Source organism: Poecilia reticulata, chromosome 16, assembly GCF_904066995.2.
Source record: "Poecilia reticulata chromosome 16, P_reticulata-male-v2, whole genome shotgun sequence".
NCBI lineage: Eukaryota > Metazoa > Chordata > Actinopteri > Cyprinodontiformes > Poeciliidae > Poecilia > Poecilia reticulata.
In genome coordinates, this window is record NC_088845.1 from 25,825,224 (window position 1) to 25,897,312 (window position 72,089).

Genomic DNA, 72,089 nt, shown 5'->3' on the forward strand with positions numbered 1-72,089 from the left:
AATCACCTGCATGGTTTACCCCCAGTTACGACTTGTAAGACCGACTTCACGTTTCAACATGGCCGCTCCACAGTAGGAAGATTAGGTGGAAACATTTTACAAGACACACATGTGAAAGTGCATCTAGAATCAGTCTTGTATGTAGCGGCCCCGGTCCCCACTACTGATTGGGCCACTAGGTATAAGATTAAATGGATCATATTTTAAGTGCTTATTATAAGTGAAGCTTAAGATGTTTCTAAGAATTACCACGAACAACGCCTACGTTCATCGCTACGTTGAAATTCAGGCTTTTTAACTAGAAGCAGTTACCTCAGCTCCGACGTCAAATCTAGCTCAGAATTCCCAATTCATATCTGAAAAGTGTGGCAAGCATTTTCAATCACTCTAATTAGGTTAGTGAAAAAATGTAAAGACTGTTTAAATACTTGTCCAAAGCACTGTATTGATGCTGGCAGAAAATAATCGCAACAAATTCAAATATCAAGGAATCTCATATTCTCCATTTTATTCAGACTACCACGGCATTTTGCAGTCAACTGTGTTTTTATTGAATTGCATCAGACTTAAAAGGGAGAAAATGAAAATGCAAGCAGTAATCCTGTACACGTCAAAAACAAGATGTTGAGTTATTCGAGACCGTGAACCCAATGCAGCAGGAACCAACATGCAGTCAAGCATACAGCCATCCACCTGCTGACGCTAAATTATAGCTCCCCTCCCTCCTTCTGTGACTGAAAGCAAAAAACCCACCGATTTCATTCATGTGGAAATAAAGAGGTCAACTTGAACGACACTTTCCAAGATGAGTTAAAAAGAGAGAAACGCTTGAAACTTTGTGACAGCTTTTGACTGCAGTGACATTCCAACCGCCTTTTAACAGCTCCGTTTTTGTATCTCCGACGTTCGTCCACCTCCGTTTTGAGCATGTGCAGAAATGAAGAGGGGGAATTAATCCCACCTTGACTCTTAAGCGAAGAAGCCTAGATAGAAGACAAGACGTATTTACAGCTAAACGAATGGATATATATGAGAAGGCTCAGATAAAGGTGCTCAGGTTATTTAGAGTGCATGTAGCATTTTCATAAAAAAAAAAAAGAAAAGAAAAAAGAAAATGAAGGGCTTTTGGCAGGTTCCGCCGAGAAGATTTACAACACAGAACTGTGAAGCTGCTCCACTCTGCTCCCTTTTTTTTTTTTTTTTTTTTTTACAAAGTAGACAGGAAACAACAGGTATGAGCTGGAAAGGCAGCATGGTGTCGGACAGACCCTGCATTCTCCGGGATTTATCAGTTCTCTGTAGAAATGTGCACATCATGTTCTGCATCAGCTTCAAGAACACGTCTGAAAAAAAAATAAAAAAACTGCTTAAACAAGCTGCGGATATTTTTTTTTGTTAAAGTATTTGCACCACTGCTGCTAATCAGTGTGAGTGTGTGTGTGTGCTCGCTGCAGTTTGTTTCCTCAGCTGCACACTCCTCCTACTCGCCTGTTTTGCACATCTGAGTCAGCATTGTATCACCGTAAAGGCATTTGAAAAGCAGCCTGGTACGGGAACATCTACCACTACGACAAGAAAAATATGCAAGTGCCATCAAAATCTACTCATAATGAGCAAAATGCAGCTAGTTGCTTTTTTTTTTTTTTTTTTTTACAAAAAAGGAGATTTCCAGCAAATAGACTATAATGCATTTTTGTTCTTATTACAGCAACCAAAAACATTCCAGGTTTTGGGGCGACATTCATTCATCATGAAAATAAAAATTAAAAGAAAAGTTTTGTCGCTCTGCACCTGAACAGACCGCTTACTCTGTATGACAAGAATATTTACAAACATGTTACAAAACCAAAAAACGAAAACTAAACTAAACTAAACGTAGTAGTGAGAGTTCTGCATCAAGTCCAGCTTTGGCACTCCTCTTCACGTCGGCGTCCGTTCTTCACCTCAGTGCTGTAATCGTCCCTGGCGCTTTGTGATGACATCACAGACACATTGTGTCTCTGATTGGTCGTCTTCACTTGCCCCATGATGGCTGGAGAATCAGCATTTAAAGATTTGCCTTTCCTAGAACAGGAAGAGAGATTTATAATACTAGCCAATATTTTCCTGCTAACAGTTAAAAATCTCTTTTTGGAGATAATTCTTTTTTCTTTTATCCATCTTATTTACATAAACAAACCTTCTCTTTGCCCTTACGTGACCATAATTATCTGCTTTTGTCTGCACGTTTGATGCTAATGGCGGTGCATGCCTTATTTCTGAAGGACCAATCAGACATAATTACACACCAGCAACTTCCTAGATGGCTGCAGAAGCGCAGCTGTGCCCTCTTAAAGGAACAGTTCACCATTTAATTTCAGCCAAGTCACAGTCTGTTCCTGCCACCCATTTATTCTCTATAGTTCGTCCTGTCAGGAGTCACGGAGGGCTGGAACGTCTCCCAGCATCCACAGAGGAAAAAACTTGGCAACGCAGCAGCAGCGGCATCAGCATCAGCATCAGCAATAACTGATTCTGAGGGCTGCAGACTAAAGCAGAAAAGTAAAAGTTTGGTTTAAAAAGTGAATCAAACTTAAATCAACCACATCACTTCCTCTATATTCCCACAGGTGTATAGATGATGGATTTTACTTGTCAATTAGATCTATTATGTTAAAATTTCTAGACATTTAAGGGGCAGTGTTGTATGTTTTTTATGTAGTCCCATTTTATAGCCCTATCTAGTAACTATGTTACCCTCAGTTTTCAGAAAAAAAATCATATATCAAATATGACTTAAAAGAAATTTGATTTTGTAGTTTAAAAACTTGAAATTGATCCTCTGTCTGTTTAAAAACTCAGAAAGTCATCACAACATGGCTCCTCCTTTAACAATGTTCCTATCAGCATGGCACTGAGAAGTAGCTCCTATAATGAGCTCAGCAGATGTGCAGCTCTGCCAGGTGTTTGCTAATTGCTGCTGGCTAGTCTGAAGGAGCTGAGTGGGGGGGAGAGCTGCTCTGTGATGCAGAAGGTCTGAGGAGGAGTTTCATCCTCAAAACTGCTACAGGACATCCTTCCTGCCCAAAGCCATCACCATCCACAATAACTCTTTGAAAAATCTTATTTGATTTAAAGCAAACATTTAGTTTGCCTTTGGCATCAATAAAGTATTTCTGAATTGAATAAATAAAACTCATGTGCAACCAGTTGCATACAAGTTAACAAAGCAGATTCGGATGTAATTTAATCCCACTGTTAATCCAGTTATTCCGTGCAGGGGTTAGGATGGCATACAAATGCATGCCACACTTATAATTATGCAGTTCATAATTATGCACCTTTTTTTTGTTTTTGTCTAATAAAATAAGATACAGCTCGAGACCGTTATGTGACAAAAGCCAAAAGGGGTGTGAATACTTTTAGAAGACGCTTTAAGAACAAACAGATCTAAACCTACCGTCACCCAGTCACTCTTCCTGGTTGCTCCATACTCATAACACCAGTGTCGGTGGCCAGTCTCTGTCTCTCCGCTCCTTCTGTCTCGTCTCCAGCAGTGACCTTTACCCACCTAGCAAGAAAAAATATTTAAAAAAACCAACAACTTAATTTAAGCTGTGCATTATTAGATTTTATTGACATAAAGAATAAATTCAGATTGAAGAAATGATGGTTCACAATGTCTATGAAGAATTACCTGATCCGCCTGTTTTTTATGCAAACAAATGTGAGTCAAAATGTTTTTCTCCAGTATGAAGCCAATGTTTTTCTTACCTTCCTTTGTCAGATGCACTGCAGCTGTTCTGGTCCTGCCCGGTTCGGCTCAGATCGTTCACGCCCTGCGCTAGTCGCCCGGCCAGCCGGCGTCCTTTGTCTTGGCCGGACAGTTTGGAGTCCTCCCCAGCTGCTACGTTCCCACCAGACTCCTCCGCTAGGATCAACAAGTTTCAATTTTTAGAGCCTCAGTCCGGTGGAATAATAATGAATCAAACAGAGAACAGAGTGTCCTCCGGCGGGACTCACCATTCAGAGCCTTGACTTCCAAGGAAACGGCCTGGTTGTCATCAGAGATCTGGCCGTTCTGGTGCTGGCCCGTGTTCTGTTCCTCGGCGAGGCTTTGCTTCTGGACTGCGTCCATCCAGTCCAGGGTCTCGCCGTTCTTGAGGGCCGAGCGGTGGTCCTTGAACCAGCGGACGATGTCGGTGCGGCCCAGTTTCGTCTGGAGCTCCAGCTGGCTGTACTCCTCGGGGGAGGGCCACTGGGTCCGACAGAACATCTGTGGGTAAAAGCACAGCATGTTCATCACTAATTAAGCAACGCATCTTTAAACATCAACAACAAGTGGATCCGTGGGCGTCAGTAGCTGCGTTTTCATCGACCACATAATTGGGAGTTAAGCGGCATGATTTTTAACGACTTACTGCGTCGGCAAGCTTATTCACGTAAAATGTTATTTTTTATTTAATGATAACACAGACATTTCGAAAACACTTTCGATAAGACGTTTTTTGAGCTAGGACCAGGTGGTTGTTCAGCCGTATTGAAATGCGATCAACAACCGAATGCATCCACTAGCGGAAACAACAAAGACGACAACAGGAAGTGGTAGGAGGATGATGACGTGGCATGTTTTTTAACGACTTACCGCAATAATTTAATGGAAATATCACAATTGTGGAGGTGGGGGAGGGCTGACATTAGCAGAACATCGACAAAGTTTTGTGCACATTTGTAAGGGAAATGCAGTTAATGTTTCATTGTTTTGACTAAAACAACAATGAAACACCACGAGCCATGTGATCATGTTTCTACTGGCGGAAAAGATGAAGGAGGCAGCAGGAAGTGGTAGGATGATGATGGTGTAGCATGTTTTTTAACAACTTATAGCATGAACAAACATATTCACATGTGATTTTAAATGCCTTATTTAATGGGAACACTGCAATTCCAAAATGTTATGTTTTAACTAAAAAATAAATACAATCCATTAAAGACAGGCTTTCATCGCTTCTCACCTCCCTGAGAAGGGCTAGCGTGCGACTGGAGATGGGCGCTGGGCTTGAGGAGACTGACAGGAGGGGAGGATGAGGAGAAGACGAGTTGAGTATGGGAGGAGATCTTGAAGAGGAATGGGTGGGAGGTTGAGGAGAGGACGCTGCGAGCACAGGGGGGGAGGTAGAAGATGAAGAAGAAGAGGAGGAGGAAGGAGGAGGGTGAGGAGAGGAACGAAGAGCCTTCCCGTCCTGCTCCCGGTGAGAAGCCCCATTCAGCAGCGCCCCTCCCGCCCGCTCCGGCCTGTCCTCAGAGTTCCTGGAGGCCATGGTGAGCAGAACCTTCTCCATGTTGTCTCTCAGGGCGCGGCGCTCCGAAAACCAGCAGTCCACCTCCGTCTTGGACAGCCTTGTCTCCTGAGCCAGCTGGTCTGCGGCAGAAACAAGACGATTAGAAAAAAAAAAAAAAAAAAGAGAGAAAAGATGGTCGTTCCCCTTTTCGACAAACCGCAGGATTCAGTCACGCTTCGGGGGGGACTTGAAAACGGGGCCTCATTAAAAACGTCGCCACTATTCCCGTCATGGCTGCAGCCACGAGAGAGGAGCGCCAGCTCCTCCGGGGTGAAAAAAAAAAACCGAGTCACATGCTGTGGACTTGTGTAAGTGAAAGAAAACAACCTGATTTTTTTGTGATTTAAAAGTCTAATTCATTGGCAGAAATGCCAGAGACGGCGGGAACATTACAAGTTGCTAATTAGCCCGACTGGTATGCAGGAGACCAGAAATGGAGATGAATATGTTTGTGACTGGCTACATGTCTTTGATTAGTCAGTAAAACTTAACACGGTTTCAACCAATTACCTGATTTATCCTGTCAGGATTTCCCAGGAGGATGAAATCATGTAAAACTAAGAGGTCTGAGTTGGACATGTGAAGACGCTTTAATGCAGTACACAGCAAAACTCTGATTTGCTTAGCACAAAAGTATTTACACCTTTTAAATAATTTCATATTTTGTAATGCCATAACAACAAAATTGAGATTTTCGGTTGTACGTTCTGTGTGTGTCTATCGCCCAGTGATGGACTGGCAACCTGTTCAAGATGTACCCTCCATGTTTAAGAGGGAATAGACAATGGATGGATGGATTACAATTTTTAGTTTTGCAAAGGTTCCCAATTGGATTTAGATCTGAACTTTGACTAGGCCAGTCTACCAGTTGAATATAATATCATTTACACATTTCCCCTGCAGTTCTGGCTGCATATTTAGGGTTACCGTCATGCTGGTAGGGAATCTCCTACCTGAGTTATAGATCTCTGCTGCTCCTCCAGAGCATTTCTAGTCTCTTACAACGCCTTCTAATTATTATTATTTTAAAAAAATGTCACCTTCTTTTCCATTTCACAATAATCCACTATGTTTGTTGGTCTTTTGTATGAAATCTTAACGCATTATGTTTGAGCTTGCAACGTAACTACATGCTGAGAAGTTTAACAAGTATGATTACCGAGAAGTGGAAGTAAGAAGATAAAAGTTTGCGCGCCTGTTTGGACTCCTTACCGAGCTCCTTTTCCGTTGGGGAGCTGCTTCTCTGGAAACTTTCCTCCAGCGCCTTGAGCTGCTCCGATGTCTTCCCCTTCACTCTCTCCAGCAGGGGAAACTTACTCGGGACAGCTTTCTTAACGGGGCCGTCCAGAACGGCAGGGGCCGCCTCTGCTTTCACCAGCACAGGTGGAGAAGCCACGCCTCCAAGAAGACGCACACAGATAGACATAAACGGCACTTAGTTTTCCATCACGTAGGACAAGAAAACGCAGATAAGGCATCGTTTAGAGTGAATTTTCTCTTCTTACATACTTTTGAGATTGAGCAGCCTCTGTTCACTGAACCACTTCTTTATCTCTCCCCTGGACAGTCCAGTGGTCTCTATCAGCCTGTAGATCTGCCACAGTAAACAGCGTTAAAGTAAACAGCAACTGTGGTTTACTGCTGCTGATAGGTGTGGATTTAAGAGGAAAAACACTAAACTGGGAATCCAACCATTGGAGAAACAATTATGTTTATTACTGCACAAAAAGATGTCATTCCACTCACTTCTTACCTCATCTTCCTCGGGGAAAGGACACTGTGTGTAGCTGGAGCGCAGCACTGACAGCTGCTCGGCCGTTTTGTTCGGGTCCGCTGTGAAAGTCAACATTTTGGGCGACGCCAGCTTCGTCGTGGCCGTCGACGCATGGATGGTCTGAATGATGGACGGCCGCTTACTCTCGGTTGCGATCACCGGAGTGACCAGCGGTCGCTTGAGCGACTGTGCCACCTGCAGGAGTCAAAACGGTTTCTCTCACTGATCAAGTTGTGATAAGGTACTTCTAACGGGTCCAATCAGAATCTGCTGTAAGCAACATTCACTTTAAAGTTTTAATGTTTAAAACGTCATTTCCTCTGTTGGTTGTCTACCTGGCTGGCCACTGTGAGCGCCAGTGGTGCGCATGTGACACTGGAACCGTTGGCCACAGGAGTCAGCACCAGGCTGTTCTGGCCCAGGATCTGACAGGGGAGAGACTGCAGGACAGTGGCAGCTGACGGCAGAGGCTTGGAGGAGCTGCTGTTGGTGGATGAGCTGGAGCCCAGCTGTGAAGCCACCACTGTCAGAGTCTGAGGCACTGATGAGATGGTGCCGTTGAACATTTTCTTCCTCGCTTCTTCTACCTGAGACATCAAGAATGAGATCATTTGGAACGTTTTAGGTCAAACTGAGCATGGTTAGCAGGGCCGGATTTACAAGAACCGGGGTCCCGGGCCTGGAGCCAGATTTGGTGTCCTATCCACTACAGTAAAAAAATTTCTACTAATGCAAATTACAAAACATCAATAGAACAGAAAGGGGGAAATTATGGTATAACAACAGCAACAGATATAAATGTTCACACAAAAAGTTCCTAAAGTGTTAAAAATAATGTATAAAAAATAAGCTTAATAGTATAAAAGGTTATCTTTAACATAAATTGATGCAAGGTAGGTTTAATGCATCTCCTGAGAAGTGGCTCCATGTTGTTCCCAAAGAAATTACTATAGCTTCTTAACTTTTAAATACTTGAGAATGTTTTATGTTCATAAAACCCCCAAAATATTAATAGAACTAATCAGATATGGGACTATGAATTTTATATAATGTACAACACAAAACATGCATTCATTGAAAGCCCCCCAAAAATTGGGCGCTGGGCTACGGCCCCAGTAAGCCTTTTCTAAAGTCTGGCCCAGGTTGTTAGGTTTTCAAAATTAGGTACAATTCTGTTTACTGTTGTTTATCTACCAACAGCTCACAGTAGCAACACACACAGCAAAGAGAAATTAAGATAAGAAATTATCATTGCACCTCTTCAGGGGACCAGCTGATGCCCTGCTTGAGCCGCTGAGTGGTGAACCAGACTTTGATTTGCTCCTCCGGGTGTTTGGAGGCCGCGGTGAGCCAGGAGAGCTCGGCCTGCGTCGGGTAGGGGAACTTGTTGAAGGAGGAGATGAGCGTCAGGTTGTCGTCCAGGGACGGGTTGTATTTGGTTGTGTTCAGGGGCACGGCGATCTTCGGCACCTGAAACAAAAACCGAGTCAAAATGGCAACCGGAAGGATTTTTCTTTTTTTTTTTGTAAATTCTCAATATTATCAGTTAAAGGAATAATGACTAATAAAGTACTATTACCTGATTCTGGATCAGCTATAAAAAATACCCCCCATCACATCAAATATAGTTTTATTTGATTGAATGACTTTCTGTGTTGGGTGGTGAATTGCAAAGTTTACGCCGTTCTGAAATTTCCCCAAATAATTGCCAACATTAGTAGGCAATATTTTCACAAAATAACTTCACAGGGATTCTAAACCAATGCACTGCCAAGTAAAATCATTCACCCACTATAAACTTTTTAATATCTGATCACGTTACAACCTCAAACTTAATAGCACTTTGCTTGGATTCAAAGTGATACACAAAGTAGAGTATGAGGGGAAATGGAAGGGAAGCACAAGAATTTGAGAAGTGAAATGTGTATATGTATTCACCTCCCTTTACTCTGATACCCCAAAATTAAAACAAGAGTCTAATACACTAATTGGGACAACTGCAAATTCTGCAAGACAGGGCCATCTACCTGGATGGAAATGCGGGGCAAGGAGAGCATCAGCTCTAGATCAGCAGCAGGTAGAAGCTGTTCACAGGACGACTATCGGCTGGGCACTGCACAAGTCTGGGCTTAGCAGAAGCACGGCAAAAAAAAACCCAACACTGTTCCAGATACACAAGTCCTTTTTAATGTACCCATTTATGGGACACAGTTAATATTTCACATAAGCTGCTCTGGTCAAATGAGACCAAATTGAAGCATTTCTTGGCATATTTTGACTATTATTTTATACAATAATCCCCCCTGGAGCCTTCACTTACTCTAGCCATCTGTTTTGGGGTCACAAATTGAACCAGTGACGCCATGAGGCAACTCCTACCAATGCAGGAGAGTCAACGAGGACAACTGAATGTGGGAGAGCGACTTCCTAACAACAATGATTTTCAGCAATAAAGCCATAACCAATGATTCTATCACAGCGACTACACTTCACAACTAAAAACTCATTGGAAATTGTTAATTTGTGGCAATTTGATGCGCTCCGTTCATTCTGACTGAAACTGAGCTTCTTTGTAAAGAAGAAGAAAAAAGAAGTACAGTCTCTAGGTGTACAAAGATGGTAGAGACATTCATATCCAAAAACACTTGCAACTGTAAAGGTTGTAAAGGTTAGTCCTACAAAGTACTGACTTAAGGAAGTTTCATAAATGCAGAAAAGGCAGAAAAACCTATCTGGAGAAAATATTTTCCGTTGGGACAATAATAAAATCCCAATAACATATATTGAGGTTTGTACATCCAACGTGATAAAACAGCAGAGGTTTTCCCTTTGTCCTACCTGGGTATAATTTATAGGCTGCTGTAAAGAAGGCATGATGTGAGAAAGGCTGTCTGCTTTGAGCAGAGTCGACTCTGGGATAATAACGGTCCCGTTCACATTGAGCGCCGTTATTGGTTTCTTGGCGAGCTCTGGGGTCAGTTTACTCATCTGCAATTCTGTCCGTTTGGTGTCTGTAGACAAAGTTTTTGGTTTAGCAGTTTTTACTGTGTTGGTTTTGATAAGCGAGGAGCTTCCCAGTCTGTCCCCTTTGCCAGGAAGCGAACCCAACGTGTTATAAATGACTGCGCTGTTGCTGCAGCCTTCTATCGTCTGTTCCAGGATTGTCTGGTTGTTCATTTTGATGCGTTTGAATTTGAAGTTGCTCTCCCCGGGGTGACATCTCTCGTTGTGCTCCGTTAGGGTGTCGAACTTCTTAGTGTTGAAGTTGCAGACAGCGCACAGGTACAGTGGGTTGAGGATGACATTTGGATGGTTGGAGTCCACGTGTTCCTTGAAAGTGTTAAGATTCTGTGTGGAAAAGGTGCAGTATTTGCACTCGTAGCCCCCCTGCTGTCTGCGCTGAGGTTTGGAGGGGTCTGGCGGCTCCTTTTGTGGCTTGTCAGGACCTGTGGGAGCGTCCGAGGCTTTGCCTGTCCCGTCTGAGTCTGTCGGTGGCTCTGCTTGCACTGGATGGTCTGTATTCATAGGCACCTCATCCTGAACATGGTTTTCTGTTACCTAGCAGAAAGAGAAGGCAAAAGTCATTAGATTAGATTTTTAACTTGTATATAAATGTTTAGTTAAACCTTTTGCTATGTAAATGAATGTAATTAGGATCTTCTTCACATAAAAAATCCCACCAGGGCCTCCAAATGTTACAATAAACAAAAAAACAAACATTAAAAAAAAAAAACAATGCTCCTGCCTCCATATTGTGCGATTCATCCTCATCATCATCCACCTCCAACTGTGTCTGCTCTGGTCGGATCATGCAGGGAGTGGAAGCTTTGCGTCGACTTGACATGATGATTTCAGGTTGCGGGTCAGGAATGTGCTTAGAGTTGCTTTTGTCTTGGCTCGGGATTCCAAGATGGAGGACCACTGATTAAATACAGAATGACTGTCTAAAGCGGAGCCAGACGGATCAAACGCAGACCAGAACGGGACTTTCTGGGACTGTCACAGAGAGACGTCAAAGAAATATTTTGGTATTTGTAGAGAGACCAAATACGATAATGGGAGATGAAGGACTGTTTGCAGAGCAGCGTGGGCTGGACTCGTTGACGGTGTCAGCTCCAGCAATGGCAGCTCTTCTGGATCTTCATGACAGGATGCTGCCTGGATGGGAGACAAAAAAAGTCAGCAAATGAGAACTGATCATTCCCAACAGTAGAAAAATGTTTTCACGTTCATCTACAGTTCTTCGACCTCTGTGCGGATAGCATGAAAACTTCTGCAGAGCATAATCAATGACAATGCAATCATTCAAAAGCAAAAGTCAAGATTAAGTGTTTGAATGTTGTCTGGTGTAACAGATTACCACAGTTTTCAAGTTTCAAGCTGAATGTCGATGGGTATAAAACAGTAGCTGGCAAATGAACGGCACAGCAAACAGGCGGTCTACAGGTGGACTGCTTCAGAAAAGTCTTTGAACAATAGAACAAAACTGCAACAATGCTTTTTCTTTTGCACAAACTACTGTGCAGGCAACAATCTTAAGGAATACCTGCGGCGAACCACTGGAAGATTAAACGAAAGGTAGTGTGCTGCTTAATGAGCATTTGTTGTTTCATGCTGGGAGACTGGTGGAAAAGAATGTGACAAAAAAACGAACAAAAATAGAAACCTTTTGACAATATTGTGAGTCAAAACTCCACAACTTCAGGCAAAGCACAAGCCAGCTATAATACTGGCTGTAAAGTGTGAGGAGCAACTGTCAAAAAACGTAATGTGCTAATTGAATGAAAAATTATTAAGTACAAGGCTGGGAAAGGAAAATACAAATTAAGGGTATCAACAACTTGAACATTGTAAATATTATTATTTGTAAGTCAGATGATAAGGATGATCTTTTGTTAGGTTTTGGTCTGCAAACCTGCAGATCCACATAATAACTCTGTTGCGTCAGATTCACTGTGGCGATACTGTAGCTGGGATGCAAATATATTCAGATCTGCTGCTGTCAGGAACAAGAGGACTGTCCAGAGTAATGCTGAATACTTATTCAGCTGATTGGACCACAAAGTGTGGATAGAATGACAAATCAGAGATAAATTAGATTCACATTCGCATCTTGAAGAGCCAAGAACAGCTTTATTGTGGAAAATGACACCCTATCAAGAAGGAACATTCAGAAATATCAGAAGAAGTGTGAGCTGGGGAAAGTTTTCTTGCAGGCTAATGAGAGAGAAGCTTATCTGACTGAAAAGGCCCATTGATATTCTGGAGGCCTCTCGCACAAGCTTTACTCTCATATTCACATGAGTAAAAATCAAATGAGTTCATGCAGCTGCGGTGCTCTTCTATCGGGACTTAATGAGGTTCCATAAAACATGGCACAGAAGAACGAGTCCTCATTCCAAATTAAAATCTCACTTACACAACAGCGCTTTATTGCTCCAGTAATAAAGTAAAAATAAACAGAGGAAGTCTGACGCTTCCAAGCACAGACGACCCAAGGCAGTTTCATCAGCTCTGGATTTACTTTGTAATCACCTCCGAGAGTCACGATCTCGATGCGAACCTCTACAACATCTCCTCCATTTAGAAAAGCACCGAAGCCTTTGAGGCCTGCATGCTGACATCCCAGCCACTGTCCCAACGGGTCTCGAATCTTCCAACGTCCCACTGAAGCATCGTCAGGAAACAGCTGCACTGCCATGGTGTTGCTATGACAACAGCGAACGTAAAGTACCACAAGCTGTACATACATCGTCCAACTGCATTCAGGTTTGTTTGCCGTCTCTTAAGAGGCAGAGGAGGAGTTAGAATAAACTAATGCACCTGTTATGAGGATGGGTGGTTTGTGAAATCGGGATGGTAAATTTAGCACCAAAAAAAAACTTCCATAAATGATCATTAACAAATTAAGCAGTACACACAGTAGCAACTTTATGATGTGCTTTCAACCCAAACCGAGTAACAGTATATTTTTGAAAGGAAGTCAACTTTTCATTTCTGGAGGCAGAAAGGTTGGAAGTCTTAATCCATGTTTGTGTACCTACAGTCTCCTTCCTGTTCAATTCTACTTCTGATGATGTTCCTGCTGTGTAGCAGGTAGATTTTCTATGCAGCAACACCTACCGTTTAAGAAAAGAGGTGCGACAATTGTAGCAACCAACAAGTTGCTTGCACCATTGCCGATATGTGGTTCTGGTGTCAATCTGTATATTTTACAGACCAAAACCCAGATTTGTAATTGGCTCATTACAGTTGGAAAGTTTGCAGCATGCTGATTTGAAAGCTTAGATCTGCTGTGGGCAATATGCTGACAGTTTTTTTAAAACTTATTTTTATATATTTTTTAATGACAAATTAGAGTGAAATGCCCGTTTTGAAATATTGTCAAACTTTCTCTGCGCAGTCGCTGTACAAAACGGGGCGGTAATGAGATCTTGTGCCACAAGATATTTTTGCTTCACTTTTATTAGCCACATCCAGGTTTGGCTATTGCCAAATAATTTAATCAGAACCTGCATAAAAACATGAAGTAGGCAAAAAGATCTTAAAAAGCTACACATCCGAAGAAACACAGAAGAAAATCATTGATAGCTTTCATTCTAGGAAGGGTTATGGTGCCATTTTTAACATCTTGGGACATCAGCATGGTGGTGATTCTATGTAGCGAGTTACTACCGCTGACTGACCCCTGACTCAGATGATAAAATTTTAACCACAACCACCGTTGACCAAAAAAACAAAAAACAAAAGCTGATCTAACATTTGCCACAAAACATACGAAGATCCCCAAGATATTTGGAAAATGCTTTGTGGACTGCAGAGACAACAGCGAAACTTTCTGGAAGATTTGTGTCCTGTAACATGTGGTGTATAAATTAACAGCATTTCAGCATAAGTCAAACAAGGTGGAGGTACTTCCTGCTTCACCACCTTGATGACTTGTCATAAAATCCTGAAGGAGAATGTCCATCCATCAGTTTTTTACTTCAGCGTTAATATTCAGCATGACAAAGCACAGCAACCCTGATATGCTCCAAAGAAACCAACTGAAGGACTAGGTTTAGCGGCCTAATCAAAGTCCAGGCTCAACTTTAATTAAGATGCTGTGGAAAGGCGTTAAACAGGCTGTTCATACTGCAAACCTCTATTGTACATAACTTAACACAATTCTGTGTTTGCAGCATGCTGATTTGAAAGTGGCGATGGGAAGTAATTTCCTGTTGCCACTGGTTACAGTATATAGTACACCATCTAACTCCAGCATAGAACTGCATACAGTGCACCATACACCATATGCCCCTTGAAAAGTTTGATTCGTCTCTGCTGAAATCCAGTTAACATCGGATAAGGAGGAATGGAGGGATGCATCTGTCAGCTGCGACTGAAGTGCCACTTCACATGACCTCCTGAACTTCAGCTGCCACACTGCTGACACAGCATGAACCCTCCTCAAAAGCGATGATGGGAAAGACAGATCAGAAGCAAAGAGAAAAGCCATTGTGCTGCAGCTGAATTTTTATCTCCTACAGTGGATCTATGCAAGCTGAGAGGGAAGATGAGCCATCCCCTTATGCAACACCATTTAGTCACAGGAACTTATATGACAAGCACTTAGTGTCGTCAACAGGATGCACGGAGAACATCAGATACTGCTTTATGTAATAAAAAAGTTGCTACCGTGCCACTTGAGTAAAAAAAGAACAGTGTTCAAAACATGTCAGATTTTGAGCAGAAGTCAGAAAGGCAGACATTATCGTACACAATGTAAATACAAACAACTCAGCCAGTTTGAATTGTGGCAGTCAAACATGTGTGCCCACCATCTCAAACAGAGAGAAACGCCTGAGCAAACAGATGAACACTGGAGATAGACCAACACTCTTCTTCCTCTCTCAACATTTTTCACTGGAGGAGGGGCGGCTCTCCTGCTGCTTCACCGAATGCCATCACAAAGAATCCATGTTGTTAATCATATCATATCTGCAGCCTTTATCTAATTTAGTCATCTTTGTAATACACTAACAGACTTTCAGTCTCAAGGTAAAATAATATTAAGTGTTTTTTTTGTCTGATGTCCTTGAAAAAAGATATATTTTTTTGGACTCTGCAATCTGTTGCCTGAGTTTTAAACAATAAAAAAGTATCTGTTCTTCAAGATAGAAAATGTTTATTAACTGTGATCTTTGCTCTAAAACTTGAGCTGCGTTCACAAGTTAGGTCAGACCGTCGGCCTCCCACCTGTTCCATTAGTGTGTCTAACCCAGTCAGCCAATGTGTGCAGAGTGAGCTCCGTGCCAGAGCCACAAACTCCCTACTGTCTGGATGCTCATTAAACTTGTATGAATACTGAGCCTGGCTGCCTCTAGCCTGGCCGTCTGTCAGTTTGTGTTGTCCTGTTGTTTGGCTGCCTGGTTGGCATCATAATAGTGCAGCCATCTACCTGAAAATGTTAAGTAATGCGATGAAGAAGGACAGACAGTAACAAGGTTACGCTACAGACAGTAAGACAACAGGAATCAAAACAATGCCATCCGGAGCCGCTGCTCTGACGTATGAAGACAGACAGACGATTCGATATGTCAGAAACACAATAGGGCCATAGGAAGGATGTGCTATCAAACAGCACGGAGAGGCAAATGACACAGAACAGATGAGTCACAGCAGTACGCTCAACTCAGTCCCTATTTCTGTGTGCCATTAAGGTAATCTCACACTGAGGAAGGGCAGATGCTTCTCACTTGCCGCATACAAGATCTGGAGTTTCAAAGAGACTGTTTAGCTGAACCTGTCATCATAAAAATACCCATCATAGCTTCTCTGTGAATAAAAAACCCCAGCTAGACTTGTAATGAAAGATCTTTATGTTGTTCTTTATGTCTTAAGACATTTTTACTTGGGGATCACTATAGTAACTGCTGCCAATGTGACTAAGACGTTCTAGGAAAAAGTTGTTAGACATTATTATCTTGTCAACTTGTGCTACAAGGCCTCAAAATGTTACAAACACCCACATTTCCAGTCAAACTCAAGTCATCTGGCTGTTCTCTTAATGCGACTGTCTGGTGAAGTAAGTGTCAGCCACTATGAGCCACAGATATGGAGATGTTTCAAAGTGCATGCTTTAGGCTTGTATTTGTTGAAGTAAAAAGGTTGTACTTCTCGAAAGGCCTAGGTGTGTTGAAAGAGGTTACGTGTGAAGACTACTAGTTAGATTGTCTAAAAACACTCAGTTGAATTAGAATCAAAGAAGTCTCCCGCATGTGGAAATGATCAATCCATCTATCCATCGACATGGCACCACGGGGGTGAAAGGTCCAGAAAAGAAACCCAGACATCCTCCTGACATTCTCCAATGCAATCTGGAGGATCGCAAAGCGTTTATAGGTCAAAAGAGATAAATAGTGCCTCCAGCATGTTCTAGGTCTGTTGAAAGCACCTCTTAAGGGAGATGCCCAGGAAGCATCCTGATCAGATGCCTGAACCATCTCAAACTTTTTACACTCCTTACCCCATCTCTAAGACTTGACCCAGCCACCCAGCAGAGGAATCTTTTTTTCTGCCACTTGCACCCAGTATCTTGTTCCTTTGGTCACGATCCCCATCTTATGACCAATAAGGAAATGTTAGAACATAGTCAGACCAGCAAATGAAGGAATGCACTTTTTGGGTCAGCTTATTGTTCATCACGACAGACTGGAGGAAAGTCTGAACTACTACAGATGAGGACCAAATCTCCTTATTAATCTCATCATCACCCCTTCAACTCCTGGGCAACCAAAAACCCAAACAGATCCATGACCCAAAGGAAGCAATCCACCGTTTCCCAGTTAAGAACCAGTTGTTTGGCAATAGGTACTTCACAGACAATTTGTGAGCACTCTGACTGAGGAACCGTGGCAAAAATTTTTAAGTTGCCATTTTCGTTGGACATTATCTACTGGTGCAAAAATAAAGGGGCAGTCATAACTTTTTTAATAATTTCTAATTCAAACTCTAAAACACAGAAAGAAGCATTTTGTGTATATTTGACATTAGGGTCAACTTAGAATTAGACAAGCACAATAATATATGGAAACCAAATGGCATTCTTGGTATTCCAATGAAATATGACCAATTTCATCCTCATGAACAGAATACATTTCTACACCTCTTGTGAACAACCAGCCAGCTGAAAGTTTGGTTGGGTTGTAAGAATCTCGATGGTGAAATCAAGGTGGAGAATTAACAGTAAAGAAAGGATTAGTGGGTCAAGAGAAACAAAAACAAAGGCATTCAAGTGAAGCCTCTCCGACTCCTGTGCATGAAGAACAAACCAGCAGGACACACTAGAGCGCAGAGTGAGAAAGCAGTCAAAATCCTGAAATGACTCCTCTGTTTTTTACCAAACAAAAAAATCTCAAAAACCTGATAAGATTTGACATATCAGAAGCCATTTTTCTTTTTTACTACAAACAGAGGGCGTGCCCTCCCTGCTCTGGTAGCTGGGCTCGGTGGGGCGTGCCCACCCCCCAACCCCCATCTCTTGTTCTTTTTTTTGGAGCGCTTTTCCCTTCATGATCCACAAGTGAGCCACTGCAGCGCGGAAGTACAATGAGTGTGTGTCGGCAAGACTTGTGTGGGTGAGGAGAAGCTCCGGCACAAACGCAACGCGTCCCAGAAGGAGGGAGATGGAGGCTGAATTTCGGACTGTCGCAGAATTAATTTAAATCTCATCACGCGGCTCCTCTGGAGCAAAGCGAAGTGCTGCACTGTGTTTGAGTGCTCGCTATGTTCTGCATAGCAACAGAGCAGTGCTACTTTTTGCAGGCCTGCTATGAAGACTACTGTAAATGTGGTTCAGTAGCAAAAAAAAAAAAAAAAAAAAAAATATATATATATATTCCTAAGCAGAATCTAGTCTGCAGCTGGTATTTACTCCATTAATATCTGAAATGACAAGTCAGAAAATATGAAAAATAAGAAGAACATACTGTACCAAGGGGCATGGTTTTACAGTACAGTGGTCTCACTAAGTCGAGATGTCAATACACAAAATAATCTTCAGCCAGATAAGTTTGTCTGGTGTTCATATGGATTATTCTTTGATACACAACATCTAGTAATTACTGCTGCAGATCAAACACACATCAATGGTTTTCTCCAGCAGCTAAGTTCTAAATACTGTCAAAAAACAAAACAAAACAAAAAAACCTCAATCTTTTGAAATACTCATTAAATGCGATAAAGAATCCTGGTGCCTCAGACCAAGACAGTAGATGTGTTTAAGATGCAGGACATGGGGAATACATAAAGATTTTTGTTATATTGTTCTGCTTTCCCCTTATTTAAAAAGTTGTTTAAATTTGATTCAAAACTTCAGGGGAAAAAAAACCTGATTATTACTGCTTAACCTTCACTAAACGAACCTATATTTAGTGTAAAGGAAGCATTTTCCAAAAAGCTGCTCTGAATTGGATCTGAAACGTTCATCTCTGCTTAATCTGGCTTATAAAAAATAAAAATAATTTATAAAACACACTAAAAAGGGACTACTTCTCCCTCTTTTCCCTTCACTACCTGTCTCCTTACAGAACGCACAGCTACACTGGGACGCATATACAGGGCAGGCTATAAAAATATCCAAGTGCGGATGGTTGGGTTACTATGGCAACGCTGTAACCAACAGAGAGCGTGGTGTGCGAATGTGTGCTTCCATCCTGGAGCAGAAACCCCGCAGAGGTCAGAAACCGTCACGACAGCTGCGATGCTTGAAATCCAGTTCAGCTACACCTTTCAGCGGGAGAAACTCGCAGCTTGCACACTGACAACACTGACAACTTTATACAAATCTGCCTAAATAACTTGATCGCAGGTAAAGAACATCGTGTTCAACAAATCAAGGCCACAGGTATAAGGGAGTCTTGGTTTTCTCTGTTGCCCCGTTTACCAGGGTTTTTATGTTTTTCTGCAGCGTCTTCAATATCCCTTCGATATGTTCAGCATTTTGCTGTTTTACAGCCACAAACATCAGTGATTTCCAGTGGGATTAAAGGTAGCATAATTATGAAGTGGAAGGAAATGGTTCCACTTCATAATGGTTCTGATTTTTTCCTCATACAAATCTGAAAAGTGTGGCATGCACTTGTATTTTGCCTCACTGAGTCAAAACTTTAACACAGGATAGTAATATTGCACTTCAGCTCCAGTTTGAAGCTGGAAGAAAAACCTCCATCCCGGTTTGAAATTTTCAGCAGTACTGCCCCGAAATTAGTCAAGACCAAAAATATTTACACCCTTTTAAAAATTCTTGATCATATTTTTGTATGTTTTCAATTATTTTTATTAAAACTCATCTTTTGAGGATCTCCTTGCCATAACCCTAATCTTGAGTTCTCTGCAAAATGTCCCCATAGGAATCAAATCAGAACTCTGGCTGGCCTTCTCAAAAACAATATTACTTCCAATCAGAAGAAATGTTGATCAAATAAAACTTTCAACAAAAGTGTGTGAAGAATATTGGGCTTAACCTCCATATTCCTGTCGAATGACCCAGCTTAGCTTTTCCTGCTGAAGTAAAATATCCCCACAGCATTTTACTTCCACCACCATGTCACATTGAAGGCGTTGTGTTTAACTCCAGAGTTCGTTTTCAACCACACATTTTGTTTTGCATTTCAATCCGTTATAACTTCACCTTATTTTGCTTTATGTTGGTTTAATCACACAAAATAAAATAAAGTTTAAACAAAGAATTACAGCTAGAATTAACCTTTGCTTCGATTACTGAAAATGACCCTGACGAACAAGGTCAGCATAAGAAAACAAGACTGTAAAGAAGAAAAGACTTTGTTGTTGCTTTGACATAGTTCTGCTACAACAAATCCAGACATACTGGATGAAAGCATTCTTGATTTTTTTTCTAGGAAAAAAAATGGGGCCTCCAATATAAAGAGCCCCCCCTTGACAAGGCTCTGCAATCTTATTTCCACCTCCTGTTGTTTAGTCGAGCCACTCCTCCATTCTTCTTTTTCTCTCTCCCACAGCCTTGTTCAAGACCAGCCAGCCACAGCAACACTGCGTTACTCTCACTTGATGGTCTCAAAGCAGTAATTTAACTGCATAAACCATCCGAGAATGGTCCACAGTGTCTTTTTCCAAAGAGAATCTGACTGTTCAAGTTTGTAGAAACATTATCTAGCTCTTGACTGTACCCCCAAATGAGAGTTTTATAGAACTTCACTTACACGTTTCCAATAGTTTAATCCCTGACATTCAGTCCTTTTTCACTGCAACACGATCCAGTGTTTTTGGATTCCAGGTAAGCCTTTGTGTTTTCCATGAACCTCAAACACCCGGCGTCCCTGGGGGACCGAATTTCCCACCTGTCAGTTTATGCCTTGGCTGCAGTAGGTGGGGCGTGTGAGCGAAGGTTCCTAGCAATTTCTTATTGGCCTCAAACGGACAAAAGGGGAACCTAAGCTCTTCCAGTGGCAGACACAGTGAAAAGCTCTACGGCTTGGACCCTCCATTTTCTCATTTGACCCCACAAACATGAGATTCAGAGGACGCAGGAGGCTATGCCACACGTTTATGCATGAACCTCTTCGTGACATACAGTGCCGCAAAAATTATTCACAACCCAGAAACGTTTTCACATTTTCTCATGCTACAACCACAAACTTCAACGTGCTTTACTGAAACTTTATGTATAAAACTAACAAAAAGTAGAGTATATATAAAGTTGAAGGAATATTGATTAGTTGTAAGTTTTTTATTTTTCCACACAGTCCACTTATTTACTAATTAGGTAACTTCTAAAGACAATTTGATGCTATGTTTTTTTAATTATTTAGTGTTAGAGTAAAAGTATATGAAAGGCTATTTTGTTATTTAATTAATAAGATTTGGATTTAAAGGCTTGAAATATTGTTTTGTGATACAATTGTGATAAAAATAAAAATTGAGATTAAGAACTATTTGTTACTTATTTTTTAAGTAACTGAACGGCTGTGAATGCATGACATCAATTATAGCTCCCCCCCAAAAAAGAACAAAAACATATCCATTCGTGATGCCAGTCACATAAAGACTGCACGTGTAATTTGATCATATCTTCAAATGTACTGATATTTGTTGATATTCTCAATGGAGAAAATAGTAAAAACAACAATTCAGACAATAAGCAGTTAATTTAACATTGAATTGGATTCATTGCGACAACAATAAATCGAGGTTTTTATGACAAAACGTTTTCCATATAAATAGCAAATAATGCGATCAATGTTTGCCCCAGTTACATTCCAAAGATCATACATTGCAGTTTGTGGTTGAAACGTATCAGAACGTGGACAGTACATGGCGTATGCTTCAGTAAGGTAATGAAACATGGATTGCTGTGATGCTAATGAATGATCTGCTGGTTCTGAGCAGACAGCACAGCAGAACGTCCATAACACTGCAGTGAATATGGTGGAAAAAAAGAAAAGCTGCTGGGTCATGTACAGCGGGGAAGTTTAATACATGACTACACACGCTTATTGCTGTGCAAACTCCTCTGCACTCTTATGCTCAAATACAACCCAATCCCACAGCGAAGCTGGAAGGATTTTTAATGAATTAAGATGCTCCGGTGCTGATGAAGAACCCGGCTCCAAACACTGAACCCGAGTGGGCAACCGTTCTCTCACAACAACAGTCTCAGTCGACTCTCGTATCTCCTTCATGCTGCTCAGACATTCTGACTCCGGTGTGTTTCTTTGTCCCTCCGTGGCTAACTCGGAGTCACCTTTAGCTCGGTTTAAGGTTTTAGAATACGAGATCTGGACTGCGTTCACGGACATAAACTGATGTGACCTTATGTGCCTTTTACCTGGAAATGTTGATGTGACGGAGCACTTCCAGGAAGTCTGGAGCCAGCATATCTAAGCCATTTACACTGAAAATTGACACCAACATGAAGAACTGTGTTTAAAGGTGAAAGGACATGAATCTACTTTTAATGTCTCCCCGTTTACCAAAACTCTTACGAACAGCGCTGTAATTGTCTCGTCCTCATTTCTCTCTCTCAAATATCACACCTACTCCCAGTCGCAGCCTCCACCGTTTGACCCCCCCCACCTACAGGTGATGAGCTCATCTCTGCGGTTGCCTTAGTCACCTAACAACACGTCTGAGAAGCTGGCAGAGAAGAAGACCTGAACCAAAAAAACGCAGGAACAAAGCTCCGTGTTAGACGCCAGTGATGTCACCCACGAGGCCCGGGTGAGCACGGCAGGCCATGATGACAACAGCCTCCATCCTCCGAAACCGTGATGACTCACTCCGGCGTTCCACAGAGAGAAGGGGCAGCCATTATACGGCTCGGGATGAGATGTGGAAATCTAATGTGTGGTTATGAAACAATGGATGGTTCTAATCAGTATGCAAAACAAGAAAACATGTTCAACACCCCACCGCCCCCCATTAGTTAGACAGCAGATTATACAAGCACACAATATTTCCATCAGTGACATCTAAAACAGAAGGAGAAAAAAAAAAAAGCTCTGTTATAACAGTCTCTGGACGCGCTCCGTAGCTGTGTAGGATCAGAGTTCTGGATAAACGGTTTGAAGTTGGAGACGCTCAACATTTTACCCCAATCTACAGAAATAGAAGCTGGCCTTTCAAACTATGTACTGTTTATGTCAAACAGAGTTCAAAAATGAACACACCACGCTCCAACATAAGGATGTGCAAGAACAGATGAGAAACAAAGTCACTGACATTTATCTGTTCTGAAAGAGCTACAAAACCAATTCTAAGGCTTTGAGTTGCCAGAAAATGACAACGGTCACAAAATAACCAAGAAAGACATCTAACACACTGCCAGGGTTTCTGCAGGTTTCACCAGCTCAAATTTAATTCATAATGATCCTAAAAGGGTCATAACTTTAAGATCTGCATCATGACAGAAATGTACGAATGAAATTGCATATTTTATAAAGTAGTGTCAACCTTTTTTGCACAGAATGCCCGTAGCGTCATATCAGTTGATAACAGAAGTGAGACAGTGGCAAAGACAAACGTCGTCCGGCCAACTGGCAGTAATTCACACTTACCGATGATAGATGCACAAAAGCTATGTGGCTAGCAAGGATTTATTAGCAGCTAGTTAGTGGGAGCCTAAACTGCCTCAAATCACAGAACGTAATGAAGAGTTTGAGTCTGCATGCGACTGAAATGTTTGCCTGATGGACAAGTCTCACGAGAAAATAAACTACACACATATAGAATATACAAGCAAAGAATCCTGAAACAGCCAAATTCAAAACCTGTGGTCAGCATATTTAAGGCCAACTTAAATTTCTGAATGAATTTAAGACATTTTAAGGATTCATGAATTTAGGACTTTGTAAGGATGCATGGACACCCCGACTGTGTGCTTTCACAGTTAATGCAGGACTCAGCAACAAGCTCCCCAAGACTAAGGAAACTATTCTGTGGGCTGACAAGACAGACGCAGGATTTACAGTCCAACAGGGTGGTAGCATAATGCTCTGGGCCTCCTTTGCTGCTTCAGGACCTGGATGACCTAAATGATGGAGTCATCAATTCTGTTCTCCATCTGAAAAATCCTAAAAGAAAATGTTAAGTCAGCTTGGTCAGGCTTGGGTTTTGCAGCAGAAAACTAGTACGAAACATGCATTTCACCTTTGAATGATTCAAAAATACAAAACGTTGATTTTGGAGTGGCCTAGTCAAGACAAGCCCCAAGTCTGAAACAGATCTTGTGGAATGACTTTAAACAAGCAGCTTATGCTTGAAAGACTTTTAGAGTTTATATTATAAAACAATTCAGCAAAGACGAGTGACTGCCTTTTACCGAATCACGGCTTTAAAAAGTGCTTCTCACATTTGCTCATTATCTTTGATATTAAAATGTATTTAATAATTTGAAACATCTAAGTATGATCCAAAGAAAACAAGAAATCTGACAGGAGGCAAACATTTTTTCACTGCTTATTTCACACAATATTCAAAACTGGGCAAACAGACAGGAACTGTTTACTGTACATAAACATGGTTCTGTTTCAGGTTTTAATCTATACCAGGATAAATAAAAAAAAATCCGTTATGAAAACTTATCATTTTGACTCATTAAATTCTGAAGTCAAAAGAAAACAGCTTTTCATTTAAATTACTTGAGTCACACTGATTGTACGGATGCCACACTATTCTTTGCTGCCCTTTTGGCATTCACACAAATACACACATTGCAGTGTTGGTTCTCAAGAGGGATTTCCCCTCTCATTCTCAACTTCTCTGTTTAAAAATATGTCTAGTAGTGAAAGAAACAGCTCGACCGCCAGATGGGAACTGCTGACTCTTTAAGACAACAATGCTATGAAAACGAACAAATCTGCTACAGTGTCTGTCCGTAAAATAAACAGCTCACTGCAGGGCTGCTAGTGGCAGCTTAAAAGTTCAACTAATTTCCTTTACTGAACCTCCTGATAAAGCTAACAAATTTCAGAACATCAGAATAAAAAAAAATAAATAAATAAAAAATTTAAAAAAAAAATCTGAAAAATCTGAGTTTCCTGAGAAATAATAAAAAGTGACGAAGGAACATTTTGTGCTGAACATCTCTAAATCTGTACGTAAATAGGAAATTTAATTTTGATGAAGTAAATGAAAACCCAGACTAGTGGAAGCTAACGAGCTAGTCACATGTATGCTGTATGAATGTGCCTCATTATTCAAACTAACTACATTTGGTGCTTACAAGTACAAGATGCTAAAGCGGGTTTAAAATTGTTGAAATTGTTGTGACATCACCTCTGCTCCTGATACAAAAATTGTGTGACTTGTCAGTGGATTGAAGACTAGAAGAAAATTCACCTTCATACATCAACTAAAGTTTTAAAGCAATAACTCAGGACAAAGCATTGCTACAACTAGTGGTACTGTAAGAAATCGGCAATAAAACTGATCTGATCTTTTATCAAACATGGTCAATGTGTTGCATTATACAGTTATGTAATTTACACTTGTAATATAGGTGATCAAAGTCCTTCAAGGGTTCTGGACCTTGAAGGTTGTATGCATCACAACTACAGAAAAAAATGAAAGAGTTTGCATGTTCTGCATTTAGAATACATTTCACAGTCGTAAAATAAAAGCAGAGCCATGAAAGGAATTTATATGACACAGTTTGCAAAATAAGAAGAGTTTTGGGAAGCAATACATTTTAAAAAGCTGGGCTCAACCAGAAGGCACACATTCAAATCTCTTAACTCTTTCGCTTGTCCTCTACTTCATAAACTTATTTTAAATCTCCCTCAAAAACCAGGCCTGATGCCTTATCGACCTCCACATAAGTTTCAGCAGGTAAACTTCCTCAAATGATCGACACGCGAGACATCAGGCTGCACGGCAACCATCAGTCATCTCCTCTGCAAATCACACTGGACTGGACCGGACCTAATCTTCTAGCAGGAGACGCAAAAAAGTCTTAAACAATAAAAACAAAGTAGTTCTGATCACTGCGGGGGTTTTACGAAACAAGATCCCTCTAATCTACTGCTGTCAAACACAATTCCAACTTTGATTTAACAGCTTGCCTTTGGACTGCCTGAATAAATATGCCTAAACAGAACAATCTCTGTGTTTTCCCCTTTCCTTCCGCTGCTCAAGTCTGACACGAGTTTTTGAAGCCGTTTGATCTAAACAAATGTGACAGAGCGAGTCTTGTTCATTTTCCACCATCTGACTATGGTAAACGGATAAACGCCTCTAGGAACAAATAAAGTAGATAGCTTCACAGCTGGATGTTTTGACTGTGACATTCTGAAAGAGCACAACGTGTTGAGAAAGACCACATGGTTGGGTACAACTGGGGAAAAAAAAAAACCCAAAACATTACTATAAAACAACAGGAAGATTTATTTTTACACCGCTTCAAAAGGAAGCAACCTTTATGTAAATAAAGCCGGCGATTTTAGGATGCATAAGGCATTTATAATCCCTGCATGTAATGAATACTGACTAAAAGGGTCCAAACAATACAGAAAAAAATAAAAATTAAAATAAATAAATCATACATACAAAATACTTAGCATTTCTGTCTCATGTACAGAACTTGACACTGAACAGATGGTTCTCTAAATTCTGCACAAAAAAAACTGACACATATTTTTGGGCAATTTAAATGGAGCCATCTGATTTTTAATCAACCGAAGCAGGTACATGCTTTTATCGTTTTGCCACCCCTTAAAAAAACTTAAGCTGTCGTTCCAAATTACATAACATCATCTCTGATGTGGAAGATCAAGCAGAAACCATGTGAAGAACAAACACGACCCAAATTTCTCCTCACAATTGAGAAAAAAAAAAAAAAAAAAAACGGGAGTTCAAACCTAAGCGAGCGCAGCCAAGTTTATCCTCAAGGGAGCAGCTGGTAACGGGCCTGACGGGAGGGTTAACTGCGCTGTGATCAAAATCACTTTACATCTTCTAGAGGGACGTGGAGGAGGGCTGTTGATCAGAGAACGTAAAAAAAAACAAAAAAACATGCAAAATACAGAACACCAGGTCATCCAAGAGATGGGAGGAAAAAAGACATTGGATGAACAACAGATTTCGCATGACGCACTGGATGAGAGCTTAGAGAATCAGAACTATTTTCTCCCCCCTCTGTCCAAGTGCAATGAATCATCTTAACCATCACGTTTAAAAACGCTCCTTTAATTTTACTCCCACAGGCTGATTGAAGTAGCATTAAAGGCCATAGCTGAAGTCCTTGAACGCCTCGATTACTGTTTTGTTTTCATTTTGAAAAGACTTTATATAATTTTTACATAAATAGACAAATTCAAAGTGCTAGACGAAATATCGATTTCAATAACAGGATGTCACAAAATGTGTTTAGTAAAAAATAAAAAAGTGTTTTAAAAAGTGCACTGATAACGTAGTGTGTGTATTAACACTACACACCACAGGAAGTTTGATGGATTCTACAGTAAAGTCTGCTCAGTGGCTTTATATAAAAAAGCTGTCACATCCTCCTTATTGGAGGATGAACGATGACAAACCTGTGACCTAAAGCTGTTCCAGTTGTTATGGAAAACACTTGCAGGAGGTGATGAGTGGCAGGTGTGGTGGCTGTTTATGTCACCTCTGTGACCTTACCTAAATAATCCTGATGGATGCAGCGGTGCCAAATGTGTCATTGGGCACATTGGGGACACCTTCCCTCTCGAGGAGGCTGGTGTGACACCGCCAGCTTATAATGTGGGACACCGAGTTCACCACCAAAGTTGATACAATGACAGGAAAATACGGAATTAGGGAGTTTTCGGGCTGTTCCTAGCTCACTGCAGTGAGAGGACCCACACTAGCGGCGCCGTGTGTGTCGGTGGGGAGGAGGCATCACCAGGGGTAACGTTCCGCCTACATCACAGAGCCTCCCAAATCAAAGTCGAGAAACAACCTCGGAGTCTAAAAGTTGCGGTGAAACCTCAGCACCTCCAGCAGAGAGCTGCTGCACCCGCCGCTTTGCGGACTTTGCCGGGTCCTTTCCGCCGGGCCCAGGCGAGACGTGAGAGTGGGGCGCAGAGAAACACATTCTCTCCCCCCTCTCTCAAATGTTCCCCCTCTCGCCACCGACGTAACAACATGTCGGCAGAGACGGCCATGTTTTGCTGGTTATGTCGACACGGGGGAGGAGGAAAAGTAGACACGATGTTTCTCCTCTCTGCCTGCCGACGCCACAGTCGCCGCTTATCAGACTGAAACTCTCACACGGTGCTTGAAAATGTCCACCTAACTTCAGGAGGGGACACGTTGTGTCCCCCCGTACGCAGGTGTAAACGGCAGAGCCACGCAAAGTTCATGCGGCGAGACAACTTAAAATGTTTACACGGCGGCGTGTGGACGTCACGAAGCACCGAGAGGGACACAAACAAACAACAACACGCAGCTTCAACTTGGGGGGACTTTTTGATAAACAGCCGCGGCGAGACGACAGAGAACCAGAGGAAGAGTTTAGCCGTTTCTTACCTGCCCACCCCCTTCTTGACGCGACGTTCAGGTAGCGCGGTACAATCCCAACGCGACCGCTGGAGCAGCAAGCACGCCGAATGGGTTTGAAAGAGTCTCGCGGCGGCCCAATAGCCGACGAGACAACAGGCGACAGGGAAGGGAAAAAATTGGCGATCACAAGGAGGATCTACGCCAAAAGCCACATGATCGCCGACGTCAGAGTACGTATTTGCATGTCGTACCGGAGCGCCGGTGTCCGTCCACAGCGGCTCCATAGCGATATGGCCGTGAAAAGTTTGGCCGCCGGAGGAGAAAAGTGGGGCAAGTCTGCATCCCGATATCAGGAGGGAACCTGAAGTGTCCACCAGGCATGTCCGCGGCGCTGAAAATGAATGAACTGCGTGTTGTTGCTGTCAAGTTGCCCCTTGATGATGTCCTCTGCTCGGAGCTCATTGAATATTACATCCAGCGATGGGGCGTTTGCTACCACCCAAAGTCCAACCCTCCATCCACGGCCACGCCCACCAGCCCCATCCCTCAGAAGCAGAGCTGCTGCAGTGCTTTTTCAGCTGGAGGCGGTCTCTTCCAGCATGCAGCAGGGGAAACCCGCATTCAGCTCTGCCTCTCCTTCATTCAAAGTTAAAAAAAACTCCCTCCCTGCTGAATCTGTAGAGGTTAGTGTGAGGTCAGGGAAAGTGACTTGAGGTCACAAGCAGACATGCAACACTGACCTCCTCTGGATGCATGCAAAAACTGCTGACCTGGGCTCAGGCATAGTCTATTTGATGATACATTCAAGCAAAACCTGTGTAAGACAAACACAGAACCAAAACAGCGAGGTGTAATATTACAGTAAAGTTTGAAACCTGTTATTTTCGTTGCAGAGTAATGGCCAGAGTGTTACCTTTTCTCCAGACAGGTTTGCAGTAATAGCGTGTGTCTGAAAGTATAGTCTTTAAGAAATGTAAAACACGTTTTCCCCTACAGGTTTTCAAGTTAAAAATGTTGAAATGTCAAATAAGATATTCTTTATCAAGGGTGGAAGTTCACTCAAAACCATTATAGGTAAAAACTTAGGGCTAATAAAATAGTAATGTGCAGTTATGAAACAAAGGGATGGATTGTAAAAGGTGTAAAATGACCCCAGCTAGCCCAGTTGGGTGAGGGTTAGCTTCCCCTTCACCACTCTGTGTTGTGTCTATTTATTGAGTATATTTGTATCTCAGTGGCTCTCAAAAGTGTATAGAGTGCTAAGGAAAATTCTGGAAAACCTAAATTGGAAAGCCACATTTTTCTGTCAGGTGAATCAGATTTAATATTACTGTTGCAGCTTGTTAACACTTGCATGAAGTGAATCATAGCCAAAAGTTGGTATGTACCCAGTTTATTGCACCCTTGTTGTTTTATTTAATTCTAACAGATTTGTTTTGTTTTCCAGTAGAATGGCACGTGGAAGAGGCATTTTTTTTCCTGGGCTAATTTTGTCTATGTAGACTAGACTTTATTGTCCCCAAAGGGGAAATTCTTTTCCACAAACCAGCCCCCGCACTCCCATCACCGCATAGACAATAACAACCAACGGCTAGGTAGACAATAACATGCAGCATGAGACAAAACATAACGAACAAGATTCAACATAAAATTATATCCTTAGCGTGTGCTATTGTTTAGGTTGGCCTTCATCAAAATGAAGTCCTCCATCTTTGCCCCAAGGGCAGTAAGGTGAAGTGTTCCTGTACTGGATGAGTTGAGTCCCATTGATAATACAATGTCACTTAGTTCAGTCATTTCAGCATTTTTGTGATTTTTGTCTCCAAACTTCATCATAATTTATTGAGAAAAATAACCCTAGGGTAAAATACTTGCATACATTTTTCCCTGGATAGCTAATGACTATGAAGAAACAAGTGAATGGTTGAACTGACCCACATCAGACAGAAGCATGTTTATGCTCAAGGAAGACAAACGTATTATTTTTAAATAACCATTGTTCTGAAAAGCAATAACCATATTCAGTTTAAAATTTCCTTAATACTGATGCTTTTAAATTAAAATCAGGAAAGCTTGGTATAAATACGTACAAACGCAACAAGAGATGTAGGATGGCTTTTATTTATTTTGTGTTAACAATCCAAATGAGGTTAATTATGGTTGCATGCATCGATGACAGAAAAATCTTATTTCGAGGTGGAGTACCTCTGACTCAAAAAGTAATTGTGCCACATCCTTTTTGTGAATTGAACATAAATAGGGCCTAGTTTCAATTATTAGTTTCAGAAAATGTTCTCTGTCAGATTTCTAATGGAAACTAAATGTTTCATACATCCTGCAGTTAAAAAAAATTTTATTTACTTCTTGCATTTACACGTGGTGAGACTAAAACGTTTGCTCTGATCTGTGAGTTAAATAAAAGGTCACTAGATGGTGCCAAGTGGCTGCATTGATACACACTGAGTGCGCTGAACTCCACCTATGTTTTCTCCATGGATTTGGATCAACAAACATAAGTATGAATGACAAGTCTAAGGTAACTTAGACTTTTAAATTAACCAATGCAGATGTCTTGTTTGCTACTTTGACCACAAGCTGACTTCTAAATACAAGTGATTCCATGTCACGCGGACAATAAAACCATGACAGAGACAACATCAAATGTTGTTTTAATTACAAAATGTCCTGCTGCCGTAGTTCGCTTCGAGCTGAAGTGACAGTGTCAGCATGTGGTCAGATAGAAGCCTGCAGGCAGGACATTTTCCTCTCCACTTTTCTCCTGTTAAGTGACCTATTAAAGTTTGTTTGCTATTTCAGATGTCACTTGGCTGCTGACATTTTTAAAGGCTTTGGATTTCCAGGAAACATTCGACTGGACTCTGGGTGAATGTAAGCATTTGTGCGCTTTTTTGTTTAATTTACGCAGGAAACATGCCACCAGCTGAATTTCATTAAGTTTTTGTTCTAAAACTATCAATAATGAGGCACGTGACTTCCTCTCGTGTTTATTCAAACACACAGTTTTCAGTTCTCAGTATATAAACTGCCTTTACAGAAAGCAGCTACAGCGAAGGCCAGATTTATTCATACCATTGGCAGATGTAGATAAACAGTAACATTTTATTTTAACTGGCAAGTTTTAAAGTCTGGGAGTCCCAGTCGCTTTATGACTGATAATCTATACAGGGACCTATATCAACCTTAAAACGTTTATGTCATTACCAGTGATTCAGTTTTATAATAGTATTAGAAACATGTGGAAATGTTGTCAACAGTTATAAACAGTATTTATTGCTGTAATGTAAGTGATTTTTTAAAATATATGCCTACATAACCTATGAGAAGCAAACTTTTTTGACTGAATGGACATCATTTAAATCTAACTCTGCCGAGTGTATGAATAGTTTTGGATTCACTCGCTATAGTGTTGCCCTGCGATAGATGTGATAGCCAGGCTGTACTTGAAAACCTGAATAATGAGTATCTGAGGATTTTAATTTTGGTTGCTTGGAAACAACAACTCAAGAGAGTTCACAAAATCACCCATATTGGTTCTGATGAATGGCTTGGGGTCATTTAGGTCCTTTGCTAATTTGTTACCCCATTTAGTATAAATGCATTGCTCTTTTGTTCCTTTTTACTTCCTTTGAAATCTGAAAACACACCATTTCAAAAACGATAACCATTGTGAATCAGTTTATTGATCTGAAAAAAGGACTCAAACTGGTCAGATCGCTGTTTGACAGTATACTAGTTTTTGTTTTTTTAAAGATTTTAATTAAACCCATTTCTATTGACTGACAACTGCATCCCTGAAAATACTTTGCTGTTTATTCAAAGAAGAGTTCATATTGGGCAGGCAGAGAATAAATCAGAAGAGCAGAAGTTGTGTGTCAAACCTGGCCTTGCAAAAAAAAAAGAAAGAAAACAGGTTATTGTTAAAAAAAAAAAAAGCTATGTCTCGTTTGTAATTTCCCACAAGCTAAATAAGAGATAGCAAAAATGTGCAAGAGATATTCAGGTCAGATGAAACCAAAATTGAACTTACTTGCATACCTGCAAAATGCTATGTGTGCCAGAAAGCTGACATTACACAAAGCCCCCTAAACACACCATCCTGTAGTAAAACATGGCAGTCACACCATGCTGTGATGTTAAGCATACAGACAGAGCTACTATATGTTAATGTAGATTAATGCATGTTTATTTGTTTGAATTGCCCAACGTTCAGATCAAAATCAAATTAAGAATTTCAATTTCGATTGAAAAATTGCTTTTCCCAGACACTTTCCACCCAGAACGTGTGTGCTTGAACTATTATCTACTATTATCACAATTATCTGCTTAATGTGCAGAAACATGTTAAAAAGTCAATGGATGTGGTTGCTTTTGCAGTGCAGCGTGGTTGGTAATATAGCTTAATATTCCTATTAGTAAATCTTTTTACCAGTTCAGACACTTCCTCCTGGATGTGTGCTTTTGCACCAGCTCTTGGAGCTCTGATGAAAGCAATTGTGCATTATGAAATGTGTATGATTGTGTCTTCCGTATTTTCTTCCCTGGTGAGCAGTGCTGGACCTGTCAGACAGCAGACAGTTGGAACAAGATCAACAGACTGTTTTGGTAACATTTCATTGAGAGAGCACTGGGAGCTATCAGTCCTGTTATCGCTGTAGCCTCAGCCTGACTTCTCTTCCCACGTTCAGGTTCAGCCTCAGCCTCAGCCATGACACAGCTGTCGGTTGGGGCCATGATAGTGCAAACAGAGCGGCATAGAAACAAGCATCACAGGCGTATGAGAACAAGATGACGTTTTAGATAAATAAATTATCATGTCACTATTCGGTGACACTTTATTTGAAGGGGTGTGCATAAGACTGACATTACACTGTCATAAACATGACATAACACCTGTCATGAACATAAAGAAGTCTTTATGAATGTTTATGACAGTTGTCATGAAGTGTCATTCGGTAAATAATAATTTTAATACAAAGTTGCTCTAGAAGTTGTATTGAAAGTTCATTAAAAATGCCAACTCTGCATGATTTTGTAAATTATGATAATTTAATGCAAAGGCCCAACTAGTTTAAATTTATAAAAAATGAAGATGCTAACACCGATACCTACTGTAGGTGAAATACAAACTGCGTATTATCTTGATTATTTTTTTAACCCTGTGCCAGCAAATTCCACTGTCAGATTATGTTTTTCATCCATTGCTTCGAAAGTAAAGGAGCTCCCCCATCCCCGACCCCATCAAACTCCTTTGTACAACACTCTAGAAAGTACTGTACAAAAACCTATAGGTCCCAATATACACATTAGATTTGATAAATTCCTGAAATTCAGCAAGACATGATTGTAAAAAAAAAACAAACAAAACAAAACAAAACATTTCAGTGTTGCTTCTTATTAGCCTCTCATCTTTCTTTGATTAAAAATGTACATTATTCCTTTGTTTTGGAGGACAAAACCAGCATCCTTTTGAACTTTCAAGGCAACAACACAAAACACAAAGCTTGGCATCGTCATGATTTCCCAAGGCACACAAAAAGAGTGGAAGAGCGAGCCTTCTTTCACAAGCAAACCCTTTGCTCATTTCCATTTCTCTGAAATACTTATCCTTTGCGGTTCAGGGTACTGTCACTTCGCGAAAACCATGATATGAAAATATTCACCACAGCAATATTAACCGGGAGGAGATATGAGACTACTTCCACTCCGTGTTTCAGATTGTGCGTCTTTAGTCTGCAGGAGGCCCCAGACCGGCTACACGTGTGTGTGTGTGTGTGTGTGTGCGTGTGCGTGTGCGTGCGTGTGTGTAGGTGTGTGGGTGTGTGCGTGTGTGTAGGGGTGTGTGTGTGTGTGTGTTTATGTGTGTTTGCATGCGCGCATGTGCACGTCAATGGGTGCCACCTCCGTGCGCTACAGTAAAGATTCTCAGAGTCTGACAGAGCTGCCACTGTAATGATCAAACAAACACATGGTTGCAATTAGCCCATATGGCTTCCAGTGTCTAAGGGAGAGAGGGGGAAAAAATGGAAAGCAGAGATTGGAGAGGCAAAATAAGTGAAATTACAGTAATGCATCCAAGAAAGAGTGAGAAAGAGGAGAACAAAGGGATGGGAAGAAGATGAAGGAGTAGAGATGAAGAGGCTGGAGTTGGAGAGAAGATAACAAAAAGCAAGAGTAGAAGGGCAGGGAAGGCAAGGGAAAGTTGCAATGAGAAATGGGTGGTTGCAGCCAAATTTTCATTCAGATTTACTTTTGAGAAGAGGCTAATTAAAACGTCGAGAATTTGCTGATCTAAGACGGCTTGGTTGTGTTGACCTCAGAGGGGTCGAGAGCTAGACCGTCTAAACAGAAGAACCACGCTCTCGGGAGCTTTGTTGCACCATTCACTTCGACTTAATCTCTTCCATGGGGACATAATCTGTTCCAGGGGTCTGAATGCAGTTGTAAGACAGGGGTCAATGACGCAAATCCATCTTCTGAATAAACCATAACTTTGCAACTTTTGGGAAAAGACCGCACATGGAAGAAGTCTGTCCTCAGGGCTTTCTGGCCTCTTTGGGGTTTTAATTTTTCATTTCTTTTTCTTTCCATTTTTTAACAATTGTGAAGTTGTGAAATGGTCTGGATCTTTTCTAAACCCATCACCTTACACAGCTCACAAGCCCATTACTGTCACTTGGCAATAGCAGTAATAATCGCCATTGTAGATTGCAAGTTAAAAATAAGTTAACAGTAATTGGACAGTTTATAATCTCATTGTGTTTGATAGCAGAGCAAGACCGGTTTGTCTTTGTTACTCTCTATGCGGCATAATTGTTTACGGAATATCCTTTTCTACATTTTTTACATTATAAACAGAGTTTATGGTTTATATTTGTTAATCAGTTTTCTTTGACCATACAGAGCAGAGAAAGCCAGTACTGCTGGCCAGTCCCTGCAGTTTTTTTCAAATCTGTGATAAAGGAAACTTATGCGAAATCAACAAATCCTCACATTTTTGTGAGCTATTGCCTAATTATGAGTTTATTGCAAATTTTCCACAAGAATAGTTAAAAACATTACCAACTCCCACCTGCATGTGGAGGTATATCTGACTTATACTGCCTCATCCTTCCTAGATGCCAATTATAATCAGTGATCAACATGACGACTAAAAAAATTCACATTTACTGTCATATATAAGTGTAAATATAACAAAATTCATTTAGAATATTTATAAAGTAGCACCACAAAATCAGCAAAAATAAAAAATCACCATAAAATCCTGGTTTAACTGCTTGGCTTAAGTGAAGAAATGTACCTTTCTTCACTTAGAAGAAAGGCAAATTTGGCTGTTTGACATTATTATCAGTCAGAAAAAATACAGAGAGTCATGTGGGAACTAAAGGAGCTCTACCTGTTTTTCCTTTGAAGGTATAATTAAGATTATCTTCTGTATTTTATATTTTGTTGCTCTAGTCGCCTTTATTCGTAGTAGTCAGACAGGAAATGTCTGACTAATAAAGTAATTCTGGTCTTCACGGTATCGTAAATAAATCACACTGATGGTTGCCAAAAATTATTGCACTTAGGATAAATGTTCCATATTGTGGTGAATATACTGCAACAAAACAAAACAAAAAAAAAACTGGCTTGGACTAGCAAGAATCTGTATGAAGATAAATTATAATGCAGCAGTTTTACTTTTCAGCGTGCCACTGATGCTTTCACTTACTTCGGTTTTAGTGTGTATACACTGGGTTTACACATGCATGATGCAACTGGGTTGTTGGTCTGTAATCAGAGTATACAAGGACAACTTTATGTTCTCCGCTGCAATGTACTCGCGGTTTATGGGGGATGGTTCCCCCTTTGATTTTGTTGTGTATAGGATTTCAGAGAGAGTCCCTCGGTGATCTGGACAGAACCCAACATACATCCTGCAGTAAAAGTTCGACAGCCATAAACAGAGCCATGCTAGTATTTAGTAAATATGGACCTCAATAGTTCTTTGAAGTTTTATTGCAGGCCTTAAGAATCAGGGTATAATCTCCCGAAGAGCAGTACATCATCACAGCATTTATCTTGGTAGTTTCTGACTGTTTTTGTACACAGTTCTCATTGAGTCATTTAACCGTTTCCTGCTTTCGCAATTCTCCTTTGTTATTATCATACCTCCACATTTTTCAGTAATTCTGTGTATTATTTTTTTTTTTTGGTGTTGTAATCTTATGCTACAATAACAGATGCTTTGATTCTTTGTCACAGTTTCAGCAGAAACCAGTGATGATATTCTGCAATGAAGCGTCACAAAAAATACTAAAAACAACCCTTTCAATTCACTGAATAAGCCTTGATTTTATTTATTTCTTTTTTAGAAATCCTCCACTATGGTGAAAAATAAAAAATACAAAAGAAAAAACAAAAAAAAAAAAACAATCAAAATATGAGATGTGTTACTCCCGTTCTCTCTCTCAGCATTGTCCTTCCTTTGTCGTCACATTTCTTTTTCATCTATCCCACAGCATCAATTGTGGTAACTTCTGCAACAAAGAAATGACATCTTGGTCTTTAATTAGTAAGCAAACACCACACAATAATAGACTTTGCGAGATGAAAAGACGTAAATGGTCAAATGTTTCTGAAATCCTTCCACATCTTGTTCCCCTCATCCCCTTTTCCTTCTCTTTGACTCTTTGTCAGAACCCAAACATGAGCCTTCCAGCTGAGCGTCTTGCGTGTCAAGGAAAACTAATGGGGCTAAAGTGGCTTAATGAGCCTGTGGGCTAATGGTGTCCATTTACGGCCGAGAGAACCAAACCCAGCAAACGGGCGAACGGAGGCACTGCTGCGACCACAGCCTGAGCCGGTCAACTTGAATTGGGCTCAGTGCTGAAGCGGGATGGATTCCAGCTACACTGACTCAGATTTGATGATTTAATTGAATGTGTGAGCAATGGTCAAGGAAGGTAGGTTAAACAGCTCGTTTGAAGCGCAGACAGGAAAGGGACTGAGCAGATTTGTGGTCACTGAGGGGGAAAATTGTTTGAACCCTGTGAACACTGTTTGATGTCCAGTATGGGATCTGGAGTGTTACCTGGTCTCATGCTGTTTCCTTTTGGTGTTTTGTGGAAAGTTCAGCTTCTGGCTGGTTGTTAAAAAGATGGCAAGAAAGTTTAGAGGGAAGCACGGGTAGCACTGTATGTTTACAAGTGCAATGCTAATTGTTTCAGAGCACACTAAAGACACACAGACCGGTGTCCATAATAAGTGATGTCTTTGCTCTGACTTCACGTAACTTCCAACATGAATGGTCATCAAAGTCCTATATAAAAACTATATGCACAAATGCTTTTAGGAAGGTTGGTAGTGCATTATTTTGTTGACGTGTCATGCACGACAACAAAGTTTGGCTCCCTTCCAAGTGAAAATACCTTCACTTTTGGGATTATATTGTTATGTTTTACGCATCACAAACTACTCTGTGAAAGTAAGGTAATGGCTAAGCAACCCTCACAGTGTTTCATATCCTAGCATCTACACTCACCAGTTTCTTTATCTGGTACATTGTGCTAGTGCCAGGTTGGACCTCCTTCTACCTTCATCACTGCCTTAATTCTTCACATGAAAGACTTCAGGGTTGTTTCTTAATGTTACCCCTTTTATTTAAATAAAACTAAAAGCAAATACTACTGAATTAAACTCATTAAAAGTTAGCTTTCTAGAATACATGTCAAACTCAGGTCTCTTGTGACCTTTCCACTCTTCCTCTTGCTGCTTATTCATAAATAAACACATGCAGGCTGGAGCTTTGTTAAAGAGGCTCTGATTGACTTCCTGAGAATGACAAGAGTTTGCCAAAACCAAATTTTATCATCTACTGTGCGGAAATCATAAATCTTTATGTAACTGCGGTTGCTCCATTATGTTTTACTGTCACTCACATGAGCTTGCATTTGTTTTTTGACAGGAAGCAGAAGCCGGAGGTTTACTTTTGCCCGACTTCATGTCATCTCGGACGACAAACCAGGGACTTTTTGAGATTAAAATTTTTGTCCGGTTTAAGGCTTGATTTTGAGGTGAGTCATTACAGCTAGACCTGAGGTAGGAGTCAGTGTTTCAGACATGGTGATAAAGGTAAGTGTAATGGACTGGGGAATGTACGCTGTGTCTGCGTGTGGGTTAGAAAAAAATGTACTTCAGAGAGATTCTGGTTTCCTTTCCCCTGCTCTATAAAAGTTGCGAGACCATTTGTTAACTGTCAGTCGGTTAGCCTCCATTCCCACTCTAACCCCAATATAAAAACCATTGAAATCTACACCAGCTTTTGAGGAAGTGAACTACCCCGATGTACCCTTGCCATCTGGAGCCTGGAGCATTTTATCCCACAAGGTGATTTCTTTGATCCTAAGTGCTTCCTTAGCAAAGAGTAAATGTTCCGCTCCTCTTTCAGAGATTACAATGCTAAACCAGAGGCAGAGCATTGCAGTGAAGCGTGAGTCATGTCCTTGTTTGGTATTTAAAATACATTTTTTGGATGTGCCTGGTGTCCAAGCATTCAGATTACCAAGAAAACATATTTCAGAGAAAGCCAAAAATGTCTCTAGACAGCCAAATGACTCAAGTATGCAGTAGTAGCGGCTTCAGGCAAGTGGTTTTATAGTTTATTATGACCGTTGGAGGCTTGTATGCTGCAGGTTCTGCTTTCCCTCTGCTGACTCTTTGAAAACAGACTGTGCTTGAAGATACACCTCAGTAAATTGGGATATTTGTTCCAACGAGGCTCGTCAGCCTGATTAAAAAGTATTATTTTAAAATAAAAACTTTTAAGCATAACTTTAAGCCCACATGTCTACTTCAAAAATGTATTTTGTCAGTCTGGTGTAACATTCTGTACTAACAAAATGTTGTCTCGTATTTAACTCTATCTACCTTCCTATACAGCTTCTCCGTGCCGACTAAAGAGGAATGTTCACACAGCATGATGCTGCCACCATCATGTTTCATCATGTCTGTTCAGTGTTACTTTTTCAATACAACAACAAAAAAAGCCAGTGTGGGATGTCTGGTGAGGAGAGCAATAAGCATTAGAAAATATGTTGATAAGCAATAATTTTATGGCAAACGCTAGATCATTTATAGCTCAAATAATCGTTGTGAATACATTCTGAACAGGCCTCTGGCCTTCAAGCCACATTAAGAATATAATTTACTGACACTTTTGCAAAAAATGTTTATAAAGCTTTTAAAGTTCAGACCTGGCGCTTAAATACATCCTGCCTGATCAAGTAACTTGACATGATTTAATACAGAAACAGGAAGGCACACATAGTGGAAATATTCAGATTCAGATAGCCAAAGTATATTTAGAGGTGCTATGGAGAAATTGCGACAACATTTATTACAAAAGTCTCAATGAAAACGTGTCCTCGGACACCATGAAGTACTTTTGTTTTACCCCTCGTCTTTTAATGGGCCTTGGCTCAGAAATTCGGAATTTATTTGTGCATATTTCTGGTTTTCACAAACGAGCCGTGCTTTCTCATTTCCGAAAAATCCCACATTTAATCATTTCAGACAGAAACACTGATTCCATGAAGAGGCCTGACATTTTTGACTGAGGGCTCGACTGATGCGAAATAAAAAAAAAAAAGATGGTGAAATACCTGACAGAAAGTTAAGTGAATCCATCCTAAAGTTAATCAGTATACCAAAGTAACATGTGACAACTATTTCAGAGTTCAAAAATATGTCATATTGTCTTTTTTTTATTTTTTAACACAATTCTGATGTTATTCATTTTGGCATCTATTGCCAACAAAATGCAGAAATGCATCCCTTTTACAACACAACTATAAACGTAGAATAACTAATTTACTGCATTAAACCATAGTACAGAACATAGTCGGTAATAATTGCACTTTCTTTTCTTACACAGTACTTTGACCTAAATTTACATTTTTTAAATGTGTTACAGATGTTCAGTGCTGCAGAGTTTTTATTTCTCATATTGTGTTGGTGAGCATGCAGCATCGGGTGCAGCAGATGTGAGCACAGAGGTTTGAAATGAATGCAATACGCCGGACCCAAGGAGTGACTTGTTGTTTTGACCAAAGATGCCGCAAGAAGTTTGCAGTAAATCTGAAACTGAATCCCATTTGTTTGTCGTTCTGGTCAGCTCTGCGTCGCCTTGATGTGCTGGCACACCAGCAGGGATTGAACTGCAGTACGAAGATCTGAAGTGCTGAGGTTTTATTAAGCAACACTCCGTCTGCATAACTTCTCTAAACTCTCTATGGTTCTAATAACACAAAGAGACGTTTTCCCTTGATGACAAATTTTTCACAAGCTCTTATCTTCTTGCGTGCAGTCCTCTTTGATGTTATGTCTGTGACAGCCTTTGTTTAAACAAATGACTGCATGACAAAGCGATACAGCAGATAGAAAGGGTGGGATGCTCATCCCAAATGTATGGTGTTGAAGCCTATAATGAACATTGGGGTGGTCCGGTGGTGTGGAAACTTTAAATGACTCAATAATTAGTCATCCCCAGGCGAACCTTGGCCAATCAGAGCGAGGGGAAACACCAGTGACCAGGAAGAGAACCTGAGTTCAATTAACGATTCATAAATGTGTACATGTAGGTTCCCTGTGATGTCACCGCGATGCGAGCGGTCACGGTACAGCAGTAAAAACAACCAATTAATGGACATCACAAAGTCAGGTGGGGGAGACGAAAACACATGCTCATCTGCTCACGGTGAAAGAAATATCAGCCAAGACAATCACGTCATTAAGGATCCAAGCCTTTCAAAACCATATGGGATAAAATACAATTTGTAACACGAGGTTCTCCAGTTGTTTTGCGTCACGAAAAACTCTTTACTCACATTAAAATGATTGGTAAGGATTTTGAAGTGAATTACATACATATATACTCATATTTATATATCTTTGTACTGTTTGATGAAAATTGTTAGTTATTTTATTGATTGTTATGCTGATTAGGTAGTTACTGTAAGAAGAGTTTCATATGTTCTGAGTATGTGTTTCCCACAGGTGGATTGTTGTAGCAGCACCACTTCCACCTTACATTTTACAGTCCTTCCTTGTAAACACGCACCCAATACCAGCGTGACAATAGCTTTAAGCATAAAAAGTAAAAAAAAAAAAAGAAAAAAAAAAAGAATCATAAACCCATATAACAGAGAGACTGGAGTTTTTGTTTTAAAATTCTACAAGTGCAATCTTGTGTTAGCCTCCACTGGACTAGCAGTTAGCTTTAGCCTCCATTACCAGCTAATCTAGATTTATGCTAAATGAAGACACACAAATTGACTTCAGGTGAGATATTAACTGCTTATGACATTTAAATTGATCATCCCTGTGAAAATGATAAACTATCCCTCTAAAATGAATCACCAACGAGGCAACTATAGATCTAGCATTCATTCTGCTTTGTGCTCATTACACCCATTCAGTAATTTACAAAACCCCAAATCCCATGTGCTCCAGTGGACTTTCTGAGTAACTATAGGTGCTTTGTTCAGTGTATACGTCTGAAAACACATGGGGAACTACTACCTTGGAGGTGGCATATTATAGACAAGGGCAGTGGGAGGCTAGGTACACACACACACACACACACACACACACACACACACACACACACACACACGCACACACACACACACACACACACACACACACACACACACACACACACACACACACACACACACACACACACACGCACACATGCACGCACAGATGCACGCATGCACATATAGTCCAAACAGAAAGGTTACAGGAGGTAATTGTGTCAGCAGTGTTTGGTGTTAGGAAGCTGGGTGAAGAGGGGAGCGGTGAAGGGAGAACAGAGGAGGCGGGGAAGGAGGGAGGTAGATAAAGAGGAAGCCAGAGCCGGAGGGGGTTGCATGCTAATTGGAGCCATATGGGCAACAGATGAACTAAAGTGGTGTGCAGTGTCGACTCGACACACTCTCGATCTCCCCCATTATTACTCTGTCCTTTGAAATGTCTTTCTGCAAAATTAATTTGCTCTTTTCATTACCAGCCTTGGTGAAAATTACACATTGCGAGGACATTCGAACGGGCAAACTCATTCAAATGAACCGCAAATAAAAAACTCAGTGGGTTTGTGGCCACGTGATAAGTGGAAGTGGCCTAGCATGATTTTAAACCCATTTTTGTTTCCCAGTGGTTCAATAATTCTATAGCTACACAATGATCCACTGTTTTGCATGTAGCTGTTTTATTTTTATTTTTTTGTTTAAGTTAAGATGGAAATTAGGTTTACTGGGGAACTGTTAGGTTTGTTGCACTTGCAGGGTTAATGCTCAATATTACCACGACCGCTCATACATATCTAAAATGTAAGCTCCATCAAACCCAGTCAAGTGTTGGTAATGCAGTCTAATGGCTCTGGGTAGGAAGCCTCCACAATGCAGGCCGGGCTTCACACAGACACTGTGCACATTGTGCGACCCTATAATGTTGGTGCAATTTATACAGGAGGAAATGAATCTATTGCTAATATCTGTAGAGGGATTTTAGCCACAACTTACTGTCGCTTTTACTTCCCATTGCTGCCAATCAAATAAGAAGAACACCTGCCCGGTAGAAAATGACCTAATGAGTCCATGAATGTAAGACTAGTCTCATTCTTATTTGTATTTTGTGCCCTCTAGGAGCAGAACAACCAAATTGTTATTTTGTTTTATGAGTAATTAATGTGTGTAGACTTGCTAAGTGTAAAAGTAACCCGAGCTGACTTCGTTTTGCTCACAGTTAATTTTAATTTCCATAATCTGCTCCTTTTATTTGTTGGTGATTCTTTTTATTGTATCGTTTCCCTCTTTTCATTCTTGCGTGACTTTATGGAGGAAGAACATTTTAAAGGTCTGTGGTTGTTTTAAGCTGTCAGTATGTTTGGGAGAGATTATCACCATGTTAATGTCTGTCTAATAATAATAATATATGGTGCATTTATTACCAAATGACATGCATGTCGGATCATTTCCTCTGCTGCATTTGACATTTAATTTACTCAAAAATCTAATTACTGTTTGTCCTATCTGCTTCTAAACAATGGTAGTCTTGCAGAATGGAAGAATGTGGGAGTACCTGGCACACAAGTCAAACCCGAGGTGACATTTGAACCAGCAAGCCTTTGAAGCTGCAGGAAACAGTTTTAACAATAATGCCACCACGCAACCAGGTTCTAAAATAAATTGATGGAAGCAGTTTAAGAAATATTCATAATATAGGTAAAATTAAGTGAAATATTCAGGAATAATTTGTGATTTCCAAATCAGGATGTGTTTTTCAATAACGAGTTGATATGTTAAGGATAAGGATAAGGATTTGGTAAGGATTAAGAATTAAGGATTCAGGTAAGGATTTGTATTGAGGCCTTGAATATGGATGGCAGCCTGGTAGCTCTGAAATGAAGTCAAACCCTACATTTCATCGGTATTACACTGACTTAGAGATACAGTTTTCTCAACAATATCAACTGGATTAAGAAAATTCCTTACAGATACCGTCTTTGTCATGTCTGACTCCTGACCATACTTGTGGAGTATTTGCCTGAAGTTGCTAGGCTAATGTTAGCATGTATCGCCTCTGTTTTGATATGACTCTTTGATTGTTCGGCTCGTAGCATATTTCAGTACTTCTGTCCATCCATCAGTTAATAACTATATCGAACAGTTACTGACCAAAAGGTGGAATTCACCCTCCAAGATAAAACTTGGACAGAAAGCTTTTCCCTAAATGTGTGATGGAGATTGAGTGCTACATATTTTGGCAAATGTTTCACAGCCTGCAGAACAGACCACATGGTAGACATGGAGTCACAGCAACCAGTTCTTTCTCTCTTTCAGTTTAAGAGTTAAAAGGTTGTACAGGGCGAAAAATACTGGATTTATTTGCTCAGCAAAATAATATACACAACCCATAATAAAGCTTTGGAAGTTCAACAAACGAAAATAAGCAATTATCTTTAAGGAGCTGTGAAAAATCTATTCACATACAGTAGGTTCTGGGTGATAAAAATCACAGACAGCTATTTAACTATTGGAATTATGATAAGTTTCATCAGGGACTCCTGTCATTTGAAACATACTTCAGTAGAGAACCCCTTGTTACCTGACATAATATTTTTATTTCTTCTTCTGTGGCTCCTCTTTTTGCAATCAACTGTCGTAAATCTTAAGTGAGCATGTAAATAAGGGTAAAAATAATTTCCTGCAATGCACGTAATTTTTTTCGAGTTCTAAATCCTTGATACTTTACGGAGAAAATTATATACATTAAAGATGAACTTAGAAAATAAGGTTTGGTCAGCAATACTGGAATGAAATTTTAGCTGGAGAACAAGAAACATTTCTATATGTGCTGATTATTGCATCACATAAACGCTATAAGCACATGCAGTTTTAAATGTCTATATGTCTGCTAACATAGATTTTTAATAAATAATACTGCAAATGAATTCAAAGGAGCAAACCTTTGACTTTAATAAGAATGTGACTAATTGTGTTGATCCAATTAGGGCCCGGCTTGCAGTGTCAGAGCCAATCAGGACACAGAGCACCATGGGATCATTAGGAAAAAGCAAAGGCCAAACAATAATTAGCCTGTTAGCATTTAAATCCATCAGTCTCTGTTTGATGAGGAAACATGGAGAGCAGAGCAGCCACACAAGCATGAGATGTGCTTCCTTTGCCTACAACACAGACGCACTCGCCTCAGTGAGAGCGCACACACACAAACCGCATTCACCTGTGTGATTTCTGAGAAGCGCGCATAATCTGCCCATTAACGCTTGACTTAATAGTCGGGGTAAGCCACGGAGGGCAGCCACCAAAATCAAACCAAATATTCACACAGAATATCACACTGAGTTTCAATGAAACGTGTCAAAATTATGAGCAAAGAAAACGCTGCTAGAGGGTGTTAGCAAACATTTAAGTCTTTGTTGTTCCAGCAGATGCCACAATGGACTGCAGTGCAAGCCGCTGACATCCAGCAAACTGAAGCTGCTGTCACGCTGTCTCTTGTTTTGCCATTCGTGTTGGCATGTCTCAGAAAAGATGTGACATGTGTCTAAGCACAGACACAGGAATCAGATTTTTGTTAGACATCTATGAAGTGTGATGCATTTTTTTATGCATTTGTATCAGGATGACTGTGACATTGCTACTTTGTCTTTATTTTCAAATCTAGTGACTCATTGACCATGTTAGGTTAAAGGTTTAATGCTCTATACATTCTCTATGTTGATCAAATTCTGTATGCTAGTATCAAATGCGCAGAAAGTATGGACTGATATTTCTAGTGTAACAAAAATACGATATTTGATAAATTTGAAACAAAGCAGCAGATGGTGCCTGTATGTATCTTTGATAACCATTTCTGTCTGAAATTTCACAGTAAATTATTTACAATTAAACTACTGCAACAGATGCTTTAGACGCAGCATAAAGGGAAGCAGTAAAACAAATTTTTCCTTCCAAAAGTTGCTCCTGCATCAATAAAGCAGCAACTAGAGCCCATTAAGTTCACTTAAAACAATTCTTACAAGTAGTTGTCACTTTGCAACACAAACGTAACTAAAACAGCTCAGTGTTCACTCACTGCTTTCAAGCTGCCTTGGTCTGGAAGTGAATTTATTGCAGGGCCTGCAGTAACCAGCTCAGTGCTCTTTCAGTGCGGTGTGTTAATCTCACATAGGTAAACTCTGCGTGAAATATTCCTAATCTCCAACGCTGGGTTTGCTTGTCTTCTCAAGCGGGGGAAGTCTCCGCTCACACGTTTCTTTTGTGTTTATTTGTGTGTGGGAGTGTGTGTGGTCCTGTCTTTCCGTCTCACTGTGGCACTTCCAGGGCACAGAGGTCATCGGCGGTCAGACTAAGACAAATGATCTATAGGCTGGTTATTTACATTGATGGCTCCGTGAATGACAGTGTAAATGTTTTTCTTTGTTCTTTTTTTCTTTGATTGAGACACTAATTTTAGATTAGATGTATATACTGTTAAAGCTGTTGCTATTTAGGAACAAAAAAAGGGGCAAATAATCATAAAACAAAATAGATTTTTTTCTATTAAAACATGTTTTCTTATTAAATATCTTATGTAAAACAGAAAAATAGATATAAACTGCTAACATTAGTCATGACATCATATAAAATAACTGAGGCTGGAGTTCAAACAAAACTCAGTGATTAATAGACTTCACAGAGAAAGCTTTGTAAAGCAGATGTACATGAATACATGTGCAACATGAACAAGCCTCTTGGCAGCCAGCATCCACGCTTTGTTGCTCTCTGTTTATGCTTATCCACAAACGTGTGTGTGTGCAGTGTAACAGCGCTCACCATTAAGAAGATCTGGATGGAAGCCTAGTCTGCAGCTGTGTGTGTGTGTGTGTGTGTGTGTGTGTATGTGTGTGTGCGTGCGTGTGTGTGTGTGTGTGTGTGTGTGAGACAGAGAGAGAAAAGGCCAAATAATGGGAGGGGTTATATAAGGGATTACAGACAAAGTATTGGGACAGTGAGGTAACATTTGGCTTCCTAGCAACGTTTGGGTGAACAGCTCTATTACTTTGCTACAATCAGGGCACTGCTGTTCTGCAAGAGAATGAGACCAAGATGATTGTGCAATATTATGTGTAATTTAAAGAGCCACTGCTTTTCCTTCACAATTTGTGACTCGGTTTCAAATAGCCTAAAGCTGAAGTGTAAACACCTTTAATGTTCGCTCAAAGGAGCAGTTTCACGTTTTGCATATGGAAAACAACACAGGTTTTTCATGTGTTCTGTGCTGCTGTAGATTTGCATTATGTCAATCACATTCAACTCTACTTAAAAGTCTAAAACGGATATCAAAATATCAGATGTCACATCCATTAACGTATCTGCTAATGAATTAGGCTTTGCTTTAGTTTTGCTCTATTTTTATACTTTGCTCCAGTTCAATTCTCAGCCCTTGCTGTGTTGAGCTCTTATGTTCTCCTCAAACATGAAAAAATGTTTTCTTTTAATAGTTCTTTCCCACAGTACAAAAACATGCATGCTGAGTCAGTTGCAGATTTTTATTTTTGACAATAGAAGTACATTTTTGCTGTGTGAGTGCATTGTTAGCTTGTTTTCTTTTTTTTCCTTCTTTTTGTCAGATCTGTAAAGGACAAGCTGTCGTTGAGGATATATACTGTGTGTCAGCAAAAAAAAAAAAAAATGGATAAACAAACATTTTAAAAATCTTTCTTCTGTAAAACCAAATGATTCCAGTTTCTTGTTTGTCTTTTGAAAAACGAGGTCCATTTCTCAGAGAGCCAAACCCAAACGACCTTAGCAAGTTATGGCAGGAAAGTGATTTCAGGCCAAGAACAGAATTATTGAAAAATTACTGCTGCTTCTACATAAAACATAATCCTTAAGTACCTTTGTTGCACGGACAACGCAACAATGAAAGCACACCTACACGTTTTTCAAAAATTCATCATTCCAATCTAAAAGCACACATTTGTTATTTTTTTTATCTTTTTTGCAATTACAACTTTTATATTGGAACTGAAAATGTTAGTGTGTGTTAGCAATTTTTTATGCGAGTAAGTTTGTCCTAAAGCTAGTAAGCCTAGTTGTCCTACATATACTGTCCTACCAGGTTATTACCTGGCTAGTTCTAGTTAACTAGTACAAGTTAACTAGTACTAGCTTACTTTTACTAGCTTACTAGTAGTAGCTTACTAAGCTAGTAAACTAGCTTATTAGTAAGATAACCTAGCTTACTAGTAAGCTAGGTTTACTAGCTTACTAGCAAGTATACCTAGTAAGCTAGGTTTTCTTGCTTTAGGACTTCTGTGGTTTATTTAGAGATGGTAATTCTTTGAAGAGTTCATATTAGTTTTTCATTTTCATATTTTGTTTTAGTACATAAAAAGTCCTGGTTCTTTGCTTTACTGTAACTGCTTCCATCAGCCAAGTATTTTGTCACTTCATGGAACAGAGACGTCTCATTTTATTATTTTATTGAAGTCACACTCTGTCAACTGGTAGTTTAATCAAATTTGCGTTAATGGTTGTCGTCCTGGGGAGTCTGTTTTTGGTTATCGATAGCAAAACCTGTTTTGTAATTTTAAATCCACCTAAGTAAGTGTTTTACTGTATTTACTATACAGGACCTATGTGAGTTCCAAGCAGAAAATTGTAATTTTTTCTTCTTCATGGTGTGGTTTGAGCACATAGTGTGCATGTGTTTTGATCTCTTTACTTCACTTTCTACTTCAGAGGATTCTTCATGCCATGGCAAGTCCCACAATATTAACACAACAGCTAACAATCACCGCGCACAGATAGGGTAGAACGGACCGACATAAACAGTTTAGGAAGTATACCCTTTCTGCCTTTCAGATCCTCTGAGTGTGAATTTAAACCATGATGAATTGTTTGGCTGTGATTGCCCAAGGGTGATGAATTTGTGCAATCACACACAACAAGGCCCCTCAGCCGCCTGGCCCTCATGACGACAAATGTACTGACCCAAAGTGTTTCTATACTGTTTCACTGCTTGTGGGCTGAGAAGACTGTAATCACATCGCATATACAACCCACTCAGAGAGGCGGTGCAGCGCAGAAGTGTGATGTAAAGGAGAGAGTGAGAGCAACAGGCAAAAACAATGAGAGCAAAAACAGATACAATGATTTTACAACAAATTTCAATACTTTACTTACTATGTCCCTTATGCTAGTAAGGTTAAAGTGTTTTTAGATTATTTACTTCACAGAAGTTTTTATTTTTACTGTCCTACTGGGACTACTTGTATTGTTCCTGGTGGGTAACACTTCGCCGCAAAGTGTTTGCTATTAGGTGCTATGTAAATGAAGCTGACACCGACATTAACAATTCAACGTTCTCATAAACTGCTGTAGCACTTTGAGACTTGAAATGTTTCAGGATTAAAGAAACGTGCTCCAGTGCTGCTTAACACGCTTTTGGCTGCTGTTTGCTAAGCAGCCAATCCAGAAGTGCCATTTATTTTCCTTGGCACTGATTGGCTGTTCTCCCGAGAGTAGAGATAAGGAAGACTGTAGACATTAGCTTATGTGGTACTGCTAAGACGGTTTCCACTGTTAATGCATATTAAGGTATATTTGGAGTTTGAACTATTAAACAGTGCAGTTATAAGAAATTTAAAGGTGTCTAAAGTATGTGCAGATTTTCCCTATTTGCAAGCGGTTGTGGTCCTTTATGCCCTCCAAGAATCTACTGTATTTCAGTGTCTGCATCAACACTGATCAAGTTGTCAACACTCCCTTAAATGTACTTATGCTACAGATGTTAAAGGGGCAATATTATGTTTTCCAGCCACATAGTATCATTGTGTAGAGCAATCAAGTAACTGTGTTACCATCAGTTGTGATAAAAAGGCTGCATGTATCACTTATGGCTTAAAAGAAATTTGACTTAAAAATTTAACGCACAGAAATTAGGTCTCTGTCTCTTTAAAAACTCCTGCTCTTTCTGAAACTCCGCCTTCAGGAAGTCATCACAATATCGCTCTTCTATCAACCCTTTAGCAACATTTTTACCAGCTTTGCACTGAGCAGAAGCTCATATGATGAGCTCAGCAAATGTCCAGTTCTACCAGGTGTTTGCTAATTGCTGCTGGCTAGTCTGAAGGAGCTGAGAGGGAGAGTCGTAGGGGAGGTGGGTGATCTGTGAGGCGGAAGCTCGGAAACTGCAGCTCCGAGGAGGAGCTTCATCTCGAAGGCAGCACTGGGTCCACCCAGGGTTTTTTTGCACATCTGACTGGTTGCCACTGGAGATTAAAGGATTCCTCAAAGCAACACTACAGGATGTTTTCTGATGAGGGAATAACATCATAACATGGTGTAAAGCTCAAAAAAGTCGACTCTGCATAATACTGGAATCCACCTCAGTCCACATCATGATTCTGAACTGGATTAAACAGGTTTAAATATTGGGAGGATGGATTGAAGTGATACCTCCCCAACATGTGATGTCACTTTAATTAGTGAAGCTGCAGACAAAAACTGCTACCATCTAAAGTTGGACATGCCTCATAAAGGTCTTGGCGATTTGACTTCATTGCAATCCAAAAAGACTAAAATGTGATCTCAATTTGTTTAACTTATAACCCCATAACTAAGCCCGATTAAATATTAAGATAATCACATGCCAAGGATTATTAATCATCAGAATCATCCATGTCCGCATGGTGACGCTCTGAAAGGCTGGTTTTCTTAAACACAACTTAACATCTAGCAAAAATGTGGAAACACTGAGTGACCCATTAATTGGCGCCGTGCCAGCTTTGATTTGCTCCTCAGGAATTTAAGAAGCAGAAATATTCAGCAGAAAGCAACAGGCCAGACTAATTTGTCTCCGGCAGTCTGTGCTCCTCACCACCATCTGCATCGGTGAGACATGACTGTGCCGAGGCAGTTATGGGAATCGCTTCTGACGCTTGATGAGTTTTACCACAACAGCAGGACATGAAGTAACGTGAGTGAATTTGCAGTTGCCAAGACGCTTTGCGGGAATGATGTGCATCTGAGCCTCCTGTGAATTAGCCCACACACCGACACATGTAAGGACCAGCGGGAGAAGTCTATTCAAACAATTTGTTTTTTTGTTTTCCCATTCGGCTAATCCTCGTCACGGAAAGTAGCACACAAAAGCAACACGAAGCCTGCAGGAAAATAAAAACCTGGAATAAGCGAGGACAAAGAGAGATCTGTGCATGCAGATATAACCAAGTGAAACGGTTTAAAGTCGAATGCCTCGGGCCGTGTAATTATTTTAATGCTTTTAATTTGTGACTTAAGTTTTACTAAGCGTGCACTCCTGAAAACTCCCATATGCTAATAGTAGACCAATGTCTTGGCACAATGGTTTGTGGCCAGGCTCGTTACTTTCTCCTGATGTTGTGCAACATAAACACCTACAGAGCACACAGCAGTTCCATATGTGCCTTCTGCAGCTTCGGACTTGTCGCAGATGGGAACCGAGCGACGGAGGAGGCTAATAAAATTACTGCTGTCTGTGCGTTTGTCGAGTTTGGTTTGTGGTTTAACAATCTGTGCACAACATTTTGGTTCCCTCTTCGGTTTTCATTTGTAAGCATTGTACGAAGCTTTTTTTTTTTCTGAACATAAAACTAAAATCTTGCCTTCTTGTGTATGCCGAAAAGTTATTTTAAAAAAGACATGTTTCACGTAATCTTATTATCAAATGTAAAACATTGCATGAAACAATTTTTTTTTTCTTATCCAAATGTTCCAAATAAAAATTACTCTGGTCTAGTTGGGTGGCACATTGCACAGTCAATGTTTTCTCCTCTGGATGTTTCTTGTTCTAAAAATTGGTGAAATTGGTTCAAAAACTGAAAGAAAAACCAATCTAACTTTGACTTATGTGTATTTTCCCAGGATAAATCATTATTTACGCTGACTAATCTGACTCCTATCTGTATAAACCGTGCATCCATGACCAGACTCCTTATCCCAGAGCTTCCTGTGGGCCAGCCTCAAGGATCACTAACAACGCTGTGTTATTAATTTGGCTGAGATGAATAAGATCCATGAGATGCGTCTGAGAATTTAGTGACGTATCACCATTGCAGTAAATTTCACCTTATCAGATGACAGCTCGGCCTGCGTTTCCATAGATCCAGCGTACTGTTTTTATGTGTTCAACATTCGATCAAGATAATCGGACAGCTTCCTGTGACTCAAATGTTTATGCGAAGATCAGCCAGGATGCAAAAGAAACTGATAATGTGTTCATGCTGGAAAGTTCTGGCCTTTAAAGAGCACTGAAGAGACCTCTTGTAGAAAATTGTAAATGTTTATATTATAAAACATGCGCAAGTATGTAATGAAGGTTTAGGTATTATTTCTAGTTCAAAGAAAATGTGACGTCCACGTCTGATTCCAGGTGTTGGATGAAATGTCTGAGCAAAGGCTGACAGAGTTCCTTGTTTTTGCTTTCATGAAGCCAATTTTTATATCAGACAAAGAAAACAAATAAGTCCCAAATGCCATTTACAAGTGATGACTAATTTACTAAAGTAAACAAAACAAACTGTAAAATGTAAAGAAAAATGTTACATTCTTTTTGGTTTGTATCGATAATAATAGAAATATTTGATGTTGTCTCACTGTAAAGCAAGCCCCCCTAGTAGTACTTATTTATTTTAAATGTCATGTTGATGCCTGGAGTTTGTGTTCTTTTCACTCCCGCAGAATGTTGCTGATGTTTGGGATGGTTTGGACGATAAACCCGAGAGTTGGTGTTTGTGAAATATCCGACGGTGGTTTGGCCCAAACTTCGCTTTCACAATACCAACCCTAAATGCTGTAAAGTATCAGCAAATCAAACACCCTGAAGCACAACACAATCCAAGGGGGGTGCTGAAAAAGCACGAGTATCTTTTGCTTTGAGACTGAGCTCACTCGGCTGAAAATAAGGAACATGTACCGTATTGATTCGTTCCAAGTGCTCACCGAGGTCAAGAGATTCTAATGGTACAAGTGTTTGTGGTCAGCTTGAATCCAGATCATCGCTGCTCGCAGCGTTGTTTCACTTTGAGGACTCCAGAGGAAGACGATTTTCTGCCCAGCCTCTTATTTGAGCACATCATTCAGCAACATAATGAAGACTGACATACTGCACAACGCTTATCCACTGGACTCAACGGTGGATGATGTCACCCGCCAAGCGTTTCTTAGATGATGGGAAACACCTGTACCTTAAAGCTGCAGTATGTAACTTTTCTAAAAATATATATATTTTTACATATTTGTTAAAGCTGTCACTATGTGATGACAGATAATCTGTTAAAAAAAAAAAACAAGCTCCTCTGTCTTGTCCCAGGACTAAGTAGAAACAACCAATCACAGCCGGGAGGAGGGTCTTGGCACTGTCAATCACAATCTTGTGTGGCGCTGCTCATCTCTCTTCCCGTCTTGCAGCTTCATTCTGACAATGTCATGAATGCTACGCTAGTTAGCATGACCACCAATGACGGAGGATAAACGGTTTTCCTGTAATGCCAAGTTGTTTTTCCACCATTACCACAGTGAGTTAGTATATGATGCTGATTGGCAGCGCCAAGATCCGCCTCCTGGCTCTGATAGGTTGTTTTTGGTCTGGAGCGGTGCATTTCTTCAGAAGCCAATAGCAGCTTAGGGTGGACGTAGAGGAGACCGATCTTTTCACTTATTATCTGTCTCACATCACACAGTCAGGACATGGTGGCGGTTTGAACAAATGTAAAAAAAAACATATTTGGTCAGCAGTGAGTGTGTTTGTCCTTTCAACAAATATCGTAACAGATTAGTTTCTATAAGACTCAGAAAACTGCAAGTGAGGAAGTAAGGAATTTATAACGCATTACTATTGGTAAGCAAAAACTCATTAGTGCTGCAGTGTGATCTTCTGTGCTTAACTTTTTTTTTTCCTGAATTCTCAGTTTGATGTGGACAAACAACATAAGGACAAATCACCTGTCATTTTACATTCTGTCAGGTCCGCAGCCTGACGTACATTTGGCTCAGAGCGCTGTTGCTGCATAGGGCTGAAGTGTTGCTCAAGCAGTTTCTAGAAAGAGAAAGAAAGAAACAGAGGGAGGGAGGGAGGGAGGGAGGGGGGACAAGATATTTTCCAGGCTTGTTCTGTTTACTTGCACTTTTTTTCTCCTTTTTAGTTTTTTTTTTTGCTTCACAACGAGCACATGATCCCTGGCAGCGCTGGGACTCTCTAGCTTCTTTAGGGCGGCCTTTCATTAAGCTCTGTGACTCAGGCAGATACAGAGTGCTAACAGATATCCAGGGTCAGAGTTCATTTCACGCAACTTTTTTTATGCAGCCGTTCAGAATCACTCATGGGCTGGATGAAGGGACTCCCAAGCATGCTGCTCGTAAATTAGTTTGAGGTACTGAAAAAGGTTGCGGTCTTGGAAATGCTCATAATTACATGAACAAGAAATGTTATATTATCTCAGAGTTTTTTTAATTTAATTTTTAGAATCTTTGCCATTTCTTGAGGAGGTTCAGGTAAGTTTCAATCATGCGGGATTAGCTTGGTTTAAGTTTCACATCTTAGTTAGCTTGTCATCATCCTTGGCCTCACGCCTGAAATATTAGTTGTTTGCAAACACAAACAGAAAATCAATTAGTTACATGGCAGACCTCCAATGCATGGAGGCATGAAGACATAGAGAACGTCAGTTGCTGAAGTTCAAACAGAGCATGGGAATGAAAGAGAAAATCACACTCAATTCATGATTTTGTGACTCGGATGATTACTTTCTCATACTGGGTGGTTTGATTAACCTTTGCCATTAGAAGATAAAATAACTAGTTGAAAACTTTTTGTCTGATATCATGGTTAATGTGATGATCTGAAATACTTAGGTTTCTCAGTTTCAGCACAGTCTCATTCTACACTATGCAGACTCTCTGTCTACACCGACAAATATTCACTCATTTTTCGATGTTGAGACATTTAAGTGACTCCAGCTGACAGCAGTCTAGCCTGCTTTTTGATTAATTTAGCTAATAATCACGTTGCCCGTTTGGAGGACTCAGAAACTGTGCATGAAGCAATGACCTTTCAGCCCAAAATTATCAGGAAATTGTAAATTGAAGCAATAGCAAAGTGTATGTCTTACACCTGAGTGCATCATAATCAACAGACGTATCTTAAGGATGCGACAAGGCATAGAAAACGCACCAAGCGTGTCCACATTTAGGTCCATGTAAAAACCATTTTTACAGATAAACATAACAGTCTTAGAGACGCTCAACCAAAAATCTTTCAACTTTGATATTTTATTCCCAATCTTCCACGTACATGTGTGGAACAATTTGAAGCCGAACCTTTTATTTGTCAAATCATGAATTTGAATATCATTCAAATATGGACAAATGGACCAACGCTCTTTAAGGCAAGTGAGCTGCTGCTGTGTATTTCTGTCAACCCAACGTTTTCCAGCTTTCCAGACACATACATTTACTCACACTAAGCGAACAGCTGTCTGCCTACGATATTTCCCTCCTCTATTCTTGAGGGTTTTCTTATGCTATGTCCAAAAGTCACATAAATAACAATAGGATCTTAAAACACTCAGCTCACACAAGTGATTTGTGATCATGAGTGAGATCAGACCTCTGGGTGGGTTATAATGTAAGAGCCATGAGGGAAAGAAGTGCTGCAAACAAATTAATCACAGAACCTCGCGGAGCTCAACTACTTTAGACTTTCAAGTTCAAGTTTATTTGCATAGCACATTTCAGCAGCGAGGTGCTGTACGTCATGAAAACACAAAGTCATAGAACGCACAGTCAACAACTGAAGCATTACATTTCACATTTTGTCAAGTGCCATTGTTACACATCAGAACGTTTAAACATTTGTTTAAATGATCAGAATGTGGGTTGTTGTGGTACCTTTCGAACTAAAACAAGGTCACTTTGATTTCAAATCACACTTTTTTGAGGCTTCAACACCTCATGCATCACAACAGTAAAACAAAAGCTACTCACGTTCAGTTTAATGATATTCAGAAGGCTTACAGTGTGGTTGGATTTGGACTGACGTCGCAATAAGGTGTTCTTTGATGTCAGAGAGTTATTCGGTTTAACATGTGCATGACTCGATGATTTCTATACCAAATGTGCCAAGGAAGAGGTGAGAGCAGACACTGAAATGAAAAAAAGTACATTTAATTGTTTAATGCTTAAAACAAGTCAAGGTGATGATTTTTTTAAGGGTGTCTTCACACCTGATAGCAACCTATTCCCCTGCTCACCTGTGGTGGCGCTTCACCAAGAACCACTGAAGGAAATGACACAATAACCTATGAGAGACTATATATACCACCTTCTGTCAAATTTTAATCCGAGTTTGATGGATTAAACGTTATCAAAGCCCGCCCCCTTTAATAACCCCCTCCCCCTCCCCCCATAGGACGTTTGTGACCTCCTCACCTTCCCCCATGGAAAGTTTGTGACCTCGTGACCTTCTCCTATGGAAACTTTGTAACCTAACGGTGCGTTATTTGGTGTTGTTGAAAAACAGACTTATAGTCTGGTAAGAGGGACTGACCTCTGTCCAGCACAGCAAAGTATTTGTGTGTGTGCGAGTGTGTGTGTGCGTGTGTGTGTGTGTGTGTGTGTCTGCATAAGAGTGGGTAGGAACTTCTGAATGAAAACAACAGTTTAACTGTTTTACTGTAAATATTTAAGGTAGCACGACTAGTCAGTACTGACTGAGTTTGTAATTTCCTTCATCCGTTCCGAAAACAGTCACTTAAATTTTAAACTCTATAGATACCTTTCTGTAACACCTGCTAGTGTGATACATTTCAGTAAAAGTTCTTCATCTGTAATTGCATTTCTTAAAGATATGTGGCAAGTAGTAAACAGGCCTACATGAGGCTACTCAAATATAAATTTTAGTTTTCTGCAGTGAAAGTGAAAGACAAACTCTAACATCACTGCCTTTCCAGGATTTGTCCTCGCATCATTGTGAATTCTACTTTGCTTCAGTCTTTTTCCAGCTGTTGAATCAACACTGATCTTTTCAGTGCTTCATGCTTTCTCCAAAAGAGTAAAGGTTGGTTGAAACTTATAGATTTTTTTTCTTCAACACTTGCTAGTGTGATACATTTCAGTAAAAGTTCCTCATCTGTAAATTTATTTTTTAAGAATATGTGACATGGACTAAACAGGCCCACTGCTACTGCTCATATTTATCTTTCAGTTCTCCCCAAAGTTTAAAGTTTTTACACTGCACCACCACGCTCCGAGAGTTGCTCCAACATTTTGTTACCTTTAAAATTACGTACAGCTTTTGTCTCTGACTTATACGTTGTTTGTTTTTTGATACTAATGATTCGTTCCTTCCATCTGTTATCTTACATGCTTAAGTGTGTTCACTAACAAAATATAGTACACATGTAGTTGTTAAGGTTTCACTACTAAAAACTTATAAATGATCAGTGTCAACCATCAGTCTGTATTAAAATATTTAGTACAAGTTCTATTTATTTAGATTTGATGTTTTGATGTGAGCACTTAGATTTCTATCGATTTATTGAATGATGCTCTATGTAAATATTTATCAAACTGAATGATCATTCAGGTTTTATATAGTTTTTGCTTTCCTTTCAATGTTTGTTGCACAAATTCAAATATATGCTGGCTATCGACCAACAATTCAATCAGTGAATCTTAGTTTTTTTTCTCAAGTAACCCCTCTCACAGAGACTTACTTACATCTTCTGACACTTGGTCCTACTTATAATAACATTGACTTGCTATTGCTACACTTTACCTAATAATAAAACATGCTCACTACACAACCAGGCTCCGAGAGTTGGTCACAATGTGGTAAATTGTTTTGTTACCTTTAAAAGTATCTACAGCTTTTGATGCTGTCTGTTCACTAATGATCACTAACAGACAGTAACTGATAAGTAACTGTAACTAATAAGCTTATAAATGATCAATGTGAAGCATCAGTATGTGTTCAAGAAGATCATATCAGTCAGACTTCGTAAAATATGATACTCAAAGGAATCAAAATTATAGTTCACAGAAAGGTAATGTATCCTTTTTAGGGAGCTTCGACTGTATGAAAGGAATGATTGAAATATACTATGAAAATATTGTATTTGGGGAATCCTGATAATAAAACTTCAATTGTGAACTGAATAATTAGATTGCAATTAGACACAAAAGAATCAACTGTTAATTAGTAATCATACTATGGAAATGACGAGCAAGATCTGAACAAGCAAGAAACTTGACTACCTCAAGAGATTTCACTCATAATGAACCGTATGACTTTCTTTAGCCGACTAAATTTAATCTTACCAAATTTTTGCCGTAGAGCAAACAGGTACTGAGTTTGAAGCGGGTCAGATGCCTCCAGCCGTCTGCTAAAGCTAGACTCCGGCCTTCCTCACTGTAAAATAAAACATTCTGCTTAATAAAAGAGTTCAAGTGAACATCACTTAATTCTCATCAACTTGTTGTTTGTACTCATCTTAAACAAGCGGCAGGAACTTTTGGATTTAAAAAAAAAAAAAAAGATGCTTTACAAGTTTGTCTATTTAAGTTGAGTCTGCAACAACTAGAATAAAATAAAAAGTGAACTATTTGAAAGTGGTGAGAATTTTGGGTGGTAAATGTTTAACATTTTAACATACACAGACATTACTCCATTTCTACTCAAGCAAACCGAGAGGTTTTGAACAGTACAACTATGTCATGTAATGACATGTAGTAAATATATTGCTGCTGCTGTAAGCAGAAAGTAAAATAAATTTTGCATTGAATAATATTTTGGATGAGTTTAAGAATATTGTTTGCCAAAATCACACAATGTAACTACACTTGTCTTTTACATGTTGCAGTAATTGAATCTTTTGAGACAACTGGTTTGCATAAATTTAAGTAACTACAACCTATTTTCCTGCTCCACATACTTGGCTAGCAATGTTCCAGTTTGCTTCCCAGTCTGAACTTCTGGACAATGTCTTGATTCAGTCAAATCTTCTAGCCTGTATCTCCTGTACTCTGATATTCTACAGAATTCTTTCTGTGAAAGCTTTGCTTGCTGGTCTTCTTCATGCTTTGAATGCAGTATCTGGTTTCTCTTACTTTAAACCGCCCAACTTGCACCTGATTGGCATGTTAGCCTTTCGATTCCTTCCCAGTGAGGCGGTGCTTCACAAAGCAAGCTGTTTGTCAAACTGTTGATCTCCCTCAGAAGACATGGTGCCTGAGTTTTAGACACTAGTTGACAGCTCATCCAGCTTTTTACTAAACGGCAGTCCTAAAAGTATGTATCTTTAAACTATGAATAAATACATACAATTTTATAATTATTTGATCCAGCGGTTATAGAAATTTGATAATGCAATTCAGGGATTGTTGTTTCTTAATGTCAGTGTTTCTGCTCCTGGAGTGAGATAGTGAGAAAACAAGGGATGGGGTTAAACGAGGATTTAGAAATACAAAGATGATAGTTGTATTTACTGGGAGAAAGACTATGACTAGTTATCAGGACAGAATGAGACCCATAAAACTGTGGGGTCCATACAGTCATCTGCAGTCACCTGCTCCAACAATTTATTACCCTTTAGGAAATGTTTGGACACAAGGAGCAGGAACATCACAACATCAGATGTATTTTTCATCCTTATACTGTATAAGTGATTTAAAACTATTTTTAATTTTTGATACCATACGACAGAAAGCAAAGTTGTGCTTGAATGTAAAAGTCAATTATTTTCTTCATCGATAGAAAAGTGTAACATGTTTATTATGAGTAGAATTAACTGAGCTGAAGGAAAACAAAGGAGAAATAAATATTCATTGATACAGAACCGAATCAGTAAATATGAACTTATGAAACTATTGAAACCTTCAAGAATCTTATGCTGTGTACGATATTTAAGAAAATAATACTGAAACCGCACTCATGAATTTCTTTATTTGACTGTTACATCTAAAATATGTTACTTTTTTATGTTGAACACCAGACACATCTCACCTCTTTCCCACAGTTTTTCACTCAGTTCCACGACTGCAGTGGATGTTATAGTCAGTGTTTAAAGCAGCACTGAGTCTGAAGCGATGGAGGAAATTTACGTCAACATGGAGCCTGTTAGACAATCTGCATCTAATCACACAGGTAAGAAAAACGTTACAGATAAATCTAGCATGTACTGCATTACATTTTGCTAAGGTTCAGGTTTTTCTTAAGGTTCAAGCAGCTCCAAAGAGAGGCTCTGCCTCGGTGTGGCTTTGGGAATCCTGAATGTTTTACTTTTGGCCAAACTCATCGCCATCAGTGTACGCAGTGAGTCTTGTTCTAGTCATCTTAAAGATGAGTAATTTTTATGTTTCTGTAATAAAAAATGTCATCGGCTCTTCTGAAATCAAACTGACCAAATAGCAAGGGTTTGAAAAGCATAAAGCTTGGTGACTCAAAATGTTTCAGAGGTGAATCATTACACTGTTACATGAGTTTGATTCATTTTTAACAATGGATGCATTTTCAGCCATTTATGTCTTTAATATCTCCTCTTTTTCACACTATCTACCCAACGATTTATTATTTAGTGTTACCTCAGTTTAAATTCTACAACCATAACCAAAATCATGAAACTATTTTATAAGTCTTAAGTGAAACTACGATGTGACTTCTATTTTTGCAAACATGCTTGTTGATTTTTTTTTTCCAGCTCATGACATGACAGCAGATTTTTCTGACATTAGTAACTTTCTGACTGAGCAGAACAGCGACAGCAAGTTTTCCCCCATGAACGCTAACTTCACTGAAACGACTCCAGGAGACGAAGAGACTTTAAGGTGTGTCAAAACGTTGAAAAAAATTTGGATCTCATTAACATGTCTAGAACCTTTTCCCCTCTGAATTGTAGAGTATAACGAATAACTTTCCTTTTGTGGCTAAATGAATATAATGAACAACTTTTATTTTAATTTATTAAGTACTGTATCATTTGTGTGCTCTAAAAACAACAATGTAAAAGAAACAAAACTTTGGGTTTTTTTCTTACAGAACGGACAAACGTCAGTTGTTCCTGTTAATTCAGGGGCTGCAGAAGAAGAAGAAAGGAGCAGATACAGTAGAGATTATTGATTAGGATTTGTGTTCAGTGTGATATTATTTACCAACTATCTTGTAGCTTATTAGCATGGTGTTACATAAAACATAAAGATAAAATGTACACTTGTGACTTATAAAGTAACAATTTCACTGGTTGTTCTCTGTGTTTTTCTTTCTTGTTAAAACTCTGACATGTTAAACAAAAGTTGGAGGATGGTTGTGGGGAGGATCGGTTCAGCATGAGGCGTTCTGATTGCTTCTTAATGTGACTTTTACTACGAGACTTTATGGAACTCCAGTTGTGTCCATTAATAAAGATACAAAAAAAAGAAGGCAGCAAATGTACATGTTGGTTCCACAGGGTCCCCCTGAAAATATAGATCAAATCAGACTTTACAGGGTAAAAGTAATTTGAACAGGGGGAAGCATATAAACAAGTCAAGTCAATAACAAGTCAATGACATGATACAATCTGCATTTTTAACTCAGATAACTTAACTTTTTTTTTTTTTACTGACTTAATACATTTTAATTTCTGCACTGTTAAGTAGAACGGAAATGACTTTTTTGTAAATTGTCTCGAGATTACCTATTGTAAATTAGTGTTATATAAATCAACTGAATTGTTTTAAGAAAGGTTACAATTTGCCCAACGGACTGGACCATTGGTATGGACATACCATAGCCTGGTGTCTTGAGCAGGTATAGGTCACCCCTTGCGATAATAAGAAGCTGTTGTCAGAAACCGTGATGTTAAGTTTGACTTGTGAAGCAATTTTCTAAGACACTAGTCATAATATCCTGTTCAACATAATTCTCAGTAAACAGCATATTAAAAGTCTAAAAACTTGCCTCCGTCCGCCGCAGTCCATCCGCCGCAGTCCATCCGCCGTAGTCTTCTCGCCTCCTGCCGCCGCAGTCTTCTCGCCTCCGTCCGCCGCAGTCTTCTCGCCTCCGTCCGCCGCAGTCTTCTCGCCTCCGTCCGCCGCAGTCTTCTCGCCTCCATCCGCCGCAGTCTTCTCGCCCCAATCCGCCGCAGTCTTCTCGCCTCCTGCTGCCGCAATCTTCTCGCCTCCGTCCGCCGCAGTTTTCTCGCCTCCATCCGCCGCAGTCTTCTCGCCTCCGTCCGCCGCAGTCTTCTCGCCTCCGTCCACCGCCTCCGGTCGCTGTTCACCTGTGCTGCCTGGACTTGGTGTTTTTGTCATGGGTCCACTCTGTCAACCTCATGACCTACAAACCGCAATTTATGACGATCTGTCCAAGTCATTCTCCATGGGCTCTGGGAACTTCCTCTACACCCGAGTTTCTCCCTTAGCGACCACCCGAGCTGCATGCTAGTTGGACTGCCAGTATCCATCAGCTGCTTCCAGGGTGTCAGTCCAAAAAGACCTGATAGTTCTCTATCTTTGGTTTGAGAGCATACCTCCCTTCTGGTGCCTACGAGCTGATTTTAGGGTTGTCCCCAAAACAGGCACAGAAAATCTTGTGGCCACATCTCCGATAAGCCGCATTGACAATGGGGCGATGTTCTATCCACTTTCTCCAAAATGTGTTCAAGTTCTTCCAGAGGTAAAATTTGAAGCTCTGTTTCACAGATGACTCTGCCAGGATCCTCACAACACTTTTGGGCCTCTCTGGTTTGACTGGCATCCTCCCCCATCATCAGTCAACTTACAACCAGGGAGTGGTCAGTGGACAGCTCTGCCCGTCTTCACCCAAGAGTCCAAGACATACAGCCACAGATCAGATGGGAAACAACAAAGTCTACCATAGAACTGTGGCCATGGTGTCCTTGTGCTATGAGCACATATGGACACCCGTATGCTTGAACAAGGTGTACATTATGGACAGTCCATGATGAGCACAGAAGTCACATAACAGTACACTACTCAGGTTTAGATCAGGGTGGCCGATCCTCTCAACCACAAGCCTCCAGGTCTCACTGAGTGGCCATGTGAGTGTTGAAATCCCCCAGCAGAACAAGAAGTCTCTTGGAGGGACACTCTCCAGCACCCCTCCAACAACTCCAAAAAAGGTGCCCAATGTGAACTTCTACTTGTTGGCTTTTCTCCTTGGTAGGAGATTAGCCAACCTACTGCCCTGCTGGCGAAGCCACTTGGAAACTCGTGACCTTAAATTTCCGGCATTTCTGCTTTCAGAAGGGACGTCCTCAAAAGAAACATCCACTTCTTCAACATCATTGCTTTCATGATGTTGTGGCTCAATTTGAACATGTTCTGAGTTTCCATCAACAGAAGAAGCCTCTTCTACCAATGGATCCTCATAGACAGGTTCTAAATTTATCGCATCTTCCTGGCCGTCACAGCTCGTTTCAACGGCCAGGTCCATTTTGTCAAGGGGAACATCAGCACTTGTACAAACATCAGTGTCTGCGTCCCCTGGACAAGTTTCCAAATGGAGTCCACAGATGTTTTCCAAAGTCACAGGATCTTCATCAGTAAAAGTTGCCAAACTTGTCAAGACACCTGAAGTGCCACTGACAAGGTTGGCAGAAGCGTCCATGTCACTTTGGTCTTCATCTGCGTCCCCAGGGCATGTTTCCAAGTCCAGTTCACATCTGCTTTCAAAAGCCACGCTATCTTCAGGGGTAAAATCGTTTAGAGGTGTCAATACCCCTGAAGCGGCACTGACAAGGTTGGTGGAAGCGTCCATGTCATTTTTTTCTTCATCTGTGTCCTCAGAGCAAGTTTCCCAATTCATTGCACAGATGGTCTCCAAAGCCACAGCATCTTCAGGGGTGAAACTTGTTAATCTCGTCACAACACCTGAAATGCCACTGGCGATGTTGGCGGAAACGTCCGTGTGGCTTTGGTCCTCTGGAATTAACTCCTCAAACCCAAAATATCTCCACCTGATATTTTCTTCGCAGTCTTCGACAACATCTTCCTTATGTTGTCCTAGAAGTTTTTCCACTCCTTTAGAGGCTAAGTAGCCCAGGCCCCAACCGATCGATAGCATCATTTTTAAGTTGAAAGGGTGTGAAATTTTCTGAAAGTGGATTCTAAGGCAGCTGTAGAGCAAACTGAAAATTCTTGTATTCCAAATGATAATACTAATCTTTTGAACCTTTATGACATCATAGATGAGAACATTGGTGGCATGATGATGTCAAACAACCTGTGTCAGGTTCTTGTTTGTTTTAGTTGCTATGGAAACACAAGGAGCTATGTGTAAGGTGGGACTACTGTCAATAAAAAATGCATGGTAGACATTTAAATCCGTGAATGCAAGTCAATAAATGTGCATAAATTTAAGTTTTGTATTTGTCCTGGTTTTCAACTCATACATACGTGTAAAAATCAAAGATTTTACCTATGACAATACCCATAAACAAACAAATTAGTACAAGTGTTTTATAGAATATTTTTCTAGAAGTTAAACACATCAGTCACATTTAGAAACTGTCTCTAAGCCTCTGCTGGATCTATTTTGAACCGTCAGTGAGGAGGATCCCCTTAAACATATCATATCTTGCCTTAATTGCTTGTTTTGTTCATAAGGAAAATATTTAACATCTAAGAATTAGATTTTTTTAACATTTGAATAAGTGATAAGGATGATGTACCAAGCAGATCAGCCAAATAATTTTATGTTTAATCTGACCTTCTTTATTTATTTTTGTACCTTTTCTCATTCTCTAACATCTCAGCCTCTTCACTGTGTTTATGAATCGCCCCTTTGTGAGATCTCCTGTTGACTCTTAGCACCGCAGCATAAAGTGACAGTCTACCCAAAACATTTTGCTTCTCTGATTGCATTGCAGAACCAGTTAATGTTGTTCTGTCAGTTTAGTTGAGTTTTGTTGCCCTCTCCTCGCCATTTTTGAGTAAATGAGTTTTTTTCCCCTGTTGCGTTATTAAGCATGTTGCGATAAAAAAAAAAAAAACACAATAAAAGTAGCAGGGAGAACCTGATACCACAGTTATGAATATATCCCCATTCATTTCCATGAAGCCATCTCATTTGAAACAAACAGCAAATACCTGCAGCGATACTACAGCTGGGTTGATGTAAATATCCATACAGGTCAGCGTGTGTCCAGTTTGAGTGAAAAGAGGCGCGTGGGATCTGTGCTGAGGTAAACTCAATCCAGCTACGGCAAAACGCAGAGGCAACGCGCAGAGGCAACGCACAGAGGCAACACGCAGAGGAAACACGCCGCAGATTCAGTTTAATAAATATTTACATAGAGCATCATTCAATAAATCGATAGAAATCTAAGTGCTCACATCAAAACATCAAATTTAAATAAATAAAACTTGTACTAAATATTTTAATACAGACTGAAGGTTGACACTGATCATTCATAAGTTTTTAGTAGTGAAACCTTAACAACTACATGTGTACTATATTTTGTTAGTGAACACAAAATATAAGATAACAGATGGAAGGAAAGAATCATTAGTATAAAAAAACAAACAACGTATAAGTCAGAGACAAAAGCTGTACGTAATTTTAAAGGTAACAAAATGTTGGAGCAACTCTCGGAGCGTGTTGGTGCAGTGTAAAAACTTTAAACTTTGGGGAGAACTGAAAGATAAATATGAGCAGTAGCCTCACATGGGCCTGTTTAGTCCATGTCACATATTCTTAAAAAATAAATTTACAGATGAGGAACTATTACTGAAATGTATCACACTAGCAAGTGTTGAAGAAAAAAATCTATAAGTTTCAACCAACCTTTACTATTTTGGAGAAAGCATGAAGCACTGAAAAGATCAGTGTTGATTCAACAGCTGGAAAAAGACTGAAGCAAAGTAGAATTCACAATGATGCGAGGACAAATCCTGGAAAGGCAGTGATGTTAGAGTTTGTCTTTCACTTTCACTGCAGAAAACTAAAATTTACATTTGAGTAGCCTCATGTAGGCCTGTTTACTACTTGCCACATATCTTTAAGAAATGCAATTACAGATGAAGAACTTTTACTGAAATGTATCACACTAGCAGGTGTTACAGAAAGGTATCTATAGAGTTTAAAATTTAAGTGACTGTTTTCGGAACGGATGAAGGAAATTACAAACTCAGTCAGTACTGACTAGTCGTGCTACCTTAAATATTTACAGTAAAACAGTTAAACTGTTGTTTTCATTCAGAAGTTCCTACCCACTCTTATGCACACACACCCCCCCCCCCCACACACACACACACACACGCCCACGCACGCACACACACACACACGCACACGCACACACACACACACACACGCACGCACACACACACACACACGCACACGCACACACACACACACACACCCGCAGCAAGACTCCCCGGCCCCATTCTTTAATGACAGATACACACGCACGCACACGCAGCATGACAATCTGTTTAAAACCTGAGATAGTTACATTATTCCTCATCTAGTTCAACATGGTTTAGAACAGGGGTCACCAACTCCAGTCCTCGAGGGCTACCGTCCTGCAACTTTTAGATGTGTCTTTGCTTAAACACACCTGGATCCAATAAACTGCTCATTTCCAGCCTATTGCAGAGAGGAATGAATGCTGGTGAGGAAATTCAGACATTTTGGATCACAGGTGAATCTAAAAGTTGCAGGATGATAGCCCTTGAGGACTGGAGTTGGTGACCCCTGGTTTAGAATATAGTATATTTATTTATTCACTTACAAGTAAATGATTCCTATTGGTTAATTCAAAGAGTTCGGGAGGAGTTAACAGCGAGCAGATGGTCACAGAGGGAGGTCAGGAGGTTACAAAGTTCCCGTATGATTAAAGTCTTTGTTCGTGGGGGAATTTCCGGTCACAGGAAGGGGGGAGGGGTTTAATATCAATTAATCCTTCAAACTCCGATTAAAATTTGACTGAAGGGTATCGGAGGTCACAGGGTCACAAACGTCCTATGGGGGGAGGGGAGGAGGTCAGAAAGTTTCCATAGGGGAAGGTCAGGAGGTCACAAACGTCCTATGGGGGGAGGTGGAGGGGGGAGGGGGTAATTAAAGGGGGCGGGCTTTGATAACGTTTAATCCATCAAACTCGGATTAAAATTTGACAGAAGGTGGTATATATAGTCTCTCTCCTATGAACAAGACATTGAATGTAACTTCCTTCTTTATGAAATGGCATCAGATTTTAGCGGTTGTAGGATTTCTCTCGTCTTCTGTAAAAGAAAAAATTATTTTGCTCGTCAGCACGAGACATGCATGTTTGTTTTGGTTGCATTTACCCAGAATGCCCTGTACTGTAGTCCGCTTCCTGCTTCTGGAGAAGTCTCCGATCCGCTTGGCGTCCTCTTGTGAATTCGAACCGCACCAGAGTTCACCAAACCGAGACATAGGTTTGTAGGAAGAAAAAGAATGAGTTTGATTCACACCTCCCCAAATGAACTGAACCTTTTAGGGAAAAAAAACTAGAATTTGATTAAAGTGGACTAAACAGGACTGGTGTAAATGCACCCTAAGATGCAACGCTATGAAACAAGGTTGATGCATATATTTTTTCAAGGATGAAAAACCTAGTCATACTGTTTCCTGGCAGTACTGTTTACTCTGCCTATCGCTTCCATGTGTCATTAATTAGAACTAAGTGATTGGGAAAATACAGATATAAACAGCCAATCACGTTCTGATTTGCAGCCTCGGATTGCTGTAGGATATTCTACTCGTCTCTCATGAACATTGTAACAGCAGACAGAGCAAGAACAGATCAGATCAGACCAGACGCGGCTGACGACAGCGACACAAAGTTTTTCCACCCAACATCTGGACCTCAATCAACCCAGAATTAGTTGTTAGCTGCTGGAAACACCCTTCAACAAAATACTTTGAGGATAGAATAGTGACATATTTTCTTCACAGGGACCCTTGTTTGCACAAATCATTTAATTGATGCTTTAAGCCCGTTGCAATCTTGCGGGCTTAAAATTTTTGACTTTGAGTGAAATATTTAAAAGATATTCAAAGTTAATTTTCTTTCAGGAAGACAAATAGAAAAAGCTAATTTGATTTTAGGGTTCACTAACTATTTACTTCCTACTGTATGGTATATATTACAAAGTGCAGCTTCGGTTCATTTGCATTATTCCAGTAGAAAAGCACATGTTGCAAAGGTCTTTCATTCACACTCTTTTGGACTAACTTTCTGTCTTTTTGGGACACATTACATCATGATTCAGTGACGCAGGTTTGAAAACAATAAAGGTCTGGCAGCTCATAAGGTTTGGCCAACTTTTCTGAGGAAACTAAAACATCTCAACATCAGATCTGAACCGACTAAAGCGAGTTGTTTGTTCTGTGCTGACCCAGTTTCTCAGAGGAAAAACAGATCAAAATCAAAACTTGTGATTCGGGTTTTGAAAAGCTCTTTCCACCCTGCTTAGTATTTATTCTCCTATTGTACTCGGTGTAGTAAAGTTCTGTCAGTCCAAAGGATTAAACAGGACTAACGTCTGCAAGGGTAGTCCACAATCAGTGAAAATTTTCAAAATTGCTCCGTTGCGCTTTCTCTTGCTCCGTTGCGCTTTCTCTTGATTCAACCTGGAGCACCATATTTGGTCTTCATCTGCGTTTCATATGCATCATGCAAAAAAAAAAAAAAATTCTTTAGAAAGATGAGGTCATTCAGGTTTTCTAAAGTGGAAAAAGAGAGAATATGGTTAGTCAGTGAAAAATATCCTCCATCTTTGGTGTGAGAGACCAGGGCGAAATAAGTAAAAAGCTGCTTTACTAATTCAAGGAACCACAATCCATCTCACTCAGTGTGTTGTAGCTTTTTTTACTTTTTACATTTTGTCCCAAAGAACACTCAAAAATCTCCGGTTCAGGTGAGCCAGCAGATTTTCTATCAGATTTTCTATTTTTTTAAGGTTGTCACATCTTCAGAAACTCAAGCTTCAAGAGTGCAACAATAAAACACTGGAAATGTGATTAAATGTTACAATTTCTACAGTATATTGCCAGAGTTGGTTAGAAATCTAAACAGAAGCAACAGATTTACTTTTGAGAAGTTTTGACTTTAAACCTGGAGACTGCACCATTGAATGATCCTTACTGTGGTGCTTTGCCTATTAAAAGTTGTTCAGCTTGTTTCACATTTCAACCACAAACACCTAAAGATTTGATTTACAAAATCTTTTCAAGGCAGTCATCATTTCTCTTTCGTCCAACAAATGTGCACTATTTTGTGTCTATTTATTGACTAAATTTCCCGAATGATATTTATCTTTATATTTTTTAGCCCGTCTTTTGTGGCTGGAAATACAGTGGAGATGGAGATTGAGACAGAGTATGGCGGAAGCAACAAGATTTTTCTTTTTTGTACAGAAAAAGTTTTGCGTACAAAAGTTTCTAAAAGTTTGACAAAACTTGATGGACAATACACGACCGGTCCACCCTTCGGACAGAAACAAAAATCTCTTCTCTAACGACAAAATGGCCACTTTACATGGCTTCAGCTGTTTAAGGACCAAACCAAATTACATCACCCATCTAAATACATAGCATACATTTTAATAAATACAAATGTACACATTTTACCATAAATTTTTTTTATAAGCATTTAATATTTTAACCTTACACCTCGGCAACCTTATGAAAATACACTGACAAAAGAGGCATATATAGAAATTCCTCACACAATTGTCATCCTCACAGGCAACCATCACTTTAATGAGGAGCAGCTGTAAATGGTCTGTAGCAAGAGGCTACATGCTAAATGTTAAAATACTCACATAAATATTTATGAACTTCTACTTGAAGAGCAATGCTAAATAAAGAGCTAGTTAAAGTGTTTTTAATAAAGTAGAAAAGTTACTCTTAAAGTGTTGTGCAGCTTATCACAAAAAAAACAACAAAAAAACAACGGCACCAATAATAAAAACCTCTTCATTACAGTTAGTTCATGATAAAATACATTTTATTTATTTTCAGTGTGGCTCCAATTATTTGGTTCTCATTATCACTCTGGATTATTTGTAAGTTGATTTATCACCTTTTGGCCTTTGACATCTCTTAGTTTGATATAAAATTGTTGAAAAAACTTGTCAAGAGATCCTAAGTGTATTTTTTTTTTCCGTTCTGTGTTTTCTCCTACGTCAAGCCATGGGAATGGAAAAAAAAAAAAAGATTAAATGCCTTCGCATGACATTGATCTAATCAAATCCAGTTTAAGAAAGCAGGCTGGAGTCACTTCAGTAAGCACAAACGTAAACTACAAGTGATTTTCTTATTGAAGCATTAGTTTGATAGTGTGCCAAATAGTGTCTTTCTTAGAATTAGTTTTCACAAAGGTAATCACAATGGTGCAAAATGTATTAGAGAATAGGAATAAAAATACCTCCTCCCTTTGTTTTGCATATCAGTGTATTGTTTTTAATCTTTTCTTTTATACCTCTGTCAAATTATTTTGTAGCTGCCTTTTACTTCAGAGGTGTAGGAAGAAATGTTGGGACGTATTGGCTTGGTATGAACTGTAGTAACAGTTTTGTTACCAGTCTGTCACAGATTTATATCATCTGTACCATGTATATAACACAAAATGCATCAATTCTGACTCAAATATTGTAGTGATAATCCAAAATAACATTTAACTCAAGTTAAAGTAAGCAGACAATTAAATCCTTGGAATGGTAGGTGATTAAAACTGAAAGTTAATAGAATAGCATGGGGGCATTAATGAGCGGATCTTCAACATAAAAATTAAAAAGTGGAAAAAATACAGTGAAAAGTGACATACTTAAGCTTCACATAGCAGAACACTGAATTTCATACTCGGAATACATGGTAAAATAGGAAACCTTAACTCATGTGTCTCTAATCAAATGTTCTTCCTTCTCTTCAAATACCCCAATCAGACCTTCTCCCATTATTGTCCCAAAGAAAGAAAAGGCAGGAAGTTTGGATGGAAACCAAAGTGAGATATACGCTACATTTTTAGGTGAAGTCCTAAAAAGATTTTACACGTATTGATAAGGGCATGAGTACATAAATGTCTGTTTTCATGTTATCTGATTGTAAGTATTTGTTGCAGCAGCTTCAAACAAGATGTTTTCTCTGTAAAAACGTAATTTGGGAGACATCTGTCCAAAGAAAACGTCTCGGAAACCCTTTTAAACATTCTTCCCTGACATCAGAATGACACAACTAGTATTACAAAGCATAATGGAAGAAAGAAAGGAAGAAAGATAAGGAAAACATTTATTTGATCAGCTATTCTTCCATAGTGGTTGCTAGTGTTTCATGTTGAAACAGTTTTACGCCTGGTTGTTTGAGTAAAATAAGCTGTGGCACCGCATAAACATTGCGTCATGGCATGGCCCCTTTAGTGCAAAAACAGTTGACTAAATAGCTTTTCCACAAAGACATTCGCAGGTGTGTAACATACACTGTGATCGCTGTGTATATGTTTGACCAAAAACCCTGTGCTGAGGTCCACGTTGGCTAAAACAAGAAAACGCATGGTTTATTTAATCACGTCAACTTGGAAAAAACTCATTTTTTCAGAGAAAAAGGGTAACTGGACATGTTAGAGTTGAGTCTCAAACCACAGTCTCAATTAGGATTGGAGGATTTTGTGATCTTACAACTGCCTTAGCCATCAGCCAATTGAGTCAAACAGGAATGTAGCCAACAGAAGGTTACCAGAAGCTTAGCCACAGTAAAGAGTCCACTTTGCCCACCTTGGTCTGTGATTCAGAAATGACCAAGAAGAATTCATTGTCTGAGCCAAGAGCAGGAGGCAGGCTGGAATGCGTTTATACGTTACTATTAACTTCAACTATTACCGATGCATATGCCAGTGTGAAGCTGATGAGTCATACTGACTGTAGGATTTAGATTAGAGCTCATAGGAGGCCAGCTCAGACTAGCAAATTTTTTATTCTTGACCTTTTTCGGGCGCTTTTATTTATGTGTTTTGGGTCATTATCCTGCAAAGGACACTAGGCTGTCACCTCTCTCTCCAGAATACCTTGATAGTCTTGCACACATACCCTGCACCGATTTGAGACAGCCTGTGCCAGATGCAGCAAAGCAGCCCTAGGACGTGATCGAGTCTCCTCTATGTGTGAACTGGGATCTTGTCTTGGTATTTCCTGAGAGCAGGTGCCTTGTCAGAAAGCTGCAGCTTCATCTCATCTGTTGAAACGTCATTCTCCTTGAAGCTTTGTGATTTGTCAATAAGAGTGGGGGCAAATTCAAGTTTTGCTTTATTATGATTTTCTTTCAGCAGAAAACCTCCTTGGTCATCTTCCATGAGGTTCCCTTTGGCTCAAACAACACAGACGGCACGATCTGACGCTGATAAACCTTGACCTTGGAGTTGACCTTTGACTTCT

At 40.0% G+C, this 72,089-nt stretch overlaps 1 protein-coding gene across 1 annotated transcript; it reads right to left on the bottom strand.

The window, feature by feature from the left end:
- Window positions 1-483: 483 nt before the first annotated feature.
- Window positions 484-28,844, bottom strand: zhx2a (zinc fingers and homeoboxes 2a). The gene is made up of 13 exons (XM_008432016.3): window positions 28,114-28,844; window positions 10,841-11,253; window positions 9,934-10,653; window positions 8,353-8,565; window positions 7,431-7,682; window positions 7,075-7,290; window positions 6,831-6,915; window positions 6,534-6,719; window positions 4,995-5,401; window positions 4,003-4,255; window positions 3,754-3,910; window positions 3,440-3,550; window positions 484-2,064 (listed from the first exon to the last, which is right to left on the bottom strand). The coding sequence occupies exons 2-12, from the start codon at window positions 10,937-10,939 to the stop codon at window positions 3,442-3,444; spliced, it is 2,697 nt and encodes an 898-aa protein (XP_008430238.2). The 5' UTR covers window positions 10,940-11,253; window positions 28,114-28,844; the 3' UTR covers window positions 484-2,064; window positions 3,440-3,441.
- Between the last annotated feature and the right edge of the window lie 43,245 nt (window positions 28,845-72,089).

Coding starts and splice junctions, on each gene's coding strand:
- zhx2a (XM_008432016.3), bottom strand. CDS start 10,939: ATGTCAAGTCGACGCAAAGCTTCCACTCCCTGCATGATCCGACCAGAG. Junction 6,916..7,074: donor CTTTCCCCGAGGAAGATGAG/GTAAGAAGTGAG, acceptor TTACTGTGGCAG/ATCTACAGGCTGATAGAGAC. Junction 5,402..6,533: donor CCCAACGGAAAAGGAGCTCG/GTAAGGAGTCCA, acceptor TTTCTGCCGCAG/ACCAGCTGGCTCAGGAGACA.